The sequence below is a fragment of the Sorex araneus genome, chromosome X, assembly GCF_027595985.1.
Source record: "Sorex araneus isolate mSorAra2 chromosome X, mSorAra2.pri, whole genome shotgun sequence".
NCBI classification, from domain to species: Eukaryota; Metazoa; Chordata; class Mammalia; order Eulipotyphla; family Soricidae; genus Sorex; species Sorex araneus.
Genome location: NC_073313.1, coordinates 169,336,829 through 169,408,917, shown reverse-complemented (window position 1 = coordinate 169,408,917; position 72,089 = coordinate 169,336,829). Strand labels below are relative to the sequence as shown.

Sequence of the window (72,089 nt, the reverse complement as noted above, 5' to 3'; positions counted from 1 at the left end):
ATTGAACAATTGTCTATAATCAACCCCATTAACATATTACATTTATGTAATTCTTAATATGTGTTTAATATGCTTTTCCTTCGATTTTGTGAGGGATGTTTGAAATATATGTTTGAAATTCAAAAAGAGATATATGTTTTATAGAAGAGAAAACGAATGTTGAAAGAAATTATAAAAAGGCTTTTGCCAAATATTAAAAATTAACAGCTCTTTCTTAACTTGTTCTGAATGAACTCTGAAATCAGCTCAGAAAACATTCATTCCTTAGAATTTCTAGTTCCATAAGGGTGTAAACAAATGGGGTGTGATTTAAATAAAAAATAATGGACCACAAGCACATCTGATGACAATTAATTGGAGGCACAGTCAAATTGAATGATATTGCCCTGCCCTCATTTCCTGGATCTGATTGTTTCAGGACCCAAGGGAGATCACCTAGACACTGAGAAGGCATAAGCAAGTTTAGAGACAATCTACTATACAGGGCAACAGGGCCAGAGATCTCTATTGGAGGTCAAAGATCTGGGCACAGGAGAATGCTTGAGTGTCCCTCACAATCCTCAGTATTAGTTACCAAAATATCTAACTCACAGTGGTTTATAAGCAAATCATGTGAGAATAAATGTTTATGGAGGAACAATTTTCTGACCTATGGTGCTATCTGTGTTCCTTCTAGTGAGAAAGGCTCTTAGAATTCACTCCTAGGACAGTGTATTGGGCCATCCATATACATGAGTAAACTACATATGAGATAATTAAAGTATATGAGAAACATATTTGAGAAAATTTATTCTTACAGTAGGGATAGTAAATTGTAATGAGAGTCTTTGTAATTATGAAGGAGATTACAAGCTAAGAAGCCATAATCAAGGACTAGTATGCCTCTTCTAAAGAAGGGTGGTGGCAAAGGGAAACAAAGAGAAACAAACTGAAACTCCATCATGTTGTTTTTTGTTTTTGTTTTTGTTTTTTGTTTTTTGCTTTTTGGGTCACACCCGGCAATGCACAGGGGTGATTCCTGGTTCATGCACTCAGGAATCACCCCTGGCGGTGCTCAGGGGACCATATGGGATACTGGGATTCGAAGCCGGGTCGGCTGCGTGCAAGGCAAACGCCCCACCCACTGTGCTATCACTCCAGCCCTGAAACTCCATCATTAAACTCAAGTGCTTGGGGAACAGTTGCTATTAGCAGCTCTGTGGTACTACATGAGCGCCAAGGAATCGGAATCGATCACTGTTTCCAGACATGTAAACAAATAAATCTCTCCAATAATATTTCAAAATTAGTGCCAAACATCAAGGTGGTGAAATAGAAGTAGGGCTTAAGGTAGTCATGGCTCAGGCAGGAAGAGACACTCAGAGACCAGAAGCCACAAGTGAGCTAATAATTACAGTGGTGGATTTGATTTGGAATGATCATTCCACTAACAAACACCAATTTAATTTCCTGAAGTACTTCAGGAAGTTTACAAGAGCTCATTTCTTTCTAACTTATATGTCAAACATTAATCTTAGAAATCCTTTTTTAATGTGCTCACTTAGGAAAAGGTGTATTATTTATGAAATATGGAAACTGTTGAACTATTAGAGAAAGGAGGGGCAAACCTTCACAAAAAATGTGTTCTCCAGCTCTTTCTTACAGATGTAGTCTTAAAAGAATTACTTGACATATTTATATGTACATCTTTAGTTTAATATCTTACCTAATTGTCCAACAACTAATTCAATGTTGTTTGAGATGCATTAAATGAACAAAAGATAAACCGGGTAATAGAGAATGCAGGGAGCCTAGTGGCCCATGAAATCACTGGATTTGCAAAGCGATTTTCTTTCTGGGCTGTGCACTATTTGAGAACAAAATCTGTTGGCAAAGCACTTTAGTGGCAACCAGTGGATTAGAATATAAGGACATTAGGAATGCTACCAGGGGTCAAGACAATGGCCAATCTGGGCCGCTCTATTACATAACTTGAGATATTCCTGAAGTTTAGGGTTGTTTGATATGATATTAATTTATAACAACGGAAGAGTTTAATATACCTTCCAATATTTTGTCAGTTCAGCAAATTGATTTATAGCATTAGTGTACCACTTTATATAATTTCTTGTATTTCTCCTACAAACAATCCTTCGTTGTGCTAAAATTTCCACAGATATAATTACCAATAGGTGATGAGGAAGGTAATATTCACTTGCAGAATGTTGTTGAGATACTCTCAACATTTCCAAAAATCTCTTATTCCTATGGGTGTTTCAAACAAATAACATGCTAACATTTAAAAATATTCTCAGATATCACCCTACAATTGCTGAATCAGTAAACGTCAGGTGGTTCCCACCAACCTATTTTAACAATTCCTCAATAAGATTATGATACCTGTAAGATTTTTTAATTTTTGGTAACATGAATCATTTGATATTCCAGTTGGCAGAAAAACTAACAAGGCATTTAGAATTTAATACATTGCAATACAAAAGGAAAGCAAGGAAGAAACAATAGGTGTAGTAAATTTGAAAACTTAAATGAGTTTAGAGTCACTGTGTTCAGGGCGAATCATACCACCAAAACTCAATAATAATCACATAGTAAAAGCACAGACCCTAACAAAAATGGATTAACTCTACTATAAAGAATATTCACTATACACATTATATTTGTACATTATAGTGAAAGAATGTTTCATTATATTCATTCACTATATAGAAAGAATATTCACTATAATAAATATATTCACTATACCCAAATTATTCTGATAAAGAATAAATTATAGAATCATATAAAGTTTAATCAAAATTAAAATAATAGCAAGTTATTTAAAAATAATGGGTAAATAAGATATATAAAAATATTTACTTATTTGAATAAAATATCCCCCAGACCTCGCCAGGCATGATCTCTGAACACAGAACTAGGTTTAAGCCTGAGCACCATTGGTGTGGCCCCCAAACGAACAAAAAAATACTGTTTGAATAGATATTTTTTTACAAATACTTGTCCTCTATTTTTCCTCTTTGAAACATAAGGCAACAGTTTTCATTAGCTTTTTTAAAAAGCATTTTATTATAACAGATGCATATAATAAAACTTATAAATACAGTGAATGTAAGTCTTTGGGTTTTTTGCTTGTTTATTCTTAGCCCACATTTGATTATGCTCAGGGATCATTCTGGTAGTGCTCAGGTAGTTGTTCAGGCACTGTATGTGATGCCATGGATTGAATCTGGGTTGGTTATATGCAAGGCAAGTGTCTTAACACACTGTACTATCTCTGTGGCCCCAAATGTAAGTATTTTAAGGTTTATAACATTCACACTCATTAAGGCTCAAAGATACTGACATGGCACTGTATCTTTGAGCCTGTCCATTACCATTATCCATCTTTATAATTTTTTTTATTTTGAAATTTAAAATCCTTTGCCTATTAAGTCATTATCCCAGTACCAGTTACTGAAAACCACCATTCTATTTTCTGTCTCCACAATTTTTGGTAAGTGAAATAACAGTTTTTGTCTTTTTGTGACTGAACAATTTTTACTTAGCATTATGTCAATTTTTAAATTTTCCAGAAAATGCCCTTCCTTTTAAAGGCAGACTAATATTCCAATGATATGCCTATACTTCATTTTGAGTACTTATCCATACATCAATGTACACTAAATATGTTTATATGTTTTAACTCTTATGGATACTTTAGTGAACGTGAGTGTATGTAGTATCTCTTCAAGACCCTGTCTTCCATGCTTTTGAAAATATCCCTTAGAAAATTTTGCTGGATCATGTGACTATTTAATTTTTAATTTTTTAATTTTTGACATGTTTTAATTTTTAAATTTTTGAACTTTCTGCAATAATGCTATGACTTTACATTCTGACCAAGAGTATTACATATAAGTTTTATAATTATAATGTGGTTTGTTTTACTCTGTGTGTGTTGTATTAGTCATCACAATGAAAATATATATCTCATTATCGTTTTAGTTTGTATTTCCTACTAACTAGTCATGATGAGCATCTTTTTGTGAGCTAATTGGTCTTCTGGATGTAACTCAGATTTGATCCCTGGCACCACACAGTTCTCCTAGCATCACAGTTCCGGAATTCCCTAAGCTCCTCTGGTTGTGATCCCACTAATTCCTGGCACCAAAGGTCCTGACATGGCACTGTATCTTTGAGCTTGTGCATTGAACTGTTAGCCTATTTGAATAAAAATCACTTGGAGGGTCCCCAATTTTCCTGAGCACTGCTTGGAGTTTCCCCTTCCTACCTTAAACAAAAGAAAAATAAAATAAAATCTTTGACATATCCTGAATTATGCTTGGTGTTGTTTATTGAAAAAGGAATATATGCTTGTATTCTGCTGAGCATTCTCAGAACCATGCTGACCAGTATAATATGCAAATCTCAGACCAGCTGCCTCACAACTGACACAGTGGCAGCAAGAATGCCTCCCAGAGTCCACATCTTGTCAAGCCAGATTACTTAGCCCAATAGGGGATTGATGCAAAACATTGTGAAATTCAACACGGGAAAATAAAAACATTGTCATTTTCTCATATTTGTCACTTACTATCTTGTGTAAACACACACAAAAGAAAGGGGGGGCACCACACCGGACACAGGGCAGCAGCACTCTATCTCTCCCGCCACCCGCGTTCGGTAGTCTCCAACCACTTCCCCACCCCGGGAAGGTTGATGGTGATGATGAGGCAGGTGAAGGAAGGAACAGAGCCAGGCTGGTTGGTCTCAGTTGCAGTTTATTCCATTCCCATCTTCATTCTCCTCTGATTCTCCTCCTGCTTCTTCCTCCCCCATGCTACTTCGTTCTTTTTCTCTCTCTGGATCTGGATCTCGATCTAGCTTCTCCAGATCTGGCACTGGGACTGGCCTCGGCCACAGCCCACTCTCACAGCCTAGATAAATCCCCAAGTATGAGGGGTTGGGGCTTACACATAGTTGTGGTCACAATCAATAGGGGTAAAGTTCTTTCCCTTAGGGGATGCTTCTTCTAGGACAGATACTCTTTCAGTAGGACACCCGCCCAAGAGCGGAATAATCCCATGGTGTGTTTCTCCTCTCCTTTACAATTAGCATATAAGTATTCATAAAATTAATCATTTTGTATGGACATAGCAAGAGATGCATTAAGCTTATAGAATTGCTCTCCTGGGGTCATCTCTATCTCAGACTACAGTGCTCAGGCCAGGTTAGCCTTTCCTATCCCTAGCAGGGTCCTATTCTCGTCGTTGCTTTTGGATCATGACATGACATATCCATGACCAAGCTCTTAACTTATAGTTAAGCATTAGGCACTTTGGACAGGCCCATCTCAATGCCAGGGTAGCACACAACTCACCGCTTGCCCTGTGTCCGTCCCATCCCTCATTGGGACCCTGCCTTTGGGGTGCTAGGAACTAAGGGCAATTGAGGCTTAAGTCGAGAAAGCAGATGCCCAGGAGTGAATAATATTCGAAGCCAATTAAATCCCATGTTACCAAAGCATATTAACAACTGTCTTTCTTTGTCCATACAAAAATGACATTGTTTTAAAGTAAACTATTCAAAAGACATGTGAGAGGAGCAAGGCAATATTAACTTACAATGCAAGTTAATATTGCCTAGAAAATTCTGACCTTACAAATTAATAGAGTCTGATTCGGGGGAAAGCTGATTAACTGGTTGGGGAAGGGAGCATAGAAGTTGTTATGAATAGACAAAGGAATGGGAGTCACTCGGGAGCACCTTGATGGGCGTGACCGATATACCTAAGCTCCTAGTGGCAAGGGGAACAGGATATACCAATGTTGTCTAAAAATCTTTAGAGATTATTACCAGATATGCCTAAACTCTGTGGCAAGGGAGAAAGGACAAACCAGTGATATCCTACACTATCTGACAAGTTTTTATGAACTTTTATGAACTTGTTTTATTAATTTCTCATTTGTCCTTATAATTTTATGGTGTCTTATGTATTTATCTTATATATCTGTGAGTGAAATAACCATTTTCTGGGTCCTGAGAATTACTAGGTATTAAGGTCCTATCCTTGCATATTGCTGACCCTGTTTCCATCCGAGGCATCACATATGGTTCCCTATGTAGCACCATGAGATATCCCTAGAACAGAGCCAGGATTCCATGAATACTGCTGGGTGTTGTCCAAAAATCAAAACCAAAATAATAATCATCACTCCCCAATTACTTATTTCCAGAGCCAGTCACTGCCAGAGACCTCTCTAATCATTCTTTCTATCCTCACCAACTTTCTGCCAGTAACACCATGGTTTTTGGCTAGTCTTAGAATTGATTTTGTTGCTGTTTTTTTTTTTAAAATTTTTATTAAATCACCATGTGGAAAGTTACAAAGTTCTCAGGTTTATATGTCAGTTATACAATATTCAAACACCCATCCCTTCACCAGTGCCCATATTCCACCACCAGAAACCCCAGTATACCCCCGCCCCCACCCCCTACCCCCTACTGTATAACTAATGAATTTCACTTCATTTTTTCTTTACCCTGATTACATTCCATAATTCAACACAAAACTCACTGTAGTTTACATAACTCTCTCTCTCTCTTTTTTTTCTTTTTCCTTTTCCCTTTTTTTTTTTTCTTTTTCCCCCTCATCCCCCTTCCTGGGCCTCATAGTATGGTGTACGCCACGCCACGTCGGCCAGCGTGGGGCTTTTGCTTAGTTCACAGTCCAGAGGTGGCTGCTACATTAAAAACCTTCAATATTTCAACAAAAACTTACTGTTATTATTTGGAGTTTCCCCCCCAAGTCAGACCTGTTCAAATGGAACCGTTTCACATTGCTGACAATTATAAATGTTAAGTCGCGCGGACGCAGCAGCATCCGCGCGGTTTTGAATTTCTGTATAAAGTCCAGGGAAAATTCTGCCAGAAATTACATAGCCCAGCTCACAGTCCCAGTGCATTGCTGTAAGAAGTCTCTGAATTCAAAGTCTTTAGGCGCAGAGGGTCCGATTCGCGCTCAGCGGCTCCGGGTTTATCTGGGCCGAGGGCGTGCAGGTTACGCCCCCTTCCCATGAGTTCCTGGGAGCCCCAAAAGTAAAAACCGAATACCTGTGGGTTTGGAGTCACAGAAGATGGCGCCTGCCACATGGGTGCCGCCAGCCCGCCGCTTTCCGTGCAGGAAGACAGGGTGGGGAGGGAAAAAAATCCACCCCCGGCAATTTTGTTGCTGTTGTTTTGATTGATTATTCCAGGGACTGGAATGATAATTGTGTCTATTCCTCTGCTGTGCGTTTGGATGTTCGGCGTTGTGTTCTTCAGGATCCTAACATTGTGTTTTTGTTTTGTTTTGTTTTGTTTTGTTTTATGGTTCACACCCAGCAATGCTCAGGGGCTAGTCCTAGCTCTGTCCTCAGGAATTACTCCTGGCAGTGCTTGGAGGGCCTTATAGGATGCCAGGGATTGAACCCCAGTTGGCTACATGCACAGCAAATGCTCTCCCCTCTGTACTATCACTCCAGCCCTGCAGAGCCTGGCAAACTCCAGCCCTGCAGAGCCTGGCAAGTTACCCGTGACATATTCAATATGCCAAAAACAGTAACAATAACATGCTCTTCATGTTTCTGGAGCAAGCAGACACCATTGGGCTATACTATCAAGGGACGAATGGAGATGTTACTGGCTCCTGCTCGAGCAATCGATGAGCAATGGGTTCATAGTAATGCAGTGACACAGTGGTTTATTATTCCTCTCTGGGATTCTAATAATACATATAAAATAATTTCATTATGTTTTCTTAAGTTCTTTACATTGCTGTCCTTAATAATTATGTTAGACTTTGAATAGAGATAGCACATTTAATCCAGGACTCACAATATATATGCCTTGTAGAAGTATCTTACTAGAGAAATTGGGTTTTGTTGATCATTATGTTGATCATTATTCACTTTCAGATTTAGTTTTTATGTGACCAATGGCACAGTGCAAGACCATCATATGAGTGTTGCTCCCAACAATTCAAAAACAGAACTGATCAAACAAAGCTGATAAGGGAATTCAGTAAAAGCCCTTGCTGTGGCTCCCATAATAACTGGAAGCAGTAAAAATGTGGTTTCCATCATTCATTTAAATAGGTACTGAAATTTATCTTTGGAAATATCTAAAGAATAAAAATGGAGACTACATAGGATCATAAATCTGTTGCTATGGATACTTGGATAATAAAAGATAAAATTGACAAGCCTGGGAGCTTTGCAATGATCAGATTGTCAGGATGGATTAACAACAGTGTGTTCTGACAATAAGAGAACAGGAGAAAAGAATGTCCTGGTAATACCTGAATTTAAAAAACTGTAGGACTTTGTTGGGAGAAGACAGGTCAACTGAAGGGCGCTGTAAATAAGGGAGGTAGTTCCGAGTAAGCTGGAAGCACAAGACTTGAGATACTAGTATAAGATTAGCTCAATATTTTTTCATAGACATTTTACATATGAGAAATTTAACTTTATTATCTGTTAAAACAAATTTATCCCCTAAAATCTGTAATCCATAATTCTATAAATTAAGATATCTATATATCCTGATTTCCTACACACCGTCCCATCACATGGTTGATGTTCAGATGTAAATATTAGCAGTGCTCCTGTTATCCATAAGGTGTTAGGAGAAGGACTATAAAATGTCAACTATATTGTTTTGCCATTTGTCTTATGGAATAAAAATTATCTTCTTTGAAAATTTTTTAGAAATTAAGGAATTGGCAAAAAATATATTCTACAGATATACTGTCTAGGCACACGCTGGGAGTCTAGTTAGACTCTCTAGTCCACAGTAAAGAAATTCCTTATTTGTCTTTTGATAGGACTGGAGTGATAGCACAGCAGGTATGGCATTTGCCTTGCATGTGGCTGACGCGGGTTCGATTCCTCCATCCCTCTTGGAGAGCCTGGCAAGCTACCAAAAGTATCCCACCTATATGTCAGAGCCTGGCAAGCTACCCGTGGCATACTCGATATGCCAAAGACAGTAACAACAAGTCTTAAAATGGAGACATTACTGGTGTCCGCTCGAGCAAATCGATGAACAATGCAATGACAGTGCGACAGTTCAGTCTTTTGATAAAATGTATAAAACCAACTCACAAAATAATGTGATGGTCGAATTTCTTTATATATAAAACTAAAATAACTAATCTTCCTTTCTTCTTTTCTTATTTTCCATTCATTCATTCTTTTATTCTTCTCTCCTCTTTTCTGTATTATCTGTGTGTGCCAACAAAATGGCATATATTGACCTTGAAGAAGACACAGATGACTGTAATCATGCTCTTCTCCTTGAAAAGCCCACAGTTTAGCCAGACAGGCATGTAAACAAAGAATTAGGCAGCTTGATGAGTTCCACAATTATGTACCTAACATCATTAGCAGGATAAAGAAAAATGAGCAACTAATTTTGCTAAGCGAAATCAGGATAGCTCTACAGAGGAGGTACTTGTGATTTATCTCCAAAGTAATTTATTTTGAGGGTAGTAGGGAGTAACTGTGACTTGTTAAGGAGCCACCTCGGTCCTGATCTTTGACTGCATGCTCTGCAGACAGCAAGGTGCAAGGCTATTTGTATAATTTCTATCTTTGCTCTTTAACCTGCTTAACATAGGCAGCAATAATCAAACCATGGTATGGTGGTTTTACTTGTATCCAAACATGTCACTGTTAGCTAGAGATGAAAAAAGGACCCTAGCTTCTCTTAGTTCTTGCTATTATAGGAAATGGTCTCAAAGAGGAGGAATATATTATATATATATTATATTTTTAGATATATTTTCTCTAAGAGGAGGAATATATATATATATATTGCTTTGTGGGCCATACCCTGGAAATGCACAGAGGTTACTCCTGGCTCATACACTCAGGAATTACTCCAGCCAGTGCTCAGGGGACCATATGGGATGTTGGGAATCGAACCCGGGTTGGCTGCGTGCAAGGCAAATGCCCTACCCACTGTGCTATTGCTCCAGCCCCAAGCAGGATATACTTTTGTCTTCAAAGATCTTTACTTCCTTTACTACATTGCAAACATTCTTTATTTCAATTTTAACTTTTGATTTTTTTGATATATTTTTGTGGCATATGTATTTTAAAATTTATTTGGATATAGCACAGCGGATAGGGTGTTTTGTTGGGGTCTCAGCAGCCAGCTTGAGACCCTGGCCAAATCCCCTGCCCTTAGAAACAGGAGCAGGCTCTCTTCAAACAGGGCCCTAAGGCCCTGTGCCAGCACTCCACCCAGAAAGGCTCCCTGGTTGAGGAAATAATGGGATGAAACTTGAAAGTCACCACTTGTCTGAGCTAGCATACCAGACCTTGAGAGGAAGGGAACATAAATCATTAGCTGACATCTGTAAAGGGCCCAGCAAAATGTTTACTCAAGAGTTGATAACCAGGTGTCCATAGTGTCCACAACTCCCTGAAAATTTGCCTTTAAATATCAGTATGTAAGCGTTAATAAAATGAGAGTTGCTTGACCTCCAACTCTCCCCCCTCTGCGTGGTTCTTTCTCAGTGGAGGCGGTGGGGTGGCCGAGGTGAGCTGAGGGGCAGGGCAGAGGCTTCTCCCCTTCCCACTCACTCTCCTATAAAGAGTAAGTCTGGTGGCTGGGGGATCATACTCCAGTTTGCCGGGGTCTACTGGCCAGGACCCTGACAGTGTTTGCCTTGCATTTGGCCAACCCGGGTTCGATTCCTCTGTCCCTCTCAGAGAGCCCAGCAAGCTACCAAGAGTATCCCACCCGCCCGGCAGAGCCTGGCCAGCTACCCGTGGCATATTTGATATGCCCAAAACAGTAATAACAAGTCTCATAATGGAGACATTACTGGTGCCCGCTCGAGCAAATCTATGAACAACCGGATGACAGTGCTACATTGCTATTAAGAATTTGACTTGGGCTGGAGTGATAGCACAGCAGGTAGGGCTTTTGCCTTGCATGCGGCCGACCTGGGTTCGATTCCCAGCATCCCATATGGTCCCCTGAGCACCGCCAAGGGTAATTCCTGAGTGCAGAACCAGGAGTAACCCTGTGCATTGCCGGGTGTGGCCCAAAAAGCAAAAAAAATAAAAGAGAGAGAGAGAAAGAATTTGACTTAATTAACTTTAACATGAGTAACTATTTCTCCAATAATTGGATAAATACCATAATGCACAAATTTATGCACATGAATATTAACTCTAACTTACCTCTAGAGGGCAATACTTGGTCAGAAGATATATATCGATCATATAGGCGAGGATGGAAACATGATAAAGTAGATGTATAACCGTTTATATCAGAAGAGTATTCTGGGCCAGAGAGACTGCTTAAGTGGTAAAGCACAGTATGATTATGTGTAAGGCCCCAAATTCAAGACCTGGTATAATATTGACCCTTAAGCACATCAATTTAACCATAGAGATATATAGTATCTCTCCATAGGGAACCTATGGCTTCTGAGCTTTACTAGCCCAAATACTACAGATCTAAGTTGAGCCAGACTCTGCTGAGATGACCTCAATAAGTAAATGGGTGATCTAATCAAAACCACAGTTACATCAAGAATGAAGTAGTTTAAGCATATTAAGTGTGCTTATATGCTTTCTTTTAAGTAACTGAAACATGATTCTCAAAGTTTAAATAATTCATTAAAAGCACAGGTTTCATTTTCTATCCATTCTATGTATAAAATTTATTATTTGAGATACTGCTTCCAAGTTGAAGATAACTTGGATATATTATTATGAATTAGTTATGCTATGCTACAGTAACAAATTCTAAAATCTCAGTGATTTAAAACAGAAAGTTTTATTTTTCAGTCACATTATGTGGCCAGTCTATGTCAATGGGAGCTTTATTCGATATTTTTCTTATACTAGGGCTCAGGTTGATAGCCATTTTGCTATTTGGACCATAACCAATTGTGATAATAAGAGAAGAACTAGAATAACACAATCACTCAACATGCTGACACAAAATAGCCCACATGACCATGCTTCCATGAAGACGTTGATTCTAGGAAGGTTTGAGGAGATAATCTGTAGATCCTTGGTCATGACAAGACAAACAAGTTCTATGGCATTCCTAGACCCAATGTTAGCAATATGTGTTTCTGAAGCAGATGCTTTTGTCCTCCATTCAATATATGTTAAGATTCAAGTTATACAACAATCAAATATGCAATACTTCAGGCCATTTGTTTCTCTTGGCAACCCTGGGTACTTATAATTTGGTCCAGCAATTGCTACCTGTTTCTCAATTCTTTCCCTTGAGAATATTTTCAGGGCATTCCTCTCGATTTCCATCACTAATACCTCTTAAATTGGATGCAGGAATAAGAAAAGTGAGACATTAAATTTATAATAAGGCTTTAGAATTAGCAAGTACAAGAAAGATAGATCTATGGTGAAGTGAGTGAGTTGCTGGCAAAATTTTATAGAGGATTTCCTTGTCAATATCATGCAAAAATAGTGTTGGTAACTGATGACACCATGACTATTTAAATTTTGTATGTAAATAACACAGTTGATTTACCTCGATCCCATCTGGGAGAATGATGTCGCCATAATGTGAGCATGTGGATACAATTCAGTATTTGGTTTGGTAAGCTAAAGATAAACATCAGAAAACTAGTTGTTGATATGATTGGCTAAATATGTGATTTGTTTGTATCAGGAGAGAGGGCTAGATTAAAATCATGCATTATGGAGCTATCTCAAGATTAGTTGATTTCATGAAGTTTGTGAATATTATAGGCAATGGAAGAATTAAGGACTGGGACATGAAACACTTGAATTTGTCAGAAAAAAAGAGGAATCAGCAACGAATTGGAGATAAACTAGGAGTGTGGAGTCCTGAAGACAAGAGAATATTATGCTTACAAAGTATGAATAATCTGTTGTGTTTCATTCTGTGTATCATTAGAAAAGGATTAAGACTAGAGCATTAGTGTCTCATAGAGATGCCTGTGGAACATCTATTGATGTTGGATAACAAGCAGCAATGATGTTCACCAATAGAAGTTTTAGTGCAAATGGAATTAAAAACCTGAGCAGAGTACAATAAAGAGAGATGGGAGGAAAAAAACAATTATATTGATACTATTTCAGTGAGGAGATAAGTAAAAGATGGGGATGTAGAGATCTGGAATTTATTACTTTCCAAATTCTCAAAACTGTATCACAAGCTCTTATTTCTGAGTCTGGTAGTGGTTCCTGTACAGCCCATATTTTTCACTGGTAGGAATTTTGACTAGTTTATTCTCATGAATGAGAAAAGTTACATAACTTTTTTTCCTATCAAGAAACATGTGAAATAAAATAGCAACATGAGGCAATTCAACTAGAATCAGCAACTTTATCACTGGATTTGTTGATTTGGAAATCATTTTTCTGGCCCTGCAACTGAATCATCTTTTGCGCTCCCACTTTTACTAAAGTCTTACATGCTGATGCTAGTTAAGAATAATACATTTTACTCTGTCAAATTTTGCTTAGTACTGATTATCTAAAAGTGTATTCAGAGGTAATTTGAACAGGTTCTTTCAAGATAGCTCATCTTTTAGTAGGCCCACAGAATAGTAAATATAACTTGATAATAATACCAAACATTTCTTTGCACTGTAAAATTGAGCTGGCAGATTTGCATAATAAAGGACTAAAATTATGAACCACAAAAGATTTGCCTGAAACTTGATTGTTCAGGCTCAAAATTCTCTACTGAATGATCTTATGTTTGCTTTTGTATTTATACATTTTAAAATGATCACTTATAGCAGATACTTTTTATAGCAGAAACTTATAGCAGTTTCTTTTTCAATTTTTATTTTTTAATTAGTGAGTCACCGTAAGGGTACAGTTACAGATTTACACATTTTTGTGCTTGTGTTTCCCTCATGCAGTGTTCATGAGCTCATCCTTCAACAAGTGTCCATTCTCCATCACCAATGAACCCAGTATCCCTCCCATCCCCCAATCCCACCTCCCCCACCCCACCCTGCCTCTGTGGCAGGGCATTCCATTTTGTTTTCTCTCTCCTTATGAGTGTTGTGGTTTGCAACAGGGGCATTGAGTGACCATCGTGTTCAGTCTCTAGTCTACTTTAAGCACGTATCTCCCTTCCCGTGCAGGCTTTGCCCTTCTCTATGTGGGCTGCCTTTCCCACAGCATGTGAGGCCAGCTTACAAGCCATGGAGCCAACTTCCTGTTATTATATACTACTGTTCTTGGGTGTTAGTCTCCCACTCTGTTATTTTATATTCCACAGATGAATGCAATCTTTCTATGTCTAGCCCTCTCTTTCTGACTCATTTCACTTTAGCATGATACTTTCCATGTTGATCCACCTGTATGCAAAGTTTATGACCTCATCTTTTCTAAAAGCTGCATAGTATTCCATTGTATAGATGTACCAAAGTTTTTTTAGCCAGTCATCTGTTCTTGGGCACTCAGGTTTTTTTTTCCAAAGATCCAGCACCCGTTTATGATGAAAACTCTCACCAAAATGGGTATAGAAGGGACCTTCCTCAATATAGTCAAAGCCATCTACCACAAGCCTACGGCAAGCATCATCCTCAATGGGGAAAAACTAAGACCCTTCCCTCTGAGAACAGGGACAAGACAAAGATGCCCAATCTTTCCTCTTCTGTTCAATATAGTACTGGAAGTACTTGCAATAGCGATTAGGCAAGAAAAAGATATTAAGGGCATTCAGGTATGAAAGGAAGAAATCAACCTTGCACTATTTGCTGATGATATGATATTATACTTAGAAAACCCTAAAACGTCTACCAAGAAACTCCTAGAAACAATAGACTCGTATAGTAAAGTTGCAGGCTATAAAATCAATACCCAAAAGTACATGGCTTTCTTATATGCAAGTAGTGAGAGAGAAGAAAGCGACATGATAAAAGCTATCCCGTTCACAGTTGTGCCTCAAAAAAATCAAATACCTCGAAATCAGTTTAACTAAGGAGGTAAAGGACTTGTATAATGAAAACTACAAAATGCTACTTCAGGAAATAAAAGAAGACAAGAGGAAATGGAAAAATATCCCCTGCTCATGGATTGGAAGAATTAATATTGTCAAAATGGCAATTCTCCCCAAAGCATTGTACAAATTCAATGCCATCCTTATAGGGATACCCTTGTCATTCTTCAAAGAAATGGAGCAAGCGCTCCTGAAATTCATATGGAGCAATAAGCCCCCACGAATAGCTAAAGCAATTCTTGGGAAAAAGAAAATGGGAGGAATCAACCTCCCCAACTTCCAACTATACTACAAAGCGGTAGTCATTAAAACAGCTTGGTACTGGAACAAAGGCAGAGCGGCAGACCAATGGAACAGGGTTGAATACTCTGACACATCCCCCCAAATATATGACCACCTAATTTTTGATAAGGGAGCAAAAAAGGCGAAGTGGAGCAAGGAAAGCATGTTTAACAAATTGTGCTGGCAAAACTGGACAGCTACATGTGGCTATAATTAACAGTGCTGCGATGAACATGTAAGTGCAGATGTTACTTTGACTATACCTTTGAGCTTCTCCGGGATATATTCCCAGAAGTGGTATTGCTGGATCAAATGGGAGCTCAATATCTAATTTTTTGAGGAGCGTCCATATTGTTTTCCAAAGGGGCTGAACCAGACAGCATTCCCACCAGCAGTGTAGAAGGGTCCCTTTCTCCCCACATTCTCGCCAACAGCGGCTGTTTTTGTTCTTTTGGATGTGTGCCATTCTCTGCAGTCTGAGGTGGTATCTCATGGTTGTTTTGATCTGCATCTCCCTTATGATTAGTGATGCAGAGCATTTTTTTCATGTGCCTTTTGGCCATTCGTATCTCTTCCTTGGAAAAGTTTCTGTTCATTTCTTTGCCCCATTATTGGGGTTGGATGTTTTCTTCTTGTAGAGTTCAACCAATGCTTCATATATCCTTGATATCAACCCCTTATCAGATGGGTATTGGGTGAATATCCTTTCCCATTCTGTAGATTGTCTTTGTATTCTGGTCACTGTAGCAGATACTTGTTTTAAACTACCTTCATAAAAATGTTTTTTAATAATTATGTCAAAACCACTCCAATAGCATCTACCATATCACATGTATTGTAGAGGGATTTCTATACAATAGAAATTGTATGATAGTAAATTGTTACTATCACAACTGACAGGCCAGAATTTGTGAAGTTTGTACTCTATAAATACATTAGGAATAGTATGAACATAATAGAACATAATATTGTGTTGTCTTTTATTTTTAAATTAACAATGTGTTTATAAAAATTAATGCCTTTTAATTGCACAGTGGGCAATCACTGGTATATTCAAAAGTGAAGTAAATGAGGATTATGGAATATTTCCATTTCCTTAAAAGATATGGGTAATCCCATTCTTTTTACTGATGTGAATCCCATTCTTTTTACTGATAAAGGATGCAAGAGTGGGCTCATTAAGTATTAGCCATCTCATATAGAAATTTTGGATCAGAATTATAAAATTGCTTCTTATAAATTTAATCCTTTACCTCCTAATTAAGATTAGGGAATTTTGAATAGGACAGGAGAGTTTCCTGAATTCATCTATTCTGATACCATTTTGTAGATGAGAAAGCTGAGCAAATTTATGCTTCAAGTCACCCTAGAGTGACATAGAAAACAATAGGTCTAGGTGTATTGTAAGATAGCATTGGTTTTTCCTTTCCACCTTGCCACAGGAAGCTTAGGTTTATTGGGTTACTTCCATCACAGTGCTATTTTGTTTCTCTGGGACATATTCCCAGAAGTGGTATTGCTGGATCAAATGGAAGCTACATTTCTAACTTTGTGAGAAGTGTCCATATTGTTTTCCAAAGGGACTGGACCAGTCAGCATTCCCAGCAGCAGTGTAGAAGGGTCCCTTTCTCCCCACATCCTCTCCACCAGCGGTTGCTTTTGTGCTTTTGGATGTGTGCCATTCTCCGTGGTGTGAGGTGGTGTAGGATAACATAGCCTCAGGTAGTTTGGGTTTATTGGGTTACTCCCGTTACAGTGCTCCCATTCCTCTGTGTTTACTTGTAACTTCTTTCTTTGTGCTTTGTTGACTTGTAAATATTGTTTTTTTCGTCTTCTTAAGTCCTTTGCATAGTTATTTCAGAGCAATGTCCTTTTTGTATGGGCACAAGACAATGCTATGCTTTTGGTATTTTTTTTGCTTTTTGGGTCACACCTGGCGATGCACAGAGGTTACTCCTGGCTCTGCACTCAGGAATTACCCCTGGCAGTGTTCGGGGACCATATGGGATGCTGGTATTCGAACCCGGGTTGGCTGCGTGCAAGGCAAACGCCCTACCCGCTGTGCTATTGCTCCAGCCCCAATGCTATGCTTTTGTAACATGGGAGTTAATCGATTCCAGATAATATTACCTCCAGGGTATCTATTCTCTTGACTTAAGCCTCAGTTCCCCTTACTTTCTAGCATCCCCAAAGCAGGGTCCCGATGAGGAACTGGATGGACCCAGGGAAAGATGTGAACTATGTGCTACCCTGGCATCAAAATGGGCCTGGCCAAAGTGCCATAATGCTTAACTATAAGTTAAGAAAATGATCATGGTCCAATGCTGTCATGATCCAAAAAGCAATAACTAGAATCAGACCCTGTTAGGGTTAGGAATGACTAACCCAGAATAAGCATTGTAGTCTGAGTCTGTGGCGAGATGTACCGAGAAAAGCCACCCTACAAGCTCAATGTATCTCTTACTGTGTCCATACAAAATAACTAATATTAAAAAGTAGAATTAAGATGTTTGTTTGTTTGTTTTTGGGTCACACCTGGCGATGTACAGGGGTTACTCCTGGCTCTGCACTCAGGAATTACTCCTGGTGGTGCTCAGGGGACCATATGGGATGCTGGGATTTGAACCCGGGTCGGCCGTGTGCAAGGCAAATGCCCTACCCGTTATGCTATCACTCCAGCCCCCGGAATTAAGATGTTAATTAAGTTATTGGATTAAGGAAAGGAGAAAAACACCCTAAGTGGTATTTTGCCCTTGAGCTGGAGAAGTGTTTTTGATATGTGATCGTGATGTTGATTGTGGGGGTGACTACCTCCAATAGGGGAGTTGGAGAGAGGCAAGAGAGACAGACCAGGGCAGCAAGATGGAGCACGGAAAGATTAGCAAGGTGGACAGAGGAAGAAGGATGTAGGGGAAGAATTCAGGAGCAAGGTTGTATTGAGACAAGAGATGAGACTTCGAGATGGAGCGCGGAGAGATGAGCAGGAGAGACAGGAGGAGACAGGAATGGGGGCCAGAGTGAGACTAGAATGGGGAGCTTAGAGAGACTGAACAGGCACGTGGGGAGAAGAAAGAGCAACTGATCATCAACTGGCTTGGCCCTCATTTCCTCCTTTATCCACCCCATGGCCTGGGCTGCCTGGGAGCAGGAGCAGCCCAAATCCACCAGACCCCGGCTTCGAGGGGGAGAGCCACTGGGGCTTCCCCTGGCCACCCGGAGATTATATAGTATATGATTGCTTTTTTTAAAAAAAAATGTTTGTTTTGTTTTGTTTTTGTGGTAGGGGCTGCCCATACCTGCCAGTGCTCAAGAATCACAGCTGGAGCGCACTGGGAGACCTTACTGGATGCCTAAAATTTAAACCACATGAGCTGCTTGCAAGGCAAGCACTGTACTATCTCTCCAGCCCCAAGAATTCAGGTGTCTGTTATTGTCCCAGATGTCTATCTCTTAAAACATACATTTTTCAGGCACTTAGTAGAGTTAGACATAATCAAACCTTGTCTGAAGGATACAGTGTGATGTTGTTTTGTGGGAGTATTTCTTTGGATAGAAGGTATACCTGGCAGTGTTCAGGTATTACTCCAGGCTCTCAGCTCAGAAAATCACTCCTGGTGGATGCTTGGGTGCCATATGTGGTGTCAGGGATCAAACCAGGGTTGGCTGCATGCAAGGCAGACTCATTACTTTCTGTAGTATTTCTCTGTCCCTGAAGGATAGTGTTGTGAAAGCACTTTGCTTTTGGAAAAAATTACAGTCCATTAACCAAGGATAAAATAGACACAATTATCCAAAATGTAAAATTCAATTTTTTCTTCATGAGTAAAATAAAGGTTTTATTGGGGAAGCCACCCCAACAGTTTTCAGGAGGCTGAGGCCCCTCTTGGCAATTCTTGACAAACTAGATCTGTGGTCCTAGCATGATTGATATATCATAAGAATACAAATCAATTTTATAAGAAATGAGAAAATTGTATTTCATAATGGCTATATCATTTTGCATTGTAGATGAGAAGGCTGGCATATTTATGAATAATGAAGCTCCTTTTTCTCCACATCCACAAGAGCTATTGGTGTAGTGATTATTCCAGGTTTGGGGCATTTTAATAACAATGTACTTGTATTTGTTGTTTTAATTAGTATATCCCTAATAACAAATTATGCAGAACATCTTTTCTTTTGTTTATTTGCCATCTGTGTATCTTAGGTGAGATGTCTATTCAGATCTTTGACCCATTTACAGTAAGACAGTAAGACTTCTTTTCTTACTATTGAGTTTTAAATGATGCAAATCACGAAATCCCCATTAATTGTGGATTTCTCTGGCTGGGCTCAGTAACCTCTCCATTCATCCTTTCCCTGAGATCTTAGAAGTCTCTCTCAACTCAGCCCTCCCAATGATGTCGCACTAGAGGCTCTTTCAGGGCCAAGGGAATGAGATCAAACTTGTTACTGGATTTAGCATATGAATACACCAAAGGGAAGCTTGCAAGGCTGTCCCATGTGGGCAGGAAACTCTCAGAAGCTTGCCAGAGGGAGAAGTAGGCTACAAGATATCTTCTGGGAGCTCGCTTTTAAGTCTCTGGATCTTGGCTGTTGATGGAATTAAACACACCTGGGTTCCTCTGCCGGTATCTTCATGCATAAGGCCTGTCCTAACGTGTGGAGAGGGGATTCGAGCATGGCTGCAGCTAGGTTCCGGTGGTCTTCAGCCGCCAGGAGCTCTGCTCGGGGTGGAGATGGAAGCTGGAGCCCATTCCCTCTGAGGGGCCCCTGGGAAGACAGCCAGGCCTGCAGGCAAGAGACTCCCTGTTTTAAATAGTTACTCTTTTAAATAGTTACTCTTTAAATAGTTTTAAATAGTTACTCTTTTTAGCATACCAACTATCTTCAGCAGGGACCTGGCACTTCCCATTAAGATTATTATTCATATTTTGCAGTTATTAAAGTGAAAACTTTGTAAGCTTTGTAGTTTATCAAAGTCACAACATTTTAAGAAATTTGCTGGAGATCACAGTTAGGAGAAGCAGAGACCAGAATTGAAACTATTTTTTCATACTACAAATTCTGAATTTTAAAAGGACAATTTCTTTCTTTTTGATATATAAACTCTTTCGTCTTTTTCATATATAAACTCTAGAGGACATAGCCACTGTGATTATCCTTGTTTGACTATATCAAAAATGAAGTACCAGGCAGAAGGAGGTTTTGGTCCCAAGAGTCAAAATGTCTCTTATGTTAAAAACAAAGGGAATAAAAAAGAGAATCCTACCTTGTTGGATTATAGTTCCAAGCATTTTAGATTTAACATTGGGTTGTCCTTTTTGTTTCTGAAGGGAGCTTAGGTTAATTGAATTACACCCACCACAGTGCTCCTGAGATGCATGAATTCCTTCATCCCGGTCACTGCAGTCTGGTGACTTCAGACTAATGGCACCTGAACAGGAATGACTGAAACACTACCTTGACTTGTCCTCATATTTGTCTATGAATCTGATTTATTTGCATATGTGTGTGCATGTTTATAGTAAATGTACTAAATTTCTTATGGTCCTTGAGGAAATTCGCTCTTAATATGTCCACTCAAAGAGTACATTGGAGGGCTTGTAATTCTCTTTCTTCTTTTTGTACCTTTCTTGGAGTTAATTATTAGTATTTAATTCATGAGAAAGTAAAGTTCTGGGTCTTATTTTAAAAAATATCATTTTGTGTAACGTGCAACAAGTGTCTAATAGAATCTTGAACTTCAAATACATAAGTCCTCTAGTGATGGTCAGCAAAAGAGGAGTTATTAAAAATACTCAGTGGTTCTCATCTCAGCAATCTTCAGCTATAATAGTTAACATTCTTCTGTGGCATACTACTTTTTTTTAATAGTTTATTTTTTTAATTGAGTCACCGTGAGAACAGTTAGAGGGTTTTAGGATCAAGTCTCAGTCATACTATGATCAAACACCCGTCCCTTCACTAGTGCACATGTTCCACCACCAAGAACCCCTGCATACCCCCCCTCACACTCCCCCTCTGCCTGTGTAGCAGATGATTTTCACTTTACTCTTTTCTTACTTTGATTACATCCAATTTTCAACAGAAAACTCACTATCATTATTTGGAGTTTTTCCCCTAACAGTCAGACCTGTCAGAATGGCATCATTAGATTGCACGTTTTCTATTGTCGATAACAAAGTGCATATGATGTTGCACAGTCGCAAAAGCAGCTGCCCAGTTTTTGGATTCTGGTATTAAGTTCAGAGGTGTTTCTGCCAGCAGCCTCTGCATTCCGAGATTGGTTTGTGTGCCTCAGGGATCATGGCTGTTCAAGAGCGGAGGAACTGTTCGTGGGCAGCCACTTCGGGTTTCATTTGGGCAGGAGGCAGGGCCGTTTCTGCCCTCCACATCTCAAGATTCCCCATGCGACCCATCACTGCAAGCTCCTACCTCTTTGTCCAATTGGACTTAATGACCATGCTGCCGCAAAGGGGAAAAGGCCGAGGGACAGAAACCCTTCCCCTCCTGGGGCTGCACAGAGCCATAGCTTAGTTCAGAGTCCAGGAGTATATCTGCCAACAGCCACTTTGTTCCGAGATTAGTTTCTGTGCCTCTGCGATAATGGACGCTCAGGGATGACGGAGCCTTTCCTGAGCATATTTTTTGTATATCAGGAAACGTTTGGAGAGATATTCCAGTCCCACATACCAGAGCTGTGTTAGTAGAAGCTCGGTGTCGCTGGGACTCCATCTGGAGAAGGTGGGGACGACACTGCACCTTCTCCGTCTGGCACTCCGATGTTGTCGGACTGGTCTGGGGTCCGGAGCATTCTCTGGCTTTTTGGTGCCCACCGGCCCGGATTCTTCACTGCTGGCTGCTGTGGCAAGATGGTGCCGAGGGAGGGTTGAGGGCGTGGCTTCTGGAGGCAGGGGTGTGTTGGAAGCTGGGCTGGCACTGCCCCGTTTCAGTGTGTGGCATAGTACTTTTAATTTAAAAATAGTCTTGCCAAAAATGTTAGGATAAATATGATTTTGAGAAAGAACAAGTATGCATTTAGGATGGGCCCTCTCTCATGGTGGTGCTCTTATAGAACGAGGACATGGCAATAGAATACAAGAGAGAAGGCTAAGTGAAGAATGACGCAAAGATTAAACCAAAACACACTGAAAGAAGAAAGAGTAATTCTTCCCTAGAGAAGTGAGCATGGTCCTGTCAACAACTTGATTTTATCACAACTAAGAGAAAATATAATTACTTCATTTAAATCTACCACATGTGTTAGTAGTACTTTCTTAAAATAGCTTGAGGAAACTAATGCTCAGATAAATTATATTTAGCACAACAGAAGACATTGATTTGAGTAGAAAGGCAGATTCCATGAAAAAATTGTTTGATAAACTCTTTGCATAATATCATATCAAATATAAACTCTAAGCATGGGAAATTAGCAATTTTCACAAAATTGAGCACTACATTTCAACTGTATTTTTGATATTTGATACTGGGTCACTTATTCTATAAAATTTCTTGAAAAACTACTTTATTTGCCACTGTCTGATTATATAGAATCCTTTTCTTTTTTGTATGCATAATATCAATAAACCATTCAAATGTGAATTTAATAAACTAAGTAAAACCTGTATCAAAGATATTTATGACTATGTAAAAGCAATTTTAGTAATAGGAATTATTAGCTATTTTTCTTTAGATCCTCAATAAAATAATGATATATATATATAACGTAGTATATATATATATATTTAATTGGGGGTTTGGCTCACACTCAGCAGTAAACAGGGTTTACTTCTGGCTTTGCCCTCAGGGATCACTTCTGGCAGCCTCAGGGGATCGTATGGTGTGCTAGGGATCAAACCAAGTCCACTCCATGCAAAGCAAGTGCCCTACATGTTGTACTATCTCTCTGGCCTCTAAAATGATAGCATATGCTGATAGTTCTCTATATTACAAGATTTTATCTTCTTACTTCATCACTCTAACAATAAACTGAGGAAGAAACATTCTCCAGTCTCTTTTTGGGACACAGTTATTTTTGAGAGTTTCTGTTTTCTAAACTTCTTAATAACCCTTTGGATGAAATATTAGATCCATAGCCTAGAGCCCAGGAAATACTCAACTTAGACAAATACTTGAGTCATCATGGAAAGATATGAAGATCCTTACACTTCTTTCTATAGGTATTGTTTATTATTTACATAAGAAATAGAAAAAAATTAAGATCAAACTAGTAAGGGGTTTTAGAAATAGTACAGCAAGTACTTTCCTTGCCTGTGACCTACTGGGATTCAATCTTTAGCATCACATATGGACTTCAGAGAGACTGCCAAGAGTGACCCCTGTGTGCAGAAGTAAATTCTGAGCACCACCAGGTGTGACCCAAGAAAACAAACAAAAAATCCAGCCAGTAAGTGAATTGTTCAAAGACACACAGTCAATAACAGAATTAGAAACTAAAACCAAGTGCCATACAACAGACAACAGAACTGCTTCTAAAATAAACTTCTTCGCTTGATTGTTTCTTTTCTGAAGCTCAAAAGAGCAGAAAGCCTGTGTCAGGAAAAAACACATTCAGTGTTTATTTACTTATTTCTGTACCACCATATAAAACACACAGAGGTTTTTAATCTAAGCTATGGTAGTAAAATGGTGGAAATTTAAGAAAGCTGTTAGTTAATTTAGGTAGTTTGTCAGGATACTAGGATATACTTTCCCAGTGTTTCTGTTCTTTCACTTGAGAAGTAGGGTGGGCCTAAGAGATTGGATGACGGCATAGGATAAAATGTAATAAAGCTTTTACAATTCTTCAGAAAGTCAAAGAAAGACTTCTGGAAAGACATGTTGTTACACGCATTGATATTTTAATAAATCTGACAGATTGAATGCATTGACATGCTACTGACAGACAGCTAAAATAAAAGGTAGGGGACATGGCAAAAAAATCAGCACCCTATACTGGAAATAGAGTGGAGGCAACAGAGAAAGTGATATCAGTCAAAAACAACCCCTTATTTAAAAATACCCTGATAAAGAGATATGCAATGAAAGCAAGAACTAATAAAATCTGGTGGTGTGAGAGATGCCTAAATTAAACTTGATCAACAGGTATGCCTGCTTAAATTGAAACAACAGGTATTCCTGATAACTCACTTCTGAGATGCAATATGCACTTGAGGGTTGAATTTTGCCAAAGCGAAATGCCTTTCTGTACTCCATGTCCAGCATCTGAAGCTCCCAGTGAAAATCACTAGACAATCTTACTGAGAAGCCCTCCTTTCGGTCAGGTATAAATAGAAGAAACTCTGCACCCCCACTGCTGTTCAACAACCTGCCTTCTGAAACTCTGTCTCAAGTATCCCTCACACCACACTTCACTGCTAATTGAATTGCATACTTGTGTTGCTGTACTGAGCTTTCTTCAGTAAAGCCAGACTCTGATTACGTGCAAATGGCTTGAGCCATAACATTAATCCTGTCCACATAGTATGGCAATTTTTCTTCTTGAGGTCTGAACACATTTTTTAAAAACATTTTTTAAAAAAAATTTAGCATGTATAACAGAGGGGCTGAAAAGATAGTATGGTGGATAAGGTAGTTGTCATCCATGCAGCTGACTCCTGAGTTTGATCCCCAGCATTTTATATGGTCCTCTGAACTGCCAGGAGTGATTCCTCAGTGTAGATCCAGGAATAACCCCTGAGCATCACAGGATGTGACTCAGGGGTTATTCATATATATATGTGTATATATATATATGTATATAATGTATAACAGAAGAGAGGGAAGGAGAGAAAAGAGACAGATCTGGAAACAACCCAAGTGCCCAAGAATAATATATGAATAATGAAATCGTGGTGTGTACACACATACAATGGAATAGTTTGCAGCTGTAAGAAGATAAAGTCCTCAAGTTCACTGCTATGTGAATGGAATTAGAGGGCATAATGCTGAGTGAAGTGAATCAAATAGAGAGAGGTAAATACTGAATGTTTTGTCTCACATGTGGAATATAAACAAATAGTGTAGGTGAGTAAAAAAGTAGTAAATTATAATAGAAGAGTCAGCCTATATAGCCAAGTTTAATATGGGTTAGGGTGGGATGGAGTAAAAGGGGACCTAGAGATAAGGATGGAGGAATACTGACACTTTGGTGGTGGATGTGATAAAACAAGAGACTATGCCTGAAACAGGATTATTAAAAGTATTCCTAGTAAATTGCTGATTTATTAAAAATTAAAAATAAAATTTCATGATGCTTAAAAATATGATTTATCCAGATTGTCAAGTGTCAGAATTTTTTTCAAATTATCTTTAAATATTGTTTTATCACATGTATAGACCATATTTTCTTTGTTATTTATCAAAGATCAAAAAATGAGTTGCTGCTTGATTATACTGCTGTGGACATAGAATGTAGACTCCACTCACCTTAATCAAAATTTAAGCATATTCTATTTTCATAATGCCATTATTAAATGAATGGAATACACACTTTTTGGATCTTGATTCAGCATTTATTTTTTGGGTCATTAAAAAAAATGTTATTTCTTCTTTGTAGTTCAGAAACCATGATTGCACTATTTATCTCCAAGTAAAATACTTTCTGTCCAAGAAATTTCCCATCATTCTTTTCTATTGCCACCAATAATTTTGACCATTTCTCCAGATTTCTCAATCCTTTCAAAGTATTAAATGAAATACCAGATTATGGTTCTGCTTTGAATTGAAGTATATGATAGGCAATATTAGTCTGGCAGGAAAAGATAGAAAAATTAATGTAGCATGCCCACACATAAATCTGTACTACTCAGAAAATAATTTTCTGGATTTTTCCAGTTTCTTCTTAGAGAGTGACCATGCTAACTATCCAAAATAAGGAATGTGGTCAATTCTCATTCCTAAATTAACAGGTTTTTTAAGGTTAAGGTGTCTAATTTTCTGATGGGTGTCTCTTTGTCCTTTTTAACTTGTAATGACTAGAATGATGGTCCTTCATAGAAAGGATTTAATGATCTAATTCACATTATCAATGCATGTATTGTTCCTTATTTATCCAAACAATAAAATTAATATTTAGAAAATTCAGTCTTTCTGTCTGCATTACAGGGAAATATCTCAGCTAAAGTTAACCTTACAAGTTAGTTTTTCAATCTTTATTATTATTTTTATAAGAGGAATAGATAAAGTGTTTCTGGTCGGCTACTATTATTTTTAAGAAAAGAGAGATAAGTTTTATAGGGCAGGAATGATAGCACAGCGGGCCATGAACTTGTATCTCTAAGACTTGCCTGGAATGGTCCCTGGGCACAGAGCCAGGAGTGAGTCCTGAGCAACATTGGGTTTGACCTAAAAACAATACCAATACCAAACCAATAGCAATACAAGAGCAAACCAATACCAAAGTCAATAAATAAATAAAGGTAGATTTTAGAAACTAGGAATAGTATTGCCCTGACTAATATTACCTGTTGAAGTTAACCAGATATCAAGAAAAGAAAGACTTTCATTACAGTTATGAAATAAAGAAAAATACCTCACAAATATAAATTAACATTTATTATAAATAAGCATGCACATAGACAGAACTATTTAAAAGTAATTTTGTCCTATAGATGAGTAATCCAATGGGTTATGAAACTTACCCAAGACTATAAGGTCTATAAATTTTAGGAGTAAAAGAAATTAAGGTCTTTTCTCTGATGTTTTGTTGATTCAGATTCCATTTTGAGAAACACAATTTCTTTTTTTATTCCTATAAGTGATATTTTTTTATTTTTTAAAAATATTATTTTATTTTTATAAATTTGTTCACAATAATTCATTACATTTAATATTCAAACACTAATCCCACCACCAGTGCACCTTCCCACCACCATATTTTGAATGTTTCCACCCTAAACCGTGCCCCCTAAAGCACAACTGAAACCATTAATTTTGTATCGTTTGTTATGAATAATATGCTAAAATTGGTCCAATAAAGTTTCCTTAAGGGAAAGTATGTGAAGATTGTTGTATTTCATCCTGGAGCCATTAGGCCTTGTATAAGAGATTATCAAAATGTTTGTTAAGTCCCATCAAATGTTGTGTGCTACTCTTGCTACATCAGTGGTGTAGAGTATGAGAGGTCTAGGAATTCCAAAATTTAGAATACAATTACACAGCAGATTCACTCATGGGTGAGGCCATTGGTGAGATTATATGGCTTCAGGGGCAGTTTGTGAGTGTGACTGCCGGAGATGGGAGGAAGAGGCCCATTCTCATCTCAAGCTAGCTTGGAGATTTCAGTCACAGGTCCCACATACTTGGGTTTCACAGCAGATTCACTCATGGGTTATGCTTTTCCAAGCCTGTTGAGAGAGGCTGTGAGCACAGTAGCACTTGACTTCTGGAGGTTTTCTGTTCCCGGGCTTCTTTTGGGCTGGGGAGGGAAACTCAATCCACCTCCCTTCAAGTTGCCCTGGTGAAGGCCGCCTGGCACGGGATCTGGAGGTGTCTCTGTGGCAGACAAACACAGTTTCTTGATGCTACATGAAATTTCTGATAGATAGTTCCCACCCCTGCTGCCATAAGCAAATCTTTTTTATATTATTGGAATTCAAGGGCTTGGTTTAGGCTGCTGCTGTGTAACTGCCTGGCAAATGTGAGATCATGAAATGCTTCCCTGGCACAAATCTTATTACATGTTCCAGAGTGTGATCCTTTCAGTTCCCAATATCAGAGCCAATTGTGAGTTCTCCAGCACTCTACAGACAAAATGAGCAAGCCCTGATCATGGGCAGAAATACCAAATACAAAAGAAAAATTGAAATATTTTTTGGGGGGGTAAGTTGAGGGTTGGGTGGGGGTAAGGTGGTGTGGGGAGGGAGAGTAGTTGAGCTTTTAGGCTGTGCTCAGGACTTAGTCTTCTCTCTTTGCTCATGTTTCACTGCTGGTGATGCTCAGTGGACTATATAGGAACCAGGGATTGAATCTATATTGGATATGTACAACATAGATTACCTACTGTACTATCTCTCTCACCCTAAAGGTTATTTTTGAATTTAAAACAATTAAAAACAACTAAAGATGATTAAGGGGTTTTTTGATGGCAGTGGTGTACAGTAACTTTGTACATAAATAGCATAAACGTTAACACTATCATAGCCATGTTACAATAATAAAAATATTATAATTGTATCATAAGAAGTATAAGATAAATATATATAATATGAAAGCACTTATATACTTGGTAGATTTTTCTATGTATTTTGACAAATTGATAAAGTTGGTTTTGTTTTATTTTGATATAAAACTATTTATTTTCCAATATACCTATTGTCCAGTCTTCCTAATTCTGATACTCTTTCCATTACTGTCCAAACACCAGCTGAGACCCTTATTATCTTACTTAGGAAGTAATTTAAACATGTAATGAAATTTAATTTAAACATGTTTGATATTTATAAATTTTGATCTAATATGGTCTTTTTTTTTTTTTTTTTGGTTTTTGGGTTCACACCCAGCGATGCTCAGGGTTTACTCCAGGCTCTGCACTCTGGAATTACTCCTGGCGGTGCTCAAGGGACCATATGGGATGCTGGGAATCGAATCCAGGTTGCCCGTGTGCAAGGCAAATGACGTACCCGCTGTGCTATTGCTACAGCCCCTACTATGGTCTATTTCCTAAGAAGATTTCAAATAGGTGTGAACTTCTTAAAGTATCTCAATTTTACTCTTTGTTTTCTTATTTACATAGGGCCCAATTTTGCCTTGTACTAGAAGTATTTTCAAGCTAAACTCAGTCATAGGTCCTAAAGTTGGCTGATCAAAATTGCAGTGTTTAATTTACCAATTCTCCTGTTGTTAATATCTACTTTAATACCATTATAGTTGGAAATTATTTGATATGGTTTTTATCTTACATCGATTTGATACAATTTGCTTTGTAACCTATGATCTGGTCTGTCCTGGGAAATGTGTCATGCTCACAAGAAGAATGCATAAACATTGCTTCCCTTTTTCTTTTATACATGGATAATTTATTCGTTGATGGAAGTGGTGCACTGAAACCCTTTACTATTATGTATAACAGACTTTGTGTTCCTTCTAATTTATTACTGTTTGCTTTACATATTTTGGTGCTCCCTTTTTTGGTTGATATTTATATTACCTGACCCTGAAGAGCCCCCAGTGCAACATTGTTAGTAGGGCAAAGTCGAAATAGACTTCTAAGATCTCAGGGAAAGGACGAAATGAGATGTTACTGAGCCCGCCCGAGAAATCGGTGATAAACGGGATATTGTGATTTATATTATTGTTTATATATGCATATATATTTATACTGACAATGGATATGTTAAAAGACATTAGATATTAATAATCATCCTGGAAGTGACTATCATCAAACATACAAGAAATGACAAGTATTGGCAAGGGCATGGAGAAAAAGGAACCCTTGGGCACTACTAGTGGAAAGGTAATTGAATATAGTTATTATGCAGAACATTATGGAGACAATCAAAATAGTAATATGAAAATATCATTTGAACCAAACTCCCATTTTTGTATAAACAATCAAAGGACATGAAATTACTATTCCCCCCAAAAATTATAAGTGGAATATAATTACTTAGGAAGTTAATTTAAATATGGTTTATACTTATGAATATTGAGCTAATATGTTCTATTTCTTAAGAAGATTTCAAATAGGTGTGAACTTCTTAAACATCTGAACTCCACTCTGTTTTCTTATTTATACATAGTCTAATCTTGACTTGTCAAGCTAAACTCATTGTTAGGTCATAAAATTGGCTAATCACAATTGCAGTGTTAGATTTACCAGTGAGCTAAACACTTTACATAAGGGAAGTAAATCCTGAGCACCACATAGACCCTGATAACCACAGAGAGTGACTGCTGAACAAAGAAATGGACTGGAAATAGTCCCTGGACACAGCAGGATGTGGTCACAAAACAAATATTTTATATATATATGTAGTTATATTTCATACAAAGTATACAATTTAATTTGTATAAATAACCAGGATGTGATGGGAAAGTGAAATATATATGGCTATATAATACATATTATACATATGCACATATATGTATATATATGCATGTATATACAATAACCACTGTACACACATATATGGAGTAAGACTTTTATTCAGCTTTGAAGAGAAGCAGGCCTCTCATTTATGACAACATCAATGAAACATAAAGGATATTATTCTAAGTTAAATAAACCAGGCACAGGAAGATAAATATGTTCTTTCTAATTTGTGAAATGTACAATAGCTGAAATAAGAGAACCAGAATAAAATAATGATTGCTAGTGGTTGGGGAAATGGGGACATATTGGCCAAAGGGTATAAATTTTGAGTTAAAAGTAGTTGATTTAATGGAGATAAGATCTTCATTAAAACATGCTTTCAAATCATTTATGTCTCCTAATCTCAGACTATCTTTCTTCTTTGCTTTCTTTCTTTACTTACAATGACAAAATAAAAGTGAATTAAAGAAAATGTCTGTGTGTTCCATTGTGTCATTTATAAACTATGAGTACCAGGGGCCAAACATTCTGCTATATCTGGTGCTGTCAAGGGTGACTGGGTGGTGTCTCTATGTACAAACCAGGGACTGTCACTTTTGTTCACCATCTTTTTCTACCCACTGCATTAGTTTTCTACTATTTGTGATTTCTCTCATTTGACTTCCTCTCAACATATATAAATTTCCTTTCACAAATAATTTTTCAAACTCTCACTATGATGATAGGATTATTTTTTTCAAACTTTAGCCATATCTAGCAGTGCTTGGGAGCTACTCTTAGCTCTGAGCAAAGAGGGGCTAAAGGGAAGGGGGTCACTTCCAGCAGTAATCAGGGATCATGCAATATTGGGAATCAAAACAAGGCCTCCAGTAAGAAAAGAATGTGCTTAACCAATTCAGCAATCTCTCTGGCTCCTAGAATAACTTTTAACATGACTTCAGTGTCTCCAGTTCAAAAAGAGTCTCCAAGTTGATTACACTGCATTCATCACACAGCCACAAGGAGTGACTTTTACTTTTCCCCACCAGGTGATCCAATGTTAAATGTTAAATAGTTAAATAAAGTCATTAAGATTATAGAAAAAGTTTATTTTCTGGGGATCAACTGTATAACATGGTGACTATAGGTAATACTGTATTAATAGTTAAATTTTGCTAGTAACATATCACTTGTATCACTTGTAGTCTTGTTGATCTTTGATTTGCTCGAGCGGGTGCCAGTAACGTTTCCATTTGTCCCTGTCACGTGCTAGTGCAGCCCAATGATATCTGCTTGCTCCAGGAGCAGGAAGAGCTTCAAATCGTTCATTCAGTGATTTGACGAACAAATCTGACCATCTAGTTGGTGGGCGGCCACGTGGTCTTCTGACGTCCCGTGGAATCCAGTTGGTAACAGCTCTAGTCCAGCAGTCATCTCTGAATCGCATTACATGACCAGCCCATCTGATTTTTGATGCCTTGGCAAACTAGACAGCATCCCTGATTTTTGACCGTTGACAGAGGTCAGAACTCCGGGTTCCTTCTCTCACTTGAGTGAGCTCTTTCGATTCCTCTTTGGGATACCCTAATAGCATTCTCATCCTGTTTGTGTAGGGCCCAGGTCTCTGTGGCACATGTTAGTGCAGGAAGAATGGTGGAATCAAAAAGATGTGCCTGACATGAAAAAGTGCTCTGCATCACTAATCATCAGAGAGATGCAGATCAAAACAACTTTGAGATACCACCTCACACCACAGAGACTAGCACACATCCAAAAGAACAAAAGCAACCGCTGTTGGAGAGGATGTGGGGAGAAAGGGACCCTTCTTCACTGCTGGTGGGAATGCCGACTGGTTCAGCCCTTCTGGAAAACAATTTGGACGACTCTCAAAAAATTAGATATTGAATTCCCATTTGACCCAGCAATACCACTGCTGGGAATATATCCCAGAGAGGCAAAAAAGTACAATCGAAACAACATCTGCACATGTATGTTCATCGCAGCACTGTTTACAATAGCCAGAATCTGGAAAAAACCCGAATGCCCCAGAACGGATGACTGGTTGAGGAAACTTTGGTACATCTATACAATGGAATACTATGCAGCTGTTAGAAAAAAGGAGGTCAAGAATTTTGTAGTCAAGTGGATGGGCATGAAAAGTTTCATGCTGAGTGAAATGAGTCAGAAAGAGAGAGACAGACATAGAAAGATTGCACTCATCTATGGTATATAGAATAACAGAGTGGGAGACTAACACTCAAGAACTGTAGAAATAAGTACCAGGAGGTTGACTCCATGGCTTCGAGGCTGGCCTCACGTTCCGGGGAAAGGGCAACTCAGAGAAGCGATCACCAACTACATTGTAGTCGAAGGCCATGTGGGGGAAGGGAGTTGCGGGCTGAATGAGGGCTAGAGACTGAGCACAGCGGCCACTCAACACCTTTATTGCAAACCACAACAGCTAATTAGAGAGAGAAAACAGAAGGGAATGCCTTGCCACAGTGGCAGGGTGGGGTGGGGGGGAGATGGGATTGGGGAGGGTGGGAGGGACACTGGGTTTACGGGTGGTGGAGAATGGGCACTGGTGAAGGGATGGGTTCCCAAACTTTGTATGAGGGAAGTATAAGCACAAAAGTGTATAAATCTGTAACTGTACCCTCACGGTGATTCTCTAATTAAAAATAAATAAATTAAAAAAAAAAAAAAGATGTGCCTGAAGTCGGAGGTTCTTCATTCTCCTAACCATCTCTTTGATGCTCTTGAATGTATTCCATGCTGCTCTCTTCTTCCTGCACAGTTCTGGCACCAAGTCGTTCCTCATATTGATTTCTCGACCCAGGTACACATAGCTGCTGCATTCGGAGATGTTTGTTCCATTGAGAGCAAATGGAGCTTCAGGGACCAGTTCGTTTTTCATGAACATCGTCTTGTGTAGATTCAGCTGCAATCCGACCTTTCCACACTCATGGTCGAAGTCGGCCAGCATTTGTGCCGCTTGGCTAATGTTTGGTGTTATGAGAACAATGTCATCAGCGAAGCAGAGTTGGTGTAATTGCCGACCGTCTATCTTCACTCCCATACCTTCCCATTCCAGTCGTCGCATGATGTTCTCAATGGCAACACTGAAGAGTTTTGGTGAAACGGTATCACCCTGCTGCACCCCTCTCTTTACATCAATGATCACTTCCTTGTAGAGAGGTGAGATCCTGGTGGTGAATCCACAATACAGCTCATGGAGGATTTTGATATACTGAGTTTGAATGCCCTGTTTGGCCAGGGCTTCGATGACCACCTCAGTCTCAACAGAATCGAAGGCCTTTAAGTCGATGAACGTTAGACAGAGTGGCATCTTGAACTCTCGTGAAACTTCAATGAATTTGGTCACTGTGTGGATATGGTCTATCGTGCTGAATCCCCTCTGGAACCTGGCTTGCTCACATGGTTGTCCTTCGTCTAGTGTTCTGCCTATTCTATTCAGGATGACATGAGTGAACAACTTGTAGATGACAGACCGCAGGCAGATTGGGCGATAGTTGCCTATGTCGTGGATGTCTCCCTTCTTGTACAACAGAACGGTTCTACTGGTTTTCCACTGAGACAAAACTTTGCATTCAGACAGGCAGCGTGTGAAGAGTAGGGCCAGTGTACTGATGAGTACTGGCTGCACATTCTTCAGGTGTTTGGGTCTGACCTTGTCCGGACCAGATGCTGTTCGCATCTTTACCAATGAAATGACACGTCAGTTTTCAGAAGGGAGAATGTTGGGAATGATATATCCATCCTGTGGAATTTGGTATGTGGGCAGGTGGACATGGCAGTCAAAAAGATCCGAGTAGAAGTCGTGAATAATCCTCTCCATTGCCTTTCTGGAGGATGTGATAGATCCATCGGGACGTCAGAGGGCAGTCATCTTGGTCTTGTAGTTGGTGAAGGACAAATACTTTTCCTGGCTTCTGCTGCACTAGCCAACACTGCTGCTCTTCTCTCTTTGAGGTCTTCCTTTATCGCATCTCTGCACAGCTTTGTGAGCTCGGATGTTAGCTTGTGGTTGCTTGAGGCTCGCACCAAACCATGTTGACGAATGAGCTCCAGAGTTTCCGAAAACAGGTGTCTGTTTGTGGCTTTCTCACTCTCGGCATTCTTCTCACAGACATGGAGGTGCTGAACCAGTCGATTGTATTCCTCGTCAATGTTGTCAAGGACGGCATCTTCCTACGTTGCTGCAGTAGTGCCAAAGAGCTCCCAGTTGGTGGTCATTCTGGGAGTTGCCTTCTTAGGCTTAAATTTTGCAAACTTTTCTTCCCGCTCTGTGAAGTAGAATTTCGCACAAAGGAGACGGTCCCGTTTGGAATTTTGGGACAACAGCGACATTGGTCAAGCAAAACCTTCGATTGAATATGATGTGGTCAATTTCATTGTTGAACTGTCCACTGGGAGACTCCCATGTCCAGCGTTTAGATTTGGCCTTCTGGAACTGTGGGTTTCCATGGATGGTCTTGGTCGACATGATGAATTCAGACAGTCTCTCACCCTGATCGTTCCATTCTAGGCCATGTGTCCCAATGTGGAGTTCTTTGAGTGACTTTCTTGGACCTATCTTGGCATTAAAATCACCAACAATGATCTTGTAGAAGGTGTGGTCTTCTTTATAGAACTTCTCCAGTTCCATGTAGAACCTCTCAGTTTCTTCTTCATCGTAGTTGGAAGTTGGTGCGTAGACGATGAAGATAAAAACTGCAGGCAGTGAGCCACATCTATTCAAGCATAATTGTCCAATTTGGGTTATTAGGCATTTGAATAAATCGATGCTCATGGACAAGTTCGTGTTGACAAGGACACCAGCACCACCAATGCCTCTATTGTCGCATGTTCTGAGGCACAATTCTTCTCCAGTGTCGAAGATGGCGTGATGTGATTGATGTCTCCTTGTTTCGGTCTGACCAATGATGTCGTACTTGATCTTCTGCACTTGCAGAAGATCAAGTCCTTAATGGATGCTTCTGATGCCAGTGTCCTTGCGTTGAAAGTACAGACAATCATTTTAGTCTTTCTTCGTTTTGGCAGTCTAGTTCGTCCCCGAGATTTTTTCAGCCTCTATTTGCTCATATTTCTTAACGCTGCCGTACTGGGGGCTTTTTTGGTGACAGGTGAATGAGGCCAATTGCTGTTACGCGCTGGAAGCCATGGCTGCCACTGGCTGCTGAGACGGGCTCGGCCTGCTGAGTACTGCCCGACCTGGCCTGCCGCCGCCGCCCTGCCCAACGCAACCTGCCAGGCCATGTGTGGAGGACCCACCGCTGTGAGCCATGCCATCCCTGGCCTGAGCCAGGCAGCTACGGAGGGCGAGGGAGGCCACAGCCCCAGGTCCGCTCCAACAAACAACAACAACAACAACAACAACAACAAAACAAAACCATGGCTGCACGGGATAAGCTGGAGGCGGTGTTGAACGTGATGCTGAGGGTGCCCAGCATCATGCTGCTGGATGTCCTGTACTGCTGGGAGGTCAGCTCCTTCTTTGAGCAGATCCAGCGGAATAGCCTCAGCCACAACCCCTTGTTCCGGTACAAGTATCTGGCCTTCAACATGCATTACGTAGGTTATATCCTGAGCATCGTCCTGCTAACGCTGCCCAGGCAGCCTCTGGTCCAGCTTTATCTGTATTTTTTGACTGCCCTGCTCCTTTACGCTGGACATCAAATCTCCAGGGACTATGTTTGGAGTGAACTGGAGTTCACCTATGAAGGACCAATGTATTTAGAACCTCTCTCCCTGAATCGCTTTACCACAGCCTTAATAGGTTCAACGCGTCCTGGAAACAAGATCCTCTGTCTGCCTCCTCCAATCTCTGGCATCTGAGGGACGGGTCCAACCCAGACGCCCCACCTTACCCAAGCCAGATTAATACCTCACTGGCCGACTCCCACTACATCCACTACCCAGCCACCGCAACACTCCAGGCTGCTCTCCGGACCACGCGGAAAGAGGTCGCTTGACACTCCATAAAAAACTTAATACCTATTATTACCACACCATATTTGATAGGGTTCAAATTTGGTGTGAACCATGGTAACACCTCTAAGGGCGATTGGAGGCCACCCTAAAAGCCTCTCTCCCTCTTGGAGAGTCCGGCAAGCTACCGAGAGTATTCCGCCCGCACGGCAGAGAATAGCAAGCTTCCTGTTGCGTATTCAATATGCCAACAACAGTAATAACAATTGGCCTAGTAACATAACCTTGTTTTTTTTTCACATACACTAAAATAAACTATGTGAGTGGTTGACTATTTCAATTAACCTGTAATCTTTTTACAATCTGTATATGCATATTAAATTATCATGTAAGAAAACAAAATAAATAAAGAAATGTTAACTTTTTTTTCTTAAATTTTTTTTCTGTGTAGATTACCCCAAGGAACCTTTGCATTGAGATGGAATTTATATTAAAACTCATCCTGTACACTTTAAAAAAGAAAATGTATTCAAACACTTGATTAGCTCTGCTTGGTCTTTGTATTATAAAAGTAAATACTAGCTGTTGTAAGCGATAACACCTGAAATCTCAGTTGCTTTACAGGAAAAGAGGTTTATTTTTCATCACTTAAAAGCCAATCCACTGTAGGGGTGGGGGTGGGAATGAAATCTTTGGTTTGCTTTTGTCAGTTTGAGTTGTCATAACAAAACACCATAGACTGAAGCTTAAATAATGGAAATTAATTTTCTTGTTGTTCAAGACAGTCTCCTGGAGATCAAGATAAAATTATCCACAGAATTAATTTTTAATGGGACCTCTCCTTTTGGTTTAAAGTTGATGACATTTTCAATGTGTCTTTACATGGTCTTTCTCAAAGATCTGGGCAGAAGAACAGAAGGAAAATGCACTGTCTCTCTGTTGACATACAGCTTTCTAAGGCCAATGACCCAAATATAGTAATAAATAACATAATTGCTACGGAGATTGAAAGATGTTTAGAGTGTGCTCAGGATAAAAGAAATGGTATAATGAATAGTTATTCATCTCTACTTCCTTGGTGCTCTTAGATATTGGGTGTGGAGATGAGGTTGGAGGGACTAATGCTGTTTTCTTAGTTATTCCATAGTTTTCTCTGATTTCTGTTTACTTGTACATTTTATTCCACAAATTTCCCACACCTGCATTACAGATCTATGGATCTATGGTTCTATGGATTCACCTAACTAAGAAAATGTATAGAAAACGGTTCATATGAGGAAGAAGGAGTATAAAGCCATACACAGTTGACATTTTAGGTCTAGAGAATGGGGAAAGAACAAGTGTGGCAGTTTGAGAATGTAGGTCCAAAGGGTGGTGAAACTCTTCACCTGCCTTAAATGTGCAAAGTCCTAAAGTTTTCACACTGCACATTTCACCACCACATGTATGTACAGCATCCCTATTAATTCTAGGAAGAAAAGGCTCTGGTTTTCCCACCATCTCCACCTCCCCTGCAGGAACTGATGCCCAAAATAAAAAAAAGGAATAAATGAAACCTAAGAAAAATAGGTATGGCAAAGCACAGAAAACTTCCTTTGCTCTTTTTACTCTTTCTACGAAGCTCCAGTTAAAACTAAAAGACTTTGTAAACCATGGTTGAAGTAGATTTTTCTCACAGTTCCAGACAAATTCAATGGGGATTTTTTTAGGCCACTACTTGCAGAAGATCCTGTTGATTATATTAACATGTAGTGTTTCATTCACTTTAACTGAAGCGAAGTATAATCTTGGTATTTTAGAAAAAGAAAAGGGTTGTACACTGCTTTGGGGAGTATTGCCCTTTTGACAGAGCTGATCCTCCCAGTCCTAGAGCAGGGAATGTGTTTTCAATTTTTTCATATCCTCTTTTATTTCTTGGAGTAGTGTTTTATAGTCTTCTTTGCATAGGTCCTTCATCTCTTTAGTTAAACTGATTCCAAGGTACTTGATTTTCTGAGGCACAATTGTGACTAGGATTGTTTATTCCTTTAACTATATAATGAAACTTTCTTCTGTTTCATTATTTGTATATAGGGAAACCGTGGACTTTTGGATATTGATTTTGTAATCTGCAACTTTGCTATACAAATCTATTGTTTCTAAGAGCTTTTCTGTAGAATCTTTTGGTTTTTTTTTTTGCTTTTTGGGTCACACCTGGCGATGCACAGGGGTTACTCCTGGCTCTGCACTCAGGAATTACTCCTGGCGGTGCTCTGGGGACAATATGGGATGCTGGGAATTGAACCCACGTCGGCTTCGTGCAAGGCAAATGCCCTATCCACTGTGCTATCACTTCAGCCCCTTCTGTAGAATCTTTAGGGTACTTGGAGGAAAATATCAGTAGAACACTCCATGACATTGAAACTAAAGGCATCTTCAAAGTTGAAACACTGCTAACCAAGCAAGTGGAATCAAAGATAAACAAATGGGTCTACATGAATTTAGAATCTTCTGCACCTCCAGAGAAATGGGTACTAAAGAATGATACAAAGACAGCCCATGGAATGGGTAAAATTATTTACCCAATACCCATCTGAACGGGTGCTAATATCCAAGATATATAAGACACTGGTAGAACTTTACAAGGAAAAAACAACCAAACTCATCAAAATGTGGGATAAATAAATGAATAGAAATTTCCTCAAAAAGGAAATACAAGTGGTCAAAAGACACATGAAAAAAATACTCTACTTCACTAATCATAAGGGAAATTCATATCAAAACAATGAGATATTGTCTCTCACTACAGAGACTGGTCCACACCCAAAAGAACAGGAACAACCAGTTCTGGCATGGATGTGGGGATGTCACAACTTCATTCCTACCAATAATGAAGGGACAGTCCTTCATTGCTGGTAGGAATGCTGACTGTTCCAGACATTCTGGAAAATAATATGTCATACCTCAAAAAGCTAGAAATTGAGCTTCCATACGTCCCAGCAACATTACTTTTGTTAATATACTCCAGGGATCCAGAAACACACAGCAGAGAAGGTATTTGCTATGTTTATTACAGCACAATTTACAGTAGCTAGAATCTGGAAACAGATAGAATGCCTGAGAACAGATGACTGTGTAAAGAAACTCTGGTACAATCTATGCAGTGGAATATTATACAGCTGTTAGGAAAAATGAAGTCATAAAATTCACATATAAATAGATGGATTTGGAGACAATCATGATGAGAGAAACTAGTCTGAGGGAGAGGAACATACATAGAATGATTGACCTTGTTTGCAATAGAAGAAAAACAAAACATAGTATTAATTAAAACCCAAGTAGTGGAAACAAGAGCCAGGAAAACTGGTCATCAGTGAGAAGCTGCCAAAAGTGGTTGGGGGGGCAGCTAGGATAAAGAAGGAACCACTATGCCAAAGATAGAAATGATCACTCTGGACAAGAACTGAGTGCTGAAAGTAGATAAAGTGGTATCTGTATTACAAACCATTATGCCAAAAGGAGGGGGGGGAGAGAGAGAAAGAGAAGAAAACTGCCTGCTATAGAGATATGCTTGGAGATATGCTGTGGGGAAGAGGTAGGGAGGGAAACTGAGGACATTGGTGTTGAGAAATGAACACTGTTGAAGGGATCTGATGGAACTTTGTATGACTGAAACCCAATCATGAGCAACTTTGTAAATATGTATCTCATTGTGCTTTAATTAAATAAAAATAGACCGGTTTACCTCACACATTCCAGTCTCTGTTGAACTATGATTAGCTCAGAGTTCTTTTTTTTTTTGCAGTTAAGGTTTGGCATTCACAATCAAAGTCACAGAGTATAAGCATTCCTATGTAATCTCCAATTGCATTCTTAGTTAACCCCTTAGTTTCCACTTTAAGCCTCCAAAAAAACATTCGACTTCCTTTTCACGGTCTTCACATTATTTTCTGAGATATATGAGCATTTGGGGATGGATTCTAATCAAGCCAAGTTCAGACAATGAAGAGTAAGACATTTATCTCAAACTCTTCTATCTTAATCTATCCTCCACTTTCCCCCACAGAATTGCTTTGGTGGCACTTTGGATTTCACTTTAGCTGAAATATGGGCTGATTTAGGGTCTAAAGCTTGTCAAATTATCTGTCTGAGAAAGTAACCAATTCTTTTGATGATTGTATGCTACCCCATATCTATTTCTGTTTCCATAAAGGACATTTTATGGATGTATGATTCTAATTGGCACAGTGGAAATAAACTGCTTTGCTCTACAAAATTGCTTAAAAACAGGAACTCATTTTAAGAAATGTTTTATTAGATGATTTAGTTGTTGAAAATGTCACAATGTGTTTGAATGTTTAGTGTAGGTCTTAATTTAAATGGTATTGAGAGAGATGGGCTTGTACCTGGTCATTTGAAGTTTCACTTTATCTCATATATCTCATATAAAGAACATATATCTTTCTGAATTATAGTAGTCTTATTGTTTTCATGAAGCAGATGTCTTTTTAATTGGACAAATAGTATGTTTAATGGATGTCAATTTATTATATTTTTATTAATACATTGTTAGTTATAAAGTTATTCATAATTGAGTTTTAAGATAGTGTGATCCAACACCAATCCTACCACAAGTGTCCACTTGTCCACTTCTTTCCACCACCTCCTCATTATTTTATTTTTTTATTCTCTCTTCATCATAGCAGTTGGCCTGAAGATATTTTTGGAATTGTCATTTTAGAGGTTTTTTTTCAATCAACGCTTTAAAAAATAAAGCACCATGATTTACAAACTTATGGAACTGGAGGACATGTTAAATAAAGCAAGCCATAAGGAAAAGAATACACACAGGATGAGATCACTTATATGTGGTCTTAGAATAATTGGAGGAAAGAATTCAATGTTTTAATGAGGCGGGGGGAGAGAAGTGCCAAGATCAACCTTGGTCCCAGAGTATATGGAGAGAAAGGAAATAAAAAATGAAGAGGAGGAGAAGAGATAGATGAGAAGCAATGGGGTCCGCATTAGAGAATCCATGTTAAAAGTGGTATTAAGGAATGATAGAGTCAAATGTTCAAACTATAGAGTCAACGACACTAAAATCAAGAGACTCAAACTTTAACAACTGAACTCAGAAAGGTGCCTGCCAAGAGGGCAGGCTAAGGATGGGGATGGGGAGGTATTTGGGAGAAACCTGAGGAAGTTGTTGAAGGGAAGTTGACACTGGTATTTTATGGTATCATTGCAGCAGTGGGATCAGCTGCAATAATGTAAGTCTGTAGTAGATATATTAATAGTTTTTATTTATTTATTCTTTTTATTTAAGATCCTAATTGTGGTGGAAAGGAGCACACCTGATAGCTGAGTAAGAACCATAGCTGTTTTTTCACTTCAGTAGTCCTTAATCATTCAATTTTATTTCCAGGCCAATAACTTAATGTGGGATCTCATTGGTTTAATTAGAAATGAATTTTACACACTTAGGAATTGTGATGATCACATCAAAATAAAATTCCATCAATCATAGGGATAAATGCTATCATGAGACATGATAAGCCCAAGTGTATGAAGTTACAGCTGCTGGTATACAAAGAATACATTGTAATGGTATGTCACTAAGCAATAGAAATTTCAAGGTACCATGGTATATGCAGTTTATCATTGACAAAATTTGCAATTATACCACATATAATGATACTTTCTATTTTTTCTATTATACATGTAGGCAAGAGGTGTAATCCTTCACTTGCTTTCCTTTCCTGTGAGACCAGGCATTATCCTAACGACTCTTTCTGCATTCCAACTTCCTTTGACTCCAGTCTTGTGTTTAAGCCCAAATGGTGGGATTATGTGTGAAGGGAGAAATCTATCATCTCAAAAAGAACTTCAAATTCTTGTAATTGTTACTGATGGAAAGCGTGATACAAATCCTGTACGCTGAATATAGGTATATAATCTACACTCTCACTGTCATTCTTTGCAAAAATTGTAGTAACATACTCCAGATTGATGAATTCAAAACATCTTAGAAGACAAGTCAACTTATTAATTTTGTCCAGTCATCTCTAGGCAAAACTCTACCAACTCTCTCTTGGTTAAAGAGATATTGTAAATGCCTTTTTTAAAAAACAAACAAAAACCAAAAAAAAAACAACAAAAAAAGAGATATTGTAAATGCCTTTTTGATCGTTGTACCACTAATCTGAGTAAACAATACCAGCACTAACCCACAATCACTCATAGGAAAGTTTTCCAAATTAACCTGGATTCCAAAGACCTATTTCAAGAGAGAAAGTGCCAACCTCAGAGTGTATGCTTCTCTCTTCTCTTTATTCATGGGGTACTTTTAAGTGATTAGGAAAAGAAACCAAGCTGTAAATGCACCATGTCAACCACAACAATGTGCCTTTTCATCTTTCAGCTGATCAAGACACAGGAAGGCAATAATTTAAGTACTTTTTATATAAATGTAAGTGCATATTTTCACAGTTTTGCCTCAAGACTTAAGCTCCTCCAGCTGATTATTAATTGCCAGGAAATGTCTACCCAGTCTATCAGAGTGCTTTAATTAGGCAAATGCATATATGGGGGCAGAAGACCATGAATTCACCTGGTCTAATGAAATCTGAAGAAGGCATAGTTATAGATTTCTTAGGGCATGTGCTAATAATACATATGAGCTTTGTGTAAAACACAAAAATAAAAAGAAATGGAGCACAGGCGGCGAGGCAGTTGAAGGAAGGAAGAAGGCCAAACTGGTTGCTCGATCGGTTTATTTCATGTCCATCTCCATTCTCCTCTGATTCTCCTCCTGCTTCTTTCTCCCCCATCCTACTTCATTCTCTCTCTCTCTGCCTCTCTCCCGGCTCTCGGTCTCTCTCTCGATCTGTGGATCTGGCCCCCGTGGATCTGGCCCCCGTGGATCTGGCCCCGTGGATCTGGCTCCGTGGATCTGGCTCCCATGGATCTGGCCCCCAACCCACTCTTACAGCCTAGTTAAATCTCCACCGCATGAGGGGGTTGGGCATACACATAGGTGTGGTCAGCAATAGGGTAAGGTTCTTTTCCCTCAGGGGATGCTTCTCCTAGGACTTAATTCTCTATCAGCAGGAGGATCCACCCAAGGGCGGAGTCCCATGAATGTGTTTCTCTTCTCCTCAGCCAGCAAACATATAAGAATTCATAATATTAATTATTTTGTATGGACACAATAAGAGATGCATTAAAGCTTATAGAATTGCTCTCCTGGGGCCATCTCAATCTCAGACTACAGTGCTCAGGCCAGATCAGTCTTTCCTATCCCTGGCAGGGTCCCAGTCTCATAACTACTATTGGATCATGACAGCATTTGTCTATGATCAAGCTCTTAACTTATAGTTAAGAATTAGGCACTTTGGCCAGGCCCATCTCGATGCCAGGGTAGCACATAACTCACTGCTTGCCCTGGATCCTTCCCGTCCCACGTCGGGGACCCTACTTTGGGGTGCTAGGAACTGAGGGCAACTGAGGCTTAAGTGGAGAAAGCAGATGCCCAGAAGGGAATAATATTCGAGGCCAATTAAGTCTTAAGTTATAAAAACATAATATTGTCTTCTTGTGTCTATACAAAAAAGACATAGCTTTAAAGTAAATTATTCAAAAGGCATAAAGAGGAGAGAAAGGCAATGTTATAATATTCAGTGTCCTAGGAAGTTCTGACCTTACCAATTAACAGAGTTTGATTAAGGGAAGAGCAGATAAACTGGTAGAAATGGTTACAGATAAACAAAGGAATGGGAGTGACTTGGAGCACTTTGATGGGTGTGACTGATAAACCTAAGCTCCTAGTGGCAAGGGGGAAAGGACAAACCAATGATATCCAACAAGCTTTAGCAACCAGACTAGTTCTTTTTTCTCTTTTTACCTATTTTCTCCCTTTTTGGACATCGATTATTCATTTTCTTAGTTTAAGTTCCCCTTCTCTTCAGAAAAGTCATTGGTATCTCATAACTATATTCCACTAGGCTGCATTAATTGGCATAACCTTGCTGTACTCTGTACTTGTCCCGACTTGTGGAACCGGATAACGGGGTACACAAAGAGATAAGGGGGCCCAAGAGTGATAGGGAGACAAACACACACACACACACACACACACACACACACACACACACACACACACACAGGTGAGCCAAAGCTGCTTTATTGTAACTCCACAGCGCTTATGTATGCTTAAGCTTCAATCTACTTGCGTCATGGCCTAAAGGCAAAAGTAAAAGCAATTAATGGCACCTGGGGCAATTAGGGGAGATAATAATAGATATCCAGAAGGCTGATCATTAAACTACAAGCCTACCCCAAGAATGTCAAGTCCTGTCTGTTCATTTCTGTCGGCTAACCATCTTGCTCTTGTAAAAATGTCCCGGTACTCTGGTTCTTGAAAAATGGCTTTCTCAACATGTTTATGCAAATGTTTGACTGTAAGTGTTTACGCAACTATATGCTTGAAGGCCTGCTCACCACATGTACTCATGCTGGTATATGCATAAGTACAATTCTTATCATATTTTTCTCTAATGACTTTGCTATAAGTATTTCTCCCCCATTGAGTCTATGGTTTTGCTTTTTATGTGCTTTACTCACCAACATGTCACCAAAATTATATTAAATATTTAGTACATAGTTAACTCTGAAAAAAAAGATTAAGTCAAATACCAAATGGAATATATCATGTTAAATGAAGTCAGAAGAACAAATACTAGATGACCTCACTTATCTATGGCATATAGAATAATAGGACAAGGAAGACCAAGGTATCTAAGGAAGATTAACTACATTACTCTTGTGTTGGGTCTTCTCCCAGCCTCTGTTCAGCATGTTCCCTCGTCCAGCAAGGGACCGCTGCTCAGAGTCCTAAAGACAGGCTGACCTTCCCTCCAGCTAAGGGGAGTGGCCCGGGGAAAAGAACAAACCTGGCTACTGCCTCCTCCAAGGAAAAAGAAATAAGCACACATGCATGGTGGGAGTCCTATAAAGCAGATCCACTTTATTGAGAGACATCAAGCCTTTATTATGTGGGGATCTAGCCCAGGACAGACCACAGGAATCTATTTAGCTTTCTTAAGACTCTTTTTACAGAAGCCCGCATTCTAGAATAACTTGATTTTCTGCCCCTGAGCAAGGAATTCAGATACAGGCACCCCGGTTCGCAAGAAGGGTGGTGGTCAGACCAGATAACCAGACCCATATCACAAGACCCAGGACTGCCCCCAGAACCGGGACATTCCTGAATATTGGCGTGAATACTGATCTCTAAAACCATAGGCTAAGGAGTGATGTCCTTTTAAATGGATTGGTTAAGAAAGTTTGCAATATTACAAATCTATTGGCTATGAAATGCGTGGGCTCTGCTGTAACGGCCGGGGAAGGCCTATATAAGATCTCCTTTGGAGAAGCTCGGGGTCTTTTGCCCAACCTGCTGGACCTGCGTGTCCGTGTAGGCGGCTGGACCCTGGCTAGCCAGTCTTACAATAAACCCTGCTTGCTATTTGCAGTCTCTGGAGTCTCTTTGTCGTTATAGGGAGATCTCGATCCGTGCCCTAACAATTATAGGTTGAGGAGGGTTGTGGGAGAGTGCAAGTGGTCACATACACAGGGGGATCAGAACAAACATGTTTTCTATAGATAGGGTCACAACTTCACCGCACATTTGTCAGAAATATTCTGTCCCCAGGTAACATCAAACTGTGATATACATTGCAACAGGTTTCCCTTCGAAGCAGACCAAAAGGTGTTTATCTCCCAACACTCTTGAGCCTAGAATACAGAAATAAGGACAGGGAAGGGAAGAGAGGTGGGAAAATATCCATATTATCCTTGAGCCTAGAATACAGAAATGAGCCTAGAATACAGGAAAGAAAATAGAGGTTCAGGGGAGTAAAAAGAGGCAGAGGGGAGGTAACAGAAGCAGGGATCAGAACATTAGGGTAGAGAGATTTATATATACATATATATATATATATGCTTTTATAATATGTATATGTGTAAAAAACTAAGGCTCGCCGAGGGGCGAGTACACTCGCGGGCTCTCCGGGCGGCTCTGTCTCACCGCCCTCGTTCGGTGCATTGGAACCGCAGTGTGTGGACTGGATCTGGACGGCCGGTGGTCAAGGAAAGGAGAAGGAAGAACGAGGACCAAACTGGTTGCTGATTATTCAATCTTCCACCTTATCTCCCTCACTCGCACTCCCAGCTCCATCCTCTCTCTGGATCAACTGCCGCCTCTTTCTCTCCTCTCTCTCCTACTTTATCTCTCCCACCTTGCCCTCTAGGCTACACCCAGCCAGGTAGCAAAATCAACATAAGAAAGCCCTTCCTGAGGGCTGGTAGGCAAAATACCTCTTAAGGTTTTTTTCTCCTCTCCCCATTCCAAACACTCATTAACATCTTAATACTAGTTATTTTTGTATGGACATAGCAAGAGATACATTGAGGCTTGCAAGGCAGCTCTCCTGGCAACATCTTGCCACAGGCTCAGACCACAGCACTCAGGCCAGATTAATCATTCCTCACCCTAGCAGGGTCCAAGTCTAGTATCACTGTTTGGATCATGACAGCATTTGTCCATGATCAAGCTCTTAACTTATAGTTAAGCATTAGGCACTTTGGCCAGGCCCATCTCGATGCCAGGGTAGCACACAACTCACCGCTTGCCCTGGGTCCTTCTTGTCCCACGTCGTCGGGACCCTGCTTTGGGGATGCTAGGAAGTTAGGGCAGCTGAGGCTTAGGTCAAGAGAACAGATGCCCTGGAGGAAAATATCATGTAGAGTCAAATGACTCCCAGGTTACAAAAGCATAACATTTGTTAAGTCTTCCTGTGTCCATACAAAAAGGATTTGCTATAAATAAACTATGCAAAGGACTCAAGGAGAAGAGAAAAACATTATTTACAAGTCAACAGAACACTAAGAAAAAAGCTACAAATAAACAAAGAGGAATAGGAGCACTGTAACAGGAGTAACCCAATAAACCTAAACTACCTGAGGCTATGTTATCCTATACATATGTATGTGTGCTTGTATTCATGTATTGTTCTAACACCAAGCTTACCACTAGTGTTATTGTATGCCTCTACTACAAAAACTTTGGAAATCATGATGCCTACTTAATAATTAAGTAATTTAGTTGCTTTATGAGATATCTAAAAAAAATGCTTTTGAAACTTCCCTCTCCAAACTATTTCTCTCTCTGGCACCACACGGTCCCTGAACACTATGGAGCATGGCCCCAGTGGTTCCTGAGCACCATGGTAAGTATACCTGGTAACTCTCTTAACCTCTGGGGTACAGCAGCCCTGCATTGAATGACCCAAGCACTGAACCATCAGTTGGCACAGCTAGAGCCAATATTTGTATGGAGTAGCCCTTAGAACCCTGAAAATTGCTTGGGAGTTCCTAGAAATAAATAAAATATTTAAAAAAAATCACTACGTTGAGTGAACTACAGTGCTTCCAAAACCACAGAAGCAGAAGGAGATATTTAATTTTTATTTTTAAATATGTTATGAATAAACCCTCAGTGAACAAACCCTCACTTAATTTACTATTTTTGCCAAGCTGGAAACAAAACCATTTTGGATTATATGCCCATAGGCTCTTTTTTTTTTAACTTTTTATTAAATCACCATGTGGAAAGTTACAAAGTTCCCAGGTTTATGTGTCAGTTATACAATATTCAAACACCCATCCCTTCACCAGTGCCCATATTCCACCACCAAAAACCCCAGTATACCCCCCGACCCCACCCCCTACCCCCTACTGTATAACTAATGAATTTCACTTCATTTCTTCTTTACCTTGATTACATTCCATAATTCAACACAAAACTCACTATAGTTGTTGGAGTTTCCACCCAAGAGAGACAGACCTACTACATTTGATAATTAGTTTTTCATTGCTGGAAATGAAGAGATATGTAGCCCCACTGCTACAAGTACATAACTCTCTCTCTCTCTCTTTTCTTTTATTTTTCCTTTTTCCTTTTCCCTTTTTTTTTTTCTTTTTCCCCCTCATCCCCCTTCCCGTCCCTCATAGTATGGTGTACGCCACGCCACGTCGGCCAGCGTGGGGCTTTTGCTTAATTCACAGTCCAGAGAGGTGGCTGCTACATTAAAAACCTTCAATATTTCAACAAAAACTTACTGTTATTATTTGGAGCTTTTCCCCCAAGTCAGACCTGTTCAAAAGGAACCGTTTCACATTGCTGAAAATTATAAATGTTAAGTCGCGCGGACGCAGCTGCGTCCGCACGGTTTTGGATTTCTGTATAAAGTCCAGGGAAAATTCTGCCAGAAATTACATAGCCCAGCTCACAGTCCCAGTGCATTGCTGTAAGAAGTCTCTGAATTCAAAGTCTTTAGGCGCAGAGGGTCCGATTCGCGCTCAGCGGCTCCGGATTTATCTGGGCCGAGGGCGTGCCGGTTACGCCCCCTTCCCATGAGTTCCTGGGAGCCCCAAAAGTAAAAACCGAATACCTCTGGGTTTGGAGTCTAGAAGATGGCGCCTGCCACGTGGGTGCTGCCAGCCCACTGCTTTCCGTGCAGGAAGACAGGGTGGGGAGGAAAAAAATCCACCCCCAGCAGTACAGACTTGTAGCCCAGTTCGCAGTCCCAGTGCATTGTTATCGGATGCTGCGCTGGATGCCCTAATGTGTTAGATCTCTGGAATCAAAGTCTTTAGGCACAGAGGGTCCCCCCATAGACTCTTGTATTTTCCATAATTCACTTCATAGAGGGTTCTATGGCCAGAGGTAGAGGCACTGAGGGCTTGGGGGGCAGTAATGAGGAGCAGATGCCCAGCAGGCCTAGGGCATCTCTGACACATGGGTGAGGAAGGAGGGAGGAAATGGAGCAGCAGGTCCTGGGCTGACATATTCAAGAGCCCGAGGAAGCGGGTAGCTTTGTAAATATTAATCATAAAAAACATTTCTGTAAATGTACAGCGTTTGCCCTTTTATCCACACTAATTCAATTCATAAATAAGGAGACATATCCACTTCGTGGTGTAATGTAAAGCTCTTGCTAATAGATGAGAGGAAGAGGAGGTAAGAGCAAACAGATGGGGCCACCAAGGAGAAATAATATTTGGCTCAACACTGGTCCAAAGTAAGGGCACTGAATTATCAATTATCATGAACAGAACAAGTGCTCGCCTCTCTGTGGTTATAACCTTTAAGAAAGACTAAGTTCAAAGCGACAGTAGATGAACCGTTTCCCCAAGAAAGTGGAAACTGGTTTCATTAGTTCTATATAAGAAAATAAAAGGAAAAGCCAATAACTCACAATTAGTGGTTATTTTCCTTAATTAAAATGATACATATTATTTAGAAGAAAAAGTAGCAAAAATCAAGACAGGATAGTAAATGGCTTGGTATAATTTTGGGTGCAATCACAAAAGAAACACGTCATCAAAGAGTAAGGCACTGAGGGCTGGAGAAGGTGGCAGGCAGAGCAGCTGCAGCTCTTCAGCGCTCTAAACAGTGAGGCCAAGGGGTCATAAAATTTCTGTGTGAGTGACTGTAAGTGCCCTTTAAATATTTTCCCTCAAAAAGAGTGGCTTTAAGTGAAACCAAGCTGGCATCTGCGGTGGAGTGCCAGTCCAGAGTGGGACACCTGAAATGGCAGGTGCGTCCATGAGGACTCTGACGCTGATGGAGCTGCTGCAGCTCTCTGTGCTCTGAGGGGTGGGCTGCAGGTGTTGCAGCAGAAAAGTTTTCTGTACGAATGAATAGTTCGCAGACAACAGCCCTGGAGTTGAGGGGGCATCCTGAATTCCCACCATGGGGTCCGGCTTGAGATGCCACTGCAACTTTCACTGCTGACAGGGCATCCTGGCCACTCCCACATCAGCTCTTGCTGCCAGAGCCACCCATAGTGTATTATGGAGGAAAATCTCCCTGAGTGCCAGCTGGCTGGAGATTGGACCTGAAGAAGGGGGTGAATGACCACTGGTCAGCTTCTGGTGGACTGCTGATGGCAGACCACCCTGAGTGTCCAAAACACATATGGTAGTTGTCCTATCCCTAATTCTGGTCCCTGTCAGAGCCGCTGCTGCCATCACTGCTGGCCTAAAGGGTGCTGCACTGCTGGCAGGGCAAGAGCACCAGCAGCCTAATGGTGTCCTCTGGCATCCTGATGCTCCCAAATTGCTTCTATGCCTTTGGCTGGCCGCCAGCAACTCAATATCAAGTTTCCAGAGAAATTAAACTGTCAAAATTAGGTACACTAGAGCCATGCCCATAAACCATCTCTGGTTCGACCATGAGTCTTTTTTTTTTTCTTTTTTGCGTCACACGCTGCATTGCACAGGGGTTACTCCTGGCTCATGCACTCAGGAATTACTCCTGACAGTGCTCGGGGAACCATATGGGATGCCAGGGATTGAACCCAGGTCGACTGCATGCAAGGCAAATGCTATACCCGCTGTGCTTTCACTCCAGTCCCATAAATGAGTCTTCTTGGACCTGTGTGTAATCACAAAAAAGAAAAGTGGTGCTTGCTGCTGCTGCTGGACACCAGTGTGCGTTTCGTAGCACTTAGCCACCTCCCTGCCTCCCCAAATCCCCAGTGCCCCCCAGTAGAGACACAGAGAGACAGGGAGACAAGGAGGCTGGGGACCACAGTCTGATGGTGAAAATGGCCTGTTTAATGCAGAGTTGCTAGCATACTTATAGAACACCTGAAGGGGCGTTGAGGTAAGCACAGGTATGATAGTCATTTACATAGATAATCATTTGGCAGATGAAATTCTTTTAGGGAGATCAACTCAAAGAGACACACTGTCTCCCAGGGGCAACTGCATTGCTTTTATGTTTCCCTCTAATCGTATAAGTTATCAATACTAGCAGTTATTTGGATAAACACAGTAAGAGACAAAGATCCCAGCACTTAGTTCTCTGGGCTGAGAGCAAACAAGGCTTTAAACACTTGGTTCTGGGCTCTGAGTGCAAGCAAGGCCTTTACCGTAAATCCCAGACTAAGTTCTCAGGACAGTTCAGCAAGTCCTTCCCCAGGGGGGTCCTGTCTCTAAAGTTGTAACAGTTTGCATAAAAACCATGCATTTATGCTTTCTAGAATGTCCCATTTCGCTGCTGGGTAGTTTTGCCATTCGCCCCAAGTCTATCCCAGTCCCACAGTGGGACCTCCCTTTTGGGATGTCAGGAACTACAGAAACTGAAGCCTGAGCCAAGTAGTTATGATTAAGTAATTATTCCCAGGAGAGATATATTTCAGAGTCAATAAATGGGACTATCTCAAACTAAGAAGCTTCTGCACCTCAAAAGAAACTGTGACCAAAATACAAAGACAATCTACAGAATGGGAAAGGATATTTACGCAGTACCCATCTGATAAAGGTTGATATATAGGATATACAATGCACTGGTTGAAATCCACAAGAAGAAAACTGCCAACCCGATCAAAAAATGGGGTGAGGAAATGAACAGAAACTTTCTCAAAGAAGAAATCCAAATGGCTGAGAGGCACATGAGAAAATGTTCAACATCACTAATCATTAGGGAGATGCAGATCAAAATAACAATGAGATATCATCTCACACCACAGAGACTGGCCCACATCCCAAAAAACAAAAGCAACCTGTGTTGGCATGGATGTGGGGAGAAAGGGACTCTCCTTCACTGCTAGTGGGAATGCCGACTGGTTCAGCCCTTTAGGAAAACAATATGGACAATTCTCAAAAAATTAGAAATTGAGCTTCCATTTGACCCAGAAATACCACTCCTGGGAATATAACCCGGAGAGGCAAAAAGGTATAGTAGAGATGGCATCTATATTTCTATGTTCATTGCAGCACTGTTTGCAATAGCCACAATCTGGAAAAAAACGGAGTGCCCGGTTTTTTAAACAGATGACTGGTTAAAGAAACTCTGGTACATCTACACAACGGAATACTATGTAGCTGCCAGAAAACATGAAGCCATGAAATTTGCATATAAGTGGATCAACATGGAGAGTGTCATGTTGAGTGAAATGAAATGAGTCAGAAAGAAAGAGACAGACATACAAAGATTGCACTCATATGTGGAATATAAAGTAGCTGATAGGTACAAGCTTGCAATGATGCAATTTCTGGCAGATATTTCTCTGTACTTAGTTACTAAAATACTAAAATACAGAAATCCAAATCTGTACAGCTGCTAGTGCGGCCGCTTGACCTCATTTCTCTTCATTCTCAGCAATGGAAAACAAATTATCAAATGCTTCCTTTTCAGCAGGTCCAACTTAAGGGGGGGAGAAACTGCAAATAATAATAGTGAGGTTTTTTTGTTGAAATATTGAATGTAATCAAAGTAAAGTGAAATTTATCAGTTACACAGGTGGGGGCCTGGGAAAGTGGGGAGGTGGGGGGGAGGTATACTGTGATTCTCGTGGTGGAATATGTGCACTGGTGAATGGATGGGTGTTCAAGCATTGTATAACTGAGACTTAAACCTGAAAGCTTTGTAACTTTCCACATGGTGATTCAATAAAAGAATAAATTAAAAAAATAAAAAATAAAAGAATATACTAAAAAAATAAAACTATTCAAAACAAAACAAAACAAAAACTCCCAAATATTAGGACCATAGCAGTAATGGTCTTTCTGTGTTTAACCAAAGAATACTGCTCTATGGTAACATATAAAAAGGCTACAGGGGAGACAGAAAAGCAAATACAAATATACAGCACTTCAAATACAAAGCAGTATCAATACAGGTTCAGAATTACCAGAAAGTTTTGTTTTATAAGCAATTGAGATTAACATGGGGGACTGTTACAATGCGAGGTAAAATACAAGGGAAAGATTAAAAATAAACTTTAAGTTAGGGATGCTAGCAAGGGCAGTATAAATTCCTCTAAGAGGAGGAAAAGGAGACAATACACTGATAAAGCCTAAAGCACTTAGGGTTAATCCAACACAAAGGGGAGGTTGAAGATAGACTTTGGCTAAATTAAGGATGTTAGCAAGGGCATAGTAAGCTTCTCTGGGAGGAGGAAAGGGGCAATTCACTGATAAAGACTAAAGCACTTAGGGTTGATATCCAACAGACCTGTGTATGGATGAATAATCTGAGGTACACTAATGGGGGTGTTAGCCCAGTGGCCCCCAAATATTGCCCCAGCAGTGACTTTCCCCTACAACCCACTTTTGCAGTCTTTGAGTCACAATTTGTGGTCTTTATAGCCCATGTTACAATCTATTTCCCCCTTTGATCTGTGACCTATTGTCTCAATTTTATAATCTTTTTCTCAGTAGATCATTATCCACTGACCAAAATATCCAATGGAGTCTAAAAGCATTTCTCAAATATTCCATGAATCTTTTATTTTTCAACTAGAAGCATTGTATCACACTTGTATCACTTGTCATCCTGTTGTTCATCAATTTGCTCAAGCAGGCACCAGTAACATCTCCATTCATCCCTGCCGCATGCTAGTGTAGCCCAATGACCTCTGCTCGCTCCAGGAGCACAAAGAGCCTCAAACCATTCATTTCGGGTCTTGATGAAGAAGTCTGACCATCTTGTAGGTGAGTGGCCACACAGTCTTTTGATGTCCCGTGGAATCCAATCGGTAACAGCTCTAGTCCAGCAATTGTCTCTAAATCGCATTACATGTCCAGCCTGTCTGATTTTCGACACCTTGGCAAACAAGATAGCATCCCTGAATCTTGATCATCGATTGAGGTCGGAACTCCAGATTCCTTCTCTCACTTGAGTGAAATGTGATATTCCAAGCATAGCTCTTTTGATTCCTCTTTGGAATACCTGAACAGCATTCTCATCCTGTTTTCATAGGGCCCTGGTCTCTGAGACGTATGTTAGTGCAGGGAGAATGGTGGAGTCGAAAAGATGTGCCCAGAGCTGGAGGTTCTATTAAGGTTCTTGAAGGCGTTCCATGCTGCTCTCTTCCTCCTGCACAGTTCAGGTGCCAGGTTGTTTGTCATATTGAGTTCTCGACTTAGATACACATAACTGCTGCAATCGGTGATGTTCATTCCATTGAGAGCAAATGGAACATCAGGAACTAGTCTATTTCTCATGAACATTGTCTTCATAACTTCAGCTGCAGTTCGACCTTTTCAACTCACCATCGAAGTCGGCCAGCATTCCTGCCACTTAGCTAATATTTGGTGTTATTAGAACAATGCCATCAGCGAAGCGGAGGTGATGTAGTTGCTGATTGTCTGTCTTCACTCCCATACCTTCCCATTCTAGTTTTTGCATGATGTTCTCGAGGGTGGCACTGAAGTGTTTCGGTGGAATGGTGTTGCCCTGCTGAACCCCTCTCTTTACATCGATGATCACTTCTTTGTAGAATGGTGAGATCCTGGTGGTGAATACAGCTCCTAGAGGATCTTGATGTACTGAGTTTGAATGCCCTGTTTGGCTAGAGTTTTGATGACTGCTTCAGTCTGAACAGAATCAAAGGCCTTCTTTAAATCAATGAATGTTAGACAGAGTGGTACCTTGAACTCTTGCAAAACCTCAATGAGCTTGGTCACTGTGTAAATATGGTCGATCATGCTGAATCCTTTTTGGAACCCAGCTTGTTCGCATGGCTGTCCCTTTTCTAGTGTTCTGCCAATTTTGTTCAGGATGACTCCAGTGAATAACTTGTAGACGACGGACAACGGGCAGATAGGGAGATAGTTACCAATGTCGTGGATGTCTCCTTTCTTGTAAAACAGGATGATCCTGCTGGTTTTCCACTGAGACAGAATCTTCAATTCAGACAGGTAGCATGTGAAGTACTGAGCTAGTGTATTGAAAAGTACTGGTGGTAGATTCTTCAGGTGTTTAGGTCTGACCTTGTCTGGACCAAGTGCTGTACCCTTCTTTATTAACAAAATGACATGTCAGATTTCAGAAGGGAGAACACTGGGAACGACATATCCATTGTACAGAATTTTATATGTGGGCAGGTGGACGTGGCTATCAAAGAGACCCTAGTATAACTCACAGATAACCTTTTCCATTGCCCTCTGGAAGATGTGATAGCACCATCAGGACATTGGAGGGCAGTCGTCTTGGTCTTATAGTTGGTGAAGGACAGGCAAGTTGTTGCCAATATTTTTCCCGGCTTCTGCCACATCAGCCAACACTGCTGCTCTTCTTTATTGCTTCACTGCACAGCATTGTGAGCTTGGACATTAGCTTGTGATTGCCTGAGGTGTAGGGAGCCAGAGCACATTGCGCATGTGCGCATGCGCATGATCGCGCATGCGCAACAACCACATTGCGCATGCGCGACAAACACATTGCGCATGCGCAACAACCGCATTGCGCATGCGCAACAACCGCATTGAGCATGCGTGGCGAGAGCCAATAGAGCGCCACCTCATATGGGGTGATTGGCGAGAGACAATAGAATGAGCGCCACCCTATGGGGTGATTGGCGAGAGCCAATAGAATGAGCGCCACCCTATGGGGTGATGGGCGAGAGCCAATAGAAGATGAGCACCACCTTAGAGGCGGGACAACCAGGCTATATAAGGACTGCCATTACCCGGGTTGTTGTTCTTTCTCCTCATGAAGTTAATGGAATAAAATTGCTGCAGAAGGATCCTCAACCCGTGTCGTCTCACTCTTTGCTGGCGAAGGGAAATCGCGACGCGGGCCACGAACAACTGGTGCCGAAACCCGGGAATTTCATCTTGCACCGCGAGGAAGAACCCCTCCTTTTGGAGGGAGGATTCAGAACTGCAGGACGATTGCTCGGAGAGGCGTGCTGCGGACCACTACCCAGCGTTGGTAAGAAAAGAATGCCCGTTTCCTGGTGGTGGGGAGCACTCTTTGTCCTCCTTATTTGGATTTGCCTTCTCTTTTGCTCTTGTGTCTTTACTATGGGCACTGAGGCGGCTTGGAAGATGGTTCAAAATTGTTTGGAGGATGAGGCATGCTCCATAGTGGTCAGGGAAGGCCGGCAGGTGTTGGGAAAGGTCCAAGACAGTTTGTCAGAAACCGAGCAATCAGGAGGGCTGGGCGTGCGTATGAAAATACCCAGCAATAAGGAAAAAGGACTGCCCGGTGGGGGCAAGAAGTTAGAAATAAATAAGGAAAAAGGACTGCCCGGTGGGGGCAAGAAACTAGAAGTAAATAAGGAAAAAGGACTGCCCGGTGGGGGCAAGAAACTAGAAGGGAAAGGGGAAATAAATGAAACAAATGACCCTCCCGCTGCTTGTGCACCTCGATCCGCCTCGGACGAGGCCGGGGACTTGTACCCCAAGCATGACATGGCTGCAATCAGCTTAGACCTTAGACATAGACCTAGACATAGCCCCTCGGAGGATTCCTCCCTTAGTTCCGAAGAGGAGGATTTATTACAGCAAAAAGCGGCCCGTTATGAAGCAACTAGGTACCATCCTCTGAAGTCTCGGGCTCGCGGTGAGAGGGGCTCGACACGCCCCTCGCCTTCCGCTCCTCCCCCTCCACCCTATCATGATCCTCCCTTGGACAAGGCACGTCCATCTCGTACTTCCCTGTTTCCTGATAATCTGTGCAGGCAGATGCGATTAGCTTTCCCCGTCTTTGAGGGGGATGGGGACGAGCGCGTTTACGCCCATGTGGAGTTTGCTCAGATTAAGGAGCTAGCGGAGGCGGTCAGGAAATACGGAACAAATGCCAACTACACCATTTCCCTGCTTGACAGGCTAGCACGGGATCGAATGACCCCCAGGGATTGGCAGGACGTGGCCAAAGCCACGCTACCCAATAACGGGAAATTTTTAGAGTGGAAGGCCCTCTGGTATGATGCAGCTCAGGATCAGGCTCGCCTTAACCGCAACGCCCGCGATGCCGCGCAGCACGAGTGGACCAGTGATATGCTTACTGGCTAGGGCGTCCATGCAGAGGATCAGATTAACTTACCCTGGGGGGTATATCCCCAGATATCCTTGCTTGCCATAAAAGCCTGGAAAGGCCTTTCCGTAAAAGGTGAGACAAGTAACCAACTCACAAAGGTCATTCAGGGGCCTCAGGAACCCTTCTCTGATTTTGTTGCACGCATGACGGAGGTGGCGAGTCGCATTTTTGGTGACTCGGACGCAGCGACCCCCCTTATCGAGCAGCTCATTTTTGAACAAGCGACTCAGGAATGCAGGAATGCCATAGCCCCGAGGAAGGCTAAGGGCTTGCAGGATTGGCTCAAAGTCTGCCGCGAGCTCGGGGGCCCCCTCTCCAACGCTGGCCTAGCGGCCGCCATTCTCTCCTCACAGCGGCAGCGAGGCACGGATCCCTCCTGGGACCGCACCTGTTTTAATTGTGGGAAACGAGGACACGTTAAGCGTGACTGCAGGGCGCCGCGGGCGAACCCCTCTCTGTGTCAGCGCTGCAAAAAGGGCAATCACCCCGCCGACTGTTGTCGGTCCGTCCGTGACAATATGGGGCGGCTCCTCCCACCTCTAATCTCGGAGGAGCCAAAAAACGAGAGGCGAGGCCCACGGTCTCAGGGCCTGAACAAGTATGGGACCAGGTTCTTTCGGGAGGCTCAGGAACAGCAACCCAGTGTAGAGTCACCCAACTGGACCTCCGTGCCACCTCCTCCCTCACCATAACCCCTGATTCAGGAGTCCAGCCTGTTCCGGTGGCACCCGTGCAAGAAGCCCCTCCTGGATGCATTGGCCTTTTAGTGGGAAGGACAACCCTCGCGAAGCTGGGTCTTATAGTTTACCCAGGTACACTAGATGTCAGAAAACCGAGCATTCAGGTTTTATGCTCCTGCCCGACAGGCACCTTTGTAATTAAGGAAGGGGACCGTGTCGCGCAGGCGCTCCTCTTCCCGGCTGGTTTTGAGGACCCTAAACGGAGAGGCCCCTTGGAAATCCCTGCCACGAACCCTGTGCAAGCTTACCTAGTCATGAACCTGACCAAGAGACCTAAACTGACCCTTTCCATTCAGGGTAAGCGTTTTGAGGGCATTATGGACACCGGCGCTGACCGGAGTATCATCTCCTCGCACTGGTGGCCTAAGGGCTGGCCGGTGGCTGAGTCTGAGCATGAGCTTCAGGGTCTAGGTTATACCCAATGCCCTTCCATGAGCACCCAGGTCCTCACCTGGCGTACTGATGAAGGGAGCAAGGGTTCCTTCACCCCGTATGTCCTGCCTCTCCCAGTTAACCTTTGGGGCAGGGATGTCTTAACAGCCTTAGGCATAGTCTTGACCGATCAGTACTCCCCTCAGGCACGCAAAATGATGCAGGGCATGGGGTACATACCAGGGGAAGGACTAGGAAAGAATTCCAGTGGCATCACAGAGCCTATCACTGCGGAGGGAAATCAAGGCAAAACGGGGCTGGGTTTTTGATCAGGGCCACTGGGGCGGAGCTACCCATTCCCTGGACCACGAGATCCCCGGTCTGGGTGCCTCAGTGGCCCCTGCCCCTAGATAAGCTCCAAGCATTAACAACTATTGTGGCAGAACAAGTGAAAAAAGGATGCGTTGAGCCCTCCACTTCCCCAGTTTATGTCATTAAAAAACGATCAGGCACCTGGAGACTTTTGCACGATCTTCGCGCAATTAATGCCCAAATGGAACTCTTAGGCCCCGTACAGCGGGGCCTCCCCTTGCTTTCCGCCTTGCCCACTAATTGGTATCTCTATATTATTGATATTAAGGATTGCTTTTTCTCCATCCCTTTGCACCCTGCAGATCGCCCCCGCTTTTCATTTACTGTTCCTGAACTTAATCATAAGGGTCCCGACTCTCGATATCAATGGAGAGTTTTACCCCAGGGCATGGCTAATAGCCCCACTATATGCCAGCTATATGTCCAGCGAGCCCTGCGACCACTTAGAAAGCAATTCCCTCAACTTTATATCATACATTATATGGATGATATTTTGTTAGCATTTCATAATAAGGATACCCTGCAGGAGGCCTTCAAGGTCCTCAGAGATGCCTTTGACGAATGGAACTTACAATTGGCCCCGGAGAAGGTGCAATTTTCTGATACTGGCTCCTTTCTGGGAACCACTATCTACCCAAAGTACATCATGCCTCAAAGGATTCAGTTACAGGTGCGAGATCTGCGCACACTCAATGATTTTCAGAAGCTATTAGGGGACATTAACTGGCTGCGCCCCTCCTTGGGGGTCCCTTCTGGGGATATGGCCCCTCTATTTAAAATATTGGAGGGGGACCCCGCCCTGGACTCCCCCAGGGAACTAACGCCCGAGGGGCGGGTGGCACTACAGAAAATTGAGCAAGCGATTAGTAAAGCCCAGCTGTCCAGGATAGACTATCATCATCCCTGGCAATTATGTATTTTTCCTACTCGAGGCACTCCCACAGCTGCTCTGTGGCAGGATGGCCCCCTTCTTTGGATCCATCCACATGCATCCCCTGTAAAAAGTATTGTTTCCTACCCTGCTGCTGTGGCTGATCTGGCTCTAAAGGGACTTCAGCGCTCTTTGGAACATTTTGGGCTCCACCCGGCCAAGTTAATTATTCCCTATACTCTGCAACAGCGTCAGGTTCTGGCGGCTGAACATGACTCTTGGGCCATATTGTCCGTGGTCTTCAATGGGGACATTGATAATCATTTCCCCCAACATCCCCTGGCCCACTTTGCCACCTTACATCCTTTGATTTTCCCTAAAGTTACAGTAAAGCGCCCTGTCCCTGGGGCCACCACTGTCTACACTGATGGCTCTAAAACAGGCATTGGGGCGTACTTGGCCAAAGGACAGGTGGTTCGTAGGAACTACGGCCCGCGCTCACCACAGGTGGTCGAGTGCAAGATTGTAGCAGAAGTCCTAAAACGCTTTCCGGAGCCTTTGAATCTGGTGTCTGACTCCATCTATGTGGTAAATGCCCTTCAAGTCCTTGAGACTGCTGGCATTATAAGGGGCAGAGGCCCCGTGTCCCAGATTTTTCAGGAAATCCAGCGCAGCCTTTTGCAGCGCTGCAACCCAATTTTTGTGACGCACATTCGCGCTCACAGTCACCTACCCGGCCCTATGGCGTTGGGCAACGCTCTTGTAGACGAGGCTACGCGCCCACTGGCCTTACTAGCTGAGCCGATCCAACAGGCGAAAGACTTCCATGAGAAGTTTCATGTTACAGCTGGAACTCTGAAGCACAGGTTCCAGATTACTCGCCAACAGGCTCGGGACATCGTGACTGGGTGTAAAGACTGTGTCCAGTATTTCCCTGCACGGGCTGTTGGGGTTAACCCGCGGGGCCTGCGACCCCTCCACCTCTGGCAGATGGATGTCACCCATGTCCCCAGCTTGGGTAAGACTCAGTTTGTGCATGTTTCTGTTGACACCTGCTCAGGCGTTCTTATGGCCACACCCCTGGGTGGGGAGAAGGCCACTCATGTTATCCAGCACTGCCTGGAGGCCTGGAGCGCCTGGGGCAAGCCTCAGGTCTTGAAGACTGATAATGGACCGGCTTATTCCTCCAAAAAATTCCTGCTATTCTGTGCTCAGATGCAGGTAACCCACGTTACGGGCATTCCTTATAACCCACAGGGCCAAGCCATGGTTGAACGAGCACATAGGACCCTGAAGTCTTACTTACAAAAACTGAGAGGGGGATGGGAGGACGTAAGGTCCCCCAGAAGTGCTCTTGCACTTACTCTTTTTGTGCTCAATTATCTGATTTTGGATGACTCAGGCAATTCGGCCGCAGACCGCCATGTGGCCCCTCCCCGCACTCCACCTCTGCTGGTTAAGTGGAAGGACACTATTGATAATACCTGGAAGGGTCCTGACCCTGCCCTGATCAAATCGAGAGGCGCAGTGTGCGTCTTTCCACAAGAAGCCGCGCAGCCTTTCTGGGTCCCTGAAAGATTGACGCGGACCCTGAAACAGGCTACCCTGACTGAGGAGGCGGTTGACACCGAGTCCGCAGAATGCTCCAGGGGGAACCCCTGAGAGGGATTCTCTCTTTTCTTCTTACAGAGAACATGCGGCTCGTCGTCCGGTGCCGACCCTGCGGGTTTGCAATGATGATCCTGCTGCTGACTGTGCAACCGACGGAGGCCGGATTGGGCCGGCCGGCTGACCTTACACGCCTTCTACAACAGCTGTATGGGACCCCGAGCAACTGTCAGGGAGGACAATCTTCGGTGACCCCAACGAGCTACACGAAAACCGTGGACTGTGGGACTCTGACTATATATCTCGTCACGCGGCCCAGTGCTCGGGGCGGACTGACCCAGTTTTGGCAGTGCGTGCCCAAGCCTACTTTTATAAATAAGGGGGATCCCTGTCCTCAAAACTGTCAAGTGGTAGACCAGATGAATGCCATGTGTTATACCAGCTATTCTGAATGTACCCTAGGAGGAAAGAGGTATTTTACTGCAAAGCCCCATATGTCCTACGTGGAAACCGCTTGATGCTATGTTGGTTGATTGCATTTCTGATTTTGTTTTGATGGTTGTATTTTTTGATTGTTGTTTTGATTATTTGCTTTTACCTGGGTTATAGCTGTCTGCTGCCTGGTGCCCCAATTCTCTGGCGGGGGCTCGGACTCGTTGGGCTCCCGCTATCCCCCTCTATCTTGCGCTCATGGCTCCTGCTCTGGGAGCAGCCCTTGCACGCTCGGAGCCACAAGGGCTCATTGCACGAGTACGGGTGCTCCCGAGTATTCTTCCTGAGAAGGGTGTCAGGCCGGAGAGCACTGCACTGAGTTGGCCCCCGACTCAGGGTGGCGAGCCACTTGCATAGGGCCGCCGTCGGATTTTGCCCTGCCTGGAAGTGAGGACGGCGGGACAGGTGGAGCCTTGGCGCGACCTGAAGGGGACGTGCGGAGGCCTCCTCAGTCCCTTGTAATACAGGCAGTGGTGACCGCCACCCCCTTCTACCAACAGGATGGCTCCATAAACAAAGACATAAGGGGGAGATGTAGGGAGCCAGAGCACATTGCGCATGTGCGCATGCGCATGATCGCGCATGCGCAACAACCACATTGCGCATGCGCGACAAACACATTGCGCATGCGCAACAACCGCATTGAGCATGCGTGGCGAGAGCCAATAGAGCGCCACCTCATATGGGGTGATTGGCGAGAGCCAATAGAATGAGCGCCACCCTATGGGGTGATGGGCGAGAGCCAATAGAATGAGCGCCACCCTATGGGGTGATGGGCGAGAGCCAATAGAAGATGAGCACCACCTTAGAGGCGGGACAACCAGGCTATATAAGGACTGCCATTACCCGGGTTGTTGTTCTTTCTCCTCATGAAGTTAATGGAATAAAATTGCTGCAGAAGGATCCTCAACCCGTGTCGTCTCACTCTTTGCTGGCGAAGGGAAATCGCGACGCGGGCCACGAACATGAGGCTCGCACCAGACCATGTTGGTGAATGAGCTCAAGAGGTTCTGAAGACAGGCGACTTTTTGTGACTTTCTCTCTCTCTCTGCATTCCTTGCATAAACATGGAGGTGCTGAACCAGTCGATCATATTCTTCATCGATGTTGTCAATGACGGCATCTTCCCATATTGCTGCAATAGTACCAAAGAGCTCCCAGTTGGTGGCCATTCTGGGAATTCTCTTTAAAAACTTTCAAGTCCTTTCTCCCCATTCCGTGAAGTAGAATTTCGCACTAAGGACATTGGTGGTCTGATCCCATTTGGATTTTTGGACAACAGTGACATCGGTCAGGCAAAATCATCGATTAACTATGATGTGGTCAATTTCATTGTGGAATTGTCCACCAGGAGACTCCCATGTCCAACGTTTAGATTCAGCCTTCTGGAACTGCGAGTTACCATGGATGGTCTTAGTCAACATGATGAACTCACACAGTCTCTCACCTTGTTCGTTCCATTCTAGGCCGTGGGTACTGATGTGGAGTTCTTCAGGTGACCTTCTAGGTCCTATCTTGGCATTAAAATCACCAATAATGACCTTGTAGAAAATATGGTCTTCTTTATAGAACTTCTCGAGCTCCATGTAGAACTTCTCGATTTCTTTATCATAGTTGGATGTTGGTGTGTAGATTACGAAGATAGAAACTGCAGGCAATGAGCCACTTCTATTCAAACAGAAGCATCCTATTCAGGTTGTTAGGCATTCAAATGAATCAATGCTCATGGCCAAGTTCGTGTTGACAAGGACACAGACACCACCAATGTCTCTACTCTCGCATGTTCCGAGGAACAGTTCTTCTCCAGTGTCGAAAATGGCATAATGTGATCGATGCCTTTTCATCTGGGTCAGTCCAATGATGTTGTACTTGATCTTCTGTGCTTGCACTATCAGGTCCTCGATGGATGCTTTCAATGCCAGTGTACGTGCGTTAAAGGTGCAAACAGTCATTTTAGTCCTTCTTCGTTTTGGCATCCTAGTTCTGCCCTGAGATTTTATCAGCCTCTCCTTGTTCATCCTTCTTAATGTTGTCATTTGGTGGCTCTTCCAGGGTCAGGGGAATGGGCCCATTGTTGTTACTGTTTTTGCCATATTGAATACGCCATGGGTAGCTTGCCAAGCTCTACCGTGCAGGCAGGATACTCTTGATAGCTTGCTGGGCTCTCCAAGAGTGATGAAAGCTTTTATGGCGGCCTCTAATCACCATTACAGGTGTTCCTATGGTTCATACCATATTTGATCCCCATGAGATATGGTGCAGTAATGATGGAAAATGGATAGGAAGTGTTTATAATGTGTCTGGAAAGCAGCCTGGAGCATGGCAGAGGTTGGGTAGTGGAGGTTGGCTGATGAGGAACTTATCTGGCACCGGCAGTATGAGTCTTGAACCCTGGGTCACTGGAAATTGGGGGAAGCAGGCAGAGGATCTCTGTGTCTGGGTGCCATTGAGCCTAGAGTCCAAGGTCACAAAGGTGACAAAGTTCCGCATTACCTTGTTCTGTGGGACTTCACTCATGTGTGAGGCTCGACTGGAGCATCCAGAAAGCAGCCTAGAAGCATTAAGAAAAATTTTTCAGTTGATAGCAAGAATAGAAGGCTTAGGGTAGAGAGAAGTAGTTTTAGGTTGATTATATTTTTGGTTCCAAGGAGGTGGTAATAGGCTCTTCATTTCTTCTGGGGGTTGCCCCAGTTGCCAACTTTCAATACTTTGAGGTAATTGACTCTATCCTATTTATCTCTGTGTCCTTCATAACAGCTAAAATGTGGCTTGCTGCATTAGATGTTCAATATACATGTGCCAAATGAAAAATGAATAAAATTATAATTAGAAGTCCATAATAGTAAGAAGTGACAATACTAAAGCAAGCCACACTGTGTTCAGTGAGGAATGTTTAGGAGCCAACAGTTTGGAAATGCTAAGCTCATGGGGTGCACTGTTAATTAATGAACAGCTAAGTGCTGAGTTCAGGAACAAGAGAAGACAATTATAGCTCTGTTGTTGGTGAGACGGCTCTTTCATGATGTGTGAGTCCTACATAAAGCCTTGGAAATTTCCGTTTTAATAAAAACAACCTTGGAGTATCATAGGAGACAGGACAATCTGGTCTTTACCTCCATAGTTTGCCTGCCTCCAAAAATAAGGTTTTACCAGCCTGATGCAAAATTCCTGTTGAAAGTTTTGTTTACATCTGCAGATATCCTTGTGTTCTATAAAAGTGATCAGAGAGAGATTGAAGGTATTAAACTCTGACAGGCTGCCTTTCATGCTGAGTATAATTACATTTTAGTCTCTGGTCAAAGGCATATGGGTAATTGGGGCAAATTATATCAAGCTAGGCACTTCCTCATATGAATTAGGTTCTGAATTCAAATGAACTTGACTCGAAGAAACCTGTCTCTGTGGGATCTCTCCTATCATTCCCATCACTCTGATAGCTTTTCTTCTATTTCTAACAAATTTAGACATTCAGCCACCCGTTTTGGGTCTCTCAGTCATTATTTGCCTTCTTGATAGTCCATTTACTCTATTCCCTTTAGATCTCTAGGGTTCTCAGCTTTCAGCAGTTCTTTGCAATTTTTTTGCAGTTTAAAAGAAACAATCTTAATAATCATTTGAGAGTTAGCAAAGATTAGTTCCCCATAGGATAGATTTTTCTGACTAACATCAAAGACTCAGACTGAGGTGGCTGGGTAGATGAAAGCTTCTTTTTGCTCTAGAAACTTTGTGGAGAATCTAAGCAAGATGAATAAGATTCAGCAGTGTGTGAAAAATAGTTCTTTAAGTGCCTTTAAGCCTCACAAGGGAAACAAGACACAGTATGGGTGTCTACTGATCCAAGTGTCAATGCCAAGGAATATCAGATTTGTATCATTGTCAACATCAACATTGGGAGCTATGTCAGTACCAAAGTTCAGGTTAATTCGGTGACATTCTGAAATCCAGCAGCTCAGTGATAACATGATAGGGAATAGGACTGGTCCACCGCACTGAACAGAGGTGTCATGTTGTGCTAGCAAAGAAGAAATAATATTTTGTAGGAAAGGGAGAAACCTTAGGTACTAGAGACAAGGACTAGATGAACTATTCTAAAATGACCAAAAATAGGACAATAAATTCTCCTTTAAGATGTTCCTTTAAATTTTTTCAGTTTCTGCTTAACAAATTATCACAAATTTAGGAGTTTAAAATACATAGATTTCTTCTTATTTTAAGAGTTTTGAGGGCCAGAAATCTGAAATGCATTGTTATATATATTGTCAGGATTTTCCTTTCTGGAAGTTCTATCAGAAATCTATTTTCTTAAAGCTGCCTGCACTCTGTGGGCTTATATCCTCCATTTAATCTTTCTCAAGGTATCATTTGTCTAGTTTCCCTCTTCTGCTTCCTTCTTTCACTTTTTCTTTTGGCATTTTGGGTCACACCCAGCGATACACAGGGGTTTTTCCTGGCTTTGCACTCAGGAATTACTCCTGGCAGTGCTTGGAGGACCACATGGGATGCTGGGAATCAAACCCGGGTTGGCCACATGAAAGGCAAACCCCCTACCCACCGTACTATCTCTATAGCCCCCTTTCTTTCCCTTTTTTTGGGCTTGGATTTTTTCCACTTTATTTCAGGAGATAATCTGAATGTTATTATTTAGCTCTTTTATTATTTTTATGGCTATGGTATTTTTAATCTCATTTTTAAATTTGCTTTTATTGGGATATGAGGCTACACTTGACAGTGGTCAGGGCTGACTTCCTGGTGTGCTCAGGGATCACTCCTGGCAGTACTTGGGAGACCATAAGTGTTGCTTAGGAATGGATGTAGGTCAGCCTTGTTCAAGGCAAGTGCCTTAAGTCCTGTATCATCTCTCCAGCCCCTTGATCTTTCTCATAGTGCCTTGTTATTTTTAATATAATACCTTTAAAATTCATTTCTGATTAATAATATTGTTATTTTCTTTTAAATCTTTCTTCTTTTAAGTATAGTACATCTAGACATAGAATACTATGAAGCCACCAGGAAAAATAAAATCATGGTATTTACTTAGAAATTAATGAACAAGGAGAGTATCATGCTAAATGAATCAGAAGGAGAGGGACAGACGTAGAAATAGAATGACTGCACTTATTTGTGGGATATAAAATAGTTTAAAACTAATACCCAAGGACAGGACTGTGGAAATTAGGGCCTGGAGAACTGGTTCTTGGTTGAAAGCTTACCCCAAGGGTGGGGTGGGGGGTGGAGAGGGGGCTGGCAGAGGGCAGTTAAGATAGAGAAAGGACTACAATGACAATGGTAGTTGGAAAGTATGGTAGTCTGGACAAGAACTGAGTGCTGAAAGTAGGTAAAGGGATATGCATGGTAATATTTCAGTATCGGTATTACAAACCATATTGCCCAAAAGGGGAGAAGGTGGGGGAGAGAGAGAGAGAGAGAGAGAGAGAGAGAGAGAGAGAGAGAGAGAGAGAGAGAGAGAGAGAGAGAGAGAGAGAGAGAGAGAGAGAGAGAGAGAGAGAAAGAAAGAGAGAGAGAAAGGGAAAGGGAGAAGATGGGATGGGGTGTGGAGGGAGGGAAACTGGGGAAACTGGGGATATTGGTGGTAGGAAATTGTACACTGATGAAGGAAATGTACACTGATTTGGTGTTGAGACATTTTATAACTGAAATTCAATCACGAACAGCTTTGTAACTGTATGTCTCATGGTGACTCAATAAAAAATAAATAAATGCATAAATTCATTTTTCTATTTAAAAATTTAAATAAAGCTTTATTTTTGTCTTAGACTATCTATTTCCTCCAAGCATTATATTCTTAACTTTGGGTTTTCTTTGTACTTTCTTTTTATTCCTTGTTTCAGGAAACTGACTAGCAACTTGTTGCTATACCACTTTTCTAGAATTCTTTCTAGAAAAGTGGAAGAGTAGCCTAGAAACAAAGTCTACTATGAACAAGAAACAACTCAAAGTCTATAAATCTTAGTCTATAAAGTATAAAATATGAACATTATATACTACAAGATTTTGGTATTACCTTCAAATTAAACACAAATTCATCTTATAAGACTACACACCTTCTTGTGACAAGAGTAAATTTGTAATTCTAAAATATAAGCTAGTTCATTTATATCTTCTAATAAATAATTTAAGATTCAATACAAACAGTAATAGTAATAATTAATCTTGCATGAATCTAATAATTTATAACTGTGCAAGATGACTTTACTTACGTTATTTGAGCCCTACAGATATCATACGATGTTGATAGTAGAATATTATTTGTTCTATTCATGGAGCGATAGCACAGCGGATAGGGCATTTGCCTTGCACTTGGCAAACTGGGGTTTGATCCCTCCATCTCTCTCAGAGAGACCGGCAAGCTACCGAGAGTATCTCACCCACACAGCAGAGCCTGGCAAGCTACCCGTGGCGTATTCTGTATGCCAATAACAGTAACAACAAGTCTCATAATGGAGACGTTACTGGTGCCCGCTCAAGCGAATGGATGAGAAACAGGATGACAGTGACAGTGACAGTGATTCATGGAATAGGTCCTTTTCACAAAAGGGGGCGGATTTAATTTCAGGGTAAAATAAAACATTTGCCTGAGGTCATGTAACAAAGTAGCAGAAATTGAGTTTCCAGACCCTAGTTTATAAGACAAACTTTGTATATGGAGAAGGAAAAGAAAATCACTGTGTCTCATTTTGCCACTAAGATTTTTTTCAGCAGTGTATAGAATGACAATTCTGTCTTTGTCTCCAGATAAAGCCCAGAAATTTAGTTTTGTAGAGATTAAAGAAATTTATGACACCCAAATGTATATTCCACACGTATCTATATTTGGAAGCTCAGACTTTTGCTGTCCAGATCGAAAGATGATGTCCCATAAGAAAGGCACTGTCACCTCTGCTGCTTCCCTACCTCCAGCACAGCAGGAGAAGGCAAAGGCAGCATGGGAGATTCGTTCATGAAGCAAGTGCAGATAGATGTCAGGGTGGTATTGAAGATAATCATCATTAACAAGGAGAAGGACCAAGAACGAAGGCGGTTCAAGGTGTGCTTTGGGCCTTGTTGAAGAAGATCCCTTGAAATAACCAATTGCTTTCTATTCCCCCAGAAAATGCTGATTTTGGCGAAGTCCAGTATCAGATGGAAATGATGGCAGAGACTGTGTCAGCCAAGTAAACATTGATTAAAAATAAACATCTGATCAATGTACTAATGTGGGACTTGAGAAGTTTTCGGCTGTAGCAGATAAACATGAACTGCTCAGTCTTGCTGGCAGCAATCATTTGGGAAAAAATCTACAGCTGCTGATGTACAGAGTGGATGATATGAAAGAAGATGTAATTAAATAAAACCCATATATGAGAAACACGAGTAAATAGCAGCAACAGAAACATCAGTGTCGCCAGCAAGAGCGTATGCAGCAGCAGAGTCAGGGGAGCCCCCACTTCCCGAGGAGAATTTGCACAAACTTTTACCCGACTTCTACCCCACATCCCCTCCCCACCCCTGCCTAGGATGGATTCACTGCTCATTGCAGGCCAAATGAACACTTACTGTCTGAATATCAAGGAGTTCACATCTCTAAATTTAGGCAAACTCTTCATGGTCCAGGTTCTTCAAGAGTACACACATAAGAAAAATTTTCCAGAAAAGAAATTAACATGGACTTTTGAAATCACATTTGGTCAACTCTTGTAAGAAAAGCATTTGTATACTGGAAACACTTTCATGCAACAATAAAGTAAAAATTGGAAAAAAAGAAAGAAAACTTTGAGTTAGATGCTCTGGTTCAAAGAGACACAGAATGACAGAAGTTTTTGATTCTGTCTTCTTTGTTACTCCTAAGGTATCTGCAGAGTGCCAGAAAATTTCAAGAAATACGGTGAAACAAAAGAAAAGTACTAAGAAAACTCTACATATGTGTATTTGTGATCTATTTCACAAGCAACAGAAATAGAATCCAGCTGGTTGAGGCAAAAATGGCACTTATTTGCCTTAGCCCTCTAAAGGATCCTTCTCTCAAAGCTGACATGGATACTCAAAGTGATGATGCAGCTGAACATGCTTTCATTGCTGCCCAAGAAAATGATTCTTGGATTCATAGACCCTGTCCACAGCTAAAAGTCCCTGTGACTTCAGGGCCTTAGGGGTTCTCTCGTTTCTATTTAAAGTACAGGTCTGGTGCATTTGACTAAAGGAAGCTTATTATCAGGCTCTCTTGCCCTTCCTCTAGTTGTGATGGGAGTTGGAGACCTTGGGGAAAGGTGTTGTTTTCACAGATACACACCAGACAAGGTAAAGGGTTTCCAGAACATGGAGCTTAGTTCTAGATGCTAGGCAATAAAAATGAATGAACCAAGTATATCATTCTTTTGGCTTTTATTTGTCATTTTCAAACCTGAATGCATCAATGAATCATTTGGGGAGCTCTGAGTAAAAATTAAATGACACAATGCCACAGCAACCAAATGAGTCTGATTACTAGCATTGAGGCTTGACTACTTGTACCTTTATTCCGATTTCCACTAGGGTTTCTAGTACACAGTGAAGGTTGAAAGCCACTAACTAGAAAGGTTTCTGACTAACTCCCAACTTTATTTTAAGGTGTGATTACAATATGATCAGTGTTCGTTCTACAACTTTTTGCAGTTTTCTTCTTAAGAAACAGAATTCCTCACATGAAGGGGAGCAAAATCTAGGATAAACCATCTTAATTTTTGTATTCCATTAATTCAAATTTTGGAGTAACAAAATATATCTTGTTTTTATTGTTATTATTTCCTGGGTTGGTGGTTTTGAGTCACAACCAGCTGTACTCAGGGTTGTACTCTGTGGACACTCCTGGAGTGTCTCAGAGATCATGTAGGAGATCGTGATCATGTCAGGGATTGAACCTGGGAAGTATATGTGCAAAGCAAGCACTTTATCTGTTGTCCTATCTGTCTGCTTCTATTCTCCTTGTTTTTGAGATAAAGAAGATTATCTTATTTTCCCGTTGCAATATATTGACTATATATCCAGAATGTTTGTTATGAGATATGTTATTCTTATTGTGAAAATCAATAGATCAATTCTTTCTCTGGGTTATAAAAGGAAGGTGGTACAAATTTTCTGGAACACAAGTTTTGGTGCCCCATAGTCATCTGTTACCTTTTAAAAGTTAACTTATGTAATCTGGTAGGAGTTGTAAGAGGTACTAGATGCACATATCCAATTATGGATCAAACATGTTCTTTCTTGCTCCTTGTTATGTCAGTCTATCGAAGCATAGACTTAAGCATAACTGGCTTAAGGCTCTAGGAAGGAGGTAGATCATAGAGGTCAGAACCCAGCCATCTGATACAGTGACCTTTTCAATTTATCTGGTTAGATCAGATCTAGAATGAACACTTCGGCTCTCTTCCATGCATTCCTTAAGTCAAGGGCAATTTATTTTTACCTTTTTAGAAAAAAATGAGATTGTGGAAACCAGATTTGCATTTGCTCAATTGGCTTGCTACTTGAACTTTGAAACATATTGAGAAATATTGAATCCATTGTAGAGAGTAAAACACAACATTAGGTTAAGTCAAAAACTGGGAAAATTTCTTTTTTTTTTTCTTTTTGGGTCACACCTGGCAATGCACAGGGGTTACTCCTGGCTCTGCACTCAGGAATTACCCCTGGCCGTGCTCAGGGGACCATATGGGATGCTGGGATTTGAACCCAGGTCGGCTGCGTGCAAGGGAAACGCCCTACCCGCTGTGCTATCACTCCAGCCCCCAAAACTGGGAAAATTTCTTAGACATTACTAGTGTCCATTTTTCTTGAACTATACCTCAGTGGTTGCCTAGTTTTGTGTTTTTATTAATTAGTGATGTGAATCATTTGTGTAACAAAACAAAGAATAAATAAAGACATTATCTCCGGTTATTTCTCTTCTACTTCATTGAAATTCTTTCTGAGGTTTTATTTATCCCTGAATTAATCAAGTTTCACTCTTTCAACACATGGTTGAGGAGGTTTCAGGAATTCTAGATTTCAATTTTGATTTTTCTGTTTTCTATTTATTTGCTTATTTATTTTTGTTTTGGTACCACACCCAGCTGAGTTTGGGGCTTAATCATGGATCTATGCTCAGGGTTTACTCTTACTAGGGCTTAGGGCCCATATCAGGTGTTGGGGGTCGAACTCTGGTCAGCGCCTTAATTGCTGTACTAACAATCCTGCCCCTGGATTTTCTATTTGATGCTGTATGTTGTAGTGTAGGGAGCCATCTTACAGAGTCTGGCTCTTATCGTCTAGTCAAGTGGAGGCTGCTTGGGATTCCTGTGATCTTATCATTTCACTATTTGTCTCACTAGCCAAAGGCCATGCCTGATCAACATTCTACTACTGTTCCTATGGGGGTCCAAGCATGCATACCACCCCCCCTCCCACCAAGAGGTATAAGTATTGTAACTGCTGTGAATAAACTCTCTTTCTCTCCTCCTCCTCCTTCTGGCTCTGCGTCTCTTCGTTCGGTTGCATCCCCTC

General features: G+C 41.3%; 2 protein-coding genes across 2 annotated transcripts; both read left to right on the top strand.

Annotated features, from left to right (window-relative positions):
* The first annotated feature begins 56,491 nt into the window (after positions 1 to 56,491).
* LOC129399857 (igE-binding protein-like) lies at positions 56,492 to 57,811 on the top strand. The gene is given in 1 exon segment (XM_055121234.1): positions 56,492 to 57,811. A coding segment is annotated over 1 exon segment (1,320 nt).
* A 302-nt stretch (positions 57,812 to 58,113) lies between these two features.
* LOC129399856 (endogenous retrovirus group K member 7 Pro protein-like) lies at positions 58,114 to 58,560 on the top strand. Its single transcript, XM_055121233.1, has one exon. The coding sequence runs from the start codon at positions 58,114 to 58,116 to the stop codon at positions 58,558 to 58,560; it is 447 nt and encodes a 148-aa protein (XP_054977208.1).
* The last annotated feature ends 13,529 nt before the right edge of the window (positions 58,561 to 72,089 follow it).

Excerpts from the sequence above, each read along its gene's own strand:
- LOC129399856 (XM_055121233.1), top strand. The coding sequence starts at position 58,114 with ATGAACCTGACCAAGAGACCTAAACTGACCCTTTCCATTCAGGGTAAG.